The sequence below is a fragment of the Brienomyrus brachyistius genome, chromosome 12, assembly GCF_023856365.1.
Source record: "Brienomyrus brachyistius isolate T26 chromosome 12, BBRACH_0.4, whole genome shotgun sequence".
Classification (NCBI taxonomy): Eukaryota; Metazoa; Chordata; class Actinopteri; order Osteoglossiformes; family Mormyridae; genus Brienomyrus; species Brienomyrus brachyistius.
Genome location: NC_064544.1, coordinates 11,330,313 through 11,402,401, shown reverse-complemented (window position 1 = coordinate 11,402,401; position 72,089 = coordinate 11,330,313). Strand labels below are relative to the sequence as shown.

Genomic DNA, 72,089 nt, shown 5'->3' with positions numbered 1-72,089 from the left:
TTCACTGGATGCATTATGGTATCGAACGGGCACACGAATGCTGCCAGAATAAATCAGACTTCCCCTTAGTTCAAGAGGTGGGGGGAAGGGGGGGTGCTCTGTCTATTAACAAGTGAGTGACTTAAATAGGATGGTGGAGCTAATACAAGGAATTGACACTGAGACCTCTGTCGCCACAGAGGCAGTACTTACAAATCTCACAGAGGTTAAAGAGCAAGGCTGACGGTTCGGGAGCAGTGAAGTAGTCTGAGGTACAGGAGATATCCAGCATATCCAATGGGCTAAGGTGAACAAGAGCACTGCATTATGGGATGTACCCTGCTTGACTGTCACTCTCTGTGCAGGCATACAGATAGCAAACTGTTCATGGGCCAACGTGATTTCTTAGCATATCCCTGAACATCTCACGCTCTCGGATGATTCCTGAAGTAGATCTGGCACGACTTACGACGTGGATCCTCTGCCCTCATGCAACTTAATTCCTGAAAGCTGTATAGATAAAGACAACATTGCTAGTAAAGGCAAAAAAATGCAAGACTAAAACCAACCGTCTTCTTGCTTGCCGTACGCACGCTAACATACGCCTAAAGGAGCCTGAGCCGGTAATGTTGTTGTTTTTGACTATTAGTCTAAATATTTAGCTTATCGCACTGAATTGTAACCCTGAGAAATAGTAAGGTTAGGCACTTAAATGTTCATTCCCACATACAAATACGAAGATGCATCTAAATGATATTCTAGTCCTGTGTGACACCCTTCTGTAGAAACCTCCAAACAAGGTTGAGGGAGGGTCTCTCCTGAAACGCATATTAATTACAGCATGCAATCAGAGCAGCAACAGGAGCACTAGCCCTAAACTCTTGACAGATAACAGCCATCCATCTGCCTGGACATTAATGAGGGCAGTGATGTCAGGTTCTCTCTGAGCCAAGCGGAGACAAGGTCAGGGACAGGCAATAAGTCAGAGTGGGAAATAGTCATTTTGTCCCATTATGCTGATACCCTCCTATGTCATTTCTATTCGGGAGCCCGTGATTGTTATTCTCCTGAAGCAATAAAGAAAACAATTTTGAAATGTATTTTGATAATGGTGTCACCCCCTCCAGATTTATAATGTTTTAGATCTGGAAAGGGGCTGGACTAAAAGCAGATTGTTATCTGCAAGGGAGAATATAGAAAACGGCTCATTTTGGCCACGACCTGCAGAGTCATGCCTTCCGTTCATTCTTGGAAATGTGTTGTGTTTAGTTAGAGACTCTAAATGAGATTATGTTCATTAGCTTTATCTGGGCAGTCAGTGAGGATCAATAATTAAAGTCGTTTGAATAGCAGATGTGTCGCCAAGATGTGAAATTCCGCGGAAGCCACAATAACGAACGGCTCCACTGAATTAGGGGAAACTGATTGGTTCATGTTTCATGTTGGACGTGACACCGAAGGCACAGGGAAAAACATGCAGATGCCTTAATTAAAAAAACAGGTTTGTGCCACATAAGCAAATACAGACAAGCTCAGCCAAAGGGTGCAAAAGCTCAGAAGAAAGGGTCAATTATAAAAACAGCACGTGCACGAAAAAAAAAAACCCATTAAGGTCAAATATAGGAAATAATATTAAAAGCGAGGACAAAAACGACTTGGCTCTAACTTCTGCAAGAGAAAAAAAACTAATTAAATGCGGAGAGGTGCAAAAAAAGCATAGACGTTGACACTCATCTTCCAGCGAGATAATGACTACCTCGAGCGAGACTGATGGAGATGAGGTGACAGGCCTGTAATTAAGACGTTCTCCTGGACTGATGGACGAACACAAGAGTTCTGTTATTATTTTCCAGAACATTACATAAATGGAACTACTTTGGAACTGGAGCTAACATAAATGTATTGTTACTATTATTATTATTATTGTTGTTGTTGTTGTAATCAAAAAATAATAAGAAGAATAATAATAAAACAATAGTAATAATATATGTACAATCATATTAGTATATTTCTGTGAAGGTGAAACTGGGTTACCTGATGTGACAGACACTGTACATTCTGTAGGCCCACAGCAACAGCCCTACCTAAGACAGCACCCTCTGCTGGATGTCAGGCAGTCCAGCACACGCTACTTCAGGGCCCATCCATCAGCTGATAGCAATTACAGCTTTCAAGCTCTGCTCAGGTCTGGCACGACAACAGGGCTGTCCTCAAAATCAAGTGTTATTGGTAATTAAACTTTAAATATAGATCATTGAAGAGCATGTAAGCAATCATCTTAAGGGCACCAGGAGCTGATGCAGAGAAAACAGCAGTCGGGTGTGAACAATCAATGTGCTCGACGTGCCCAGTGAAGCTTGGATTTCAGATGGAAAGTTAACCCCCCCCCCCCCCCTCCCCGGCCCTAAGCAGGCGCTGCCCGTTCCTGTAAGACAAAAGGACAAAAATGCAATGGACAGTGCAATGGAGAGAGCATACATTACGTCATCCACAACTCTAATCTTTAAAGGCTCTACTTCAAACTGCCAAATTCTCCTAGAGGTTTATTATTTTCTGTATTTACTTCTCCTGTTGATGTAACTCACATTCTGTTTAGAAGAAGATGGAGGGAGGCTATATTTACTGCACCTGTTCATCCATCCATTTTTTATCCATCCATCCATCCATCCATCTCCCATAACTGCTTATGCAGTGCATGATAACCATCATCTTGGATCCTTTCCCAGGAAGCAGAGGGCATAAGGTGGTACTCCACAGACACCAGGGGAGCCAGGAGAGCAAATCAAGTCCAACCCTGGGTGTGTGAGGCTACAACGCCACCTACTGACTCAATGTGTTGCACCAGTGTCCTCCTGCACATACACTAAACCATATATGGCTTCATTTGGTGTTCTGGGTTAAACAGACCACACTTACCCGAGTTGTTAAGCTTAGGACTGCACGCAGCTGGGAGTAAGAGCTTAGAAACAGAAAGAATAAAAAATTACAGAGCACTTATATCATCACGTACCTGCCTGGTGATCCATCTGGCACCACATTTTTCAGACTTCTCTACATCTGAGGAAACTCTTCAGACAGGAGCCAGGATATTCCTGGTTTCCTGCTGCAGAGATTCATGCGGGTAAGGTTCTGACTCACAGTACTAATCTTAACACTTAAACTTTAAGTCAGTTGATTTGTAAAGTTGGGTCTTCCACCACAATTACTGAAGTCAAGTCCACAGCCTTAAGCACCATCTGCTATCTCTGGTAGCAGGTAGACCTGGTTAAATTTATATTTGGATCGCTGGTTATCCAACGTTTGGACAATTGGACAAACCATGCCGGCCGAGAATCATGGGAAGAATGGAGAAAAGGTCCCACAGGGTACAATGTTATTAATCACTTTTCTGTGAAATTAATAGAAATCTGCTGGTGTGTCATACTGGGAGACAAGAATGATTGGCCATCTTGAAAAACGAGTTACCTTTTTCAAACTGTAGCGGCCAAAAATGTCTGGAATAATGGTTTGGGAATCTTTATAGAAAAACTGTAGTGTTCCCTTTGGATAGCCATAGTGTACAGTATAACTGTATATTTTAAGGCTAAATTCCATCTCCAACAGTCAAATCATGAGTATTGTTTACTTTAAGAGAAGGAGAAACAAAAACACAACCAGTTTTCCGATCGAGTATTTAGTTGCTTACTAAATATAGAATGAGTTAGGGTTCAGTAGTGGAAATGGCAGCGGACACATTTTCCCTATACTGTGCTTTTAAAAAGACTTACGAAAGTGCCGTTTAATTTGACACTTAATAGATGTGCCATTGTTAGGCTGTACAATGCAGAGCTTGACTTCTTTCACAATGAAGACGGATGACGGACGGCTCCTGTGGGCAGGCAGCCCGGCGATTAAGCACAGGAACACGTAACCTGAAGTAAGGGCACCACCGTAGTGGCCATCAGCTCCCTATACAGCCGTAATTACACCAGTAAATTATGGATCTGCATAAATGGGTAAAACTTTGTTTCTTCCCTGTGACCCTGACTAGCGTAAATGGCTAGAAGAGGGATGAATATTTATTTAAATAAAGGCTGCAGCTAAGATTAAAAACAGTAATTGAAAGAATTCAGGAAGTCAGTTGCGATGCTTGGATTTTACTAGCGTAAATGTGAGCCATCACCTATCTGATATGTATAAAAGAGAACCTGGGAAGAGGTGGTGAATACACGCGATGTACATGTATTCCCTGATAAGGCCAGGGACAGAATGTCCTCCAATTTCTGCTATGCTGCTACGTGTTTTCAGTGCCTGCACACTAATGGCTGCCAGGCAACCCAGCTTCTGAAATAAAGAAGAGAATGGCCACTGTGGTCCAGTCTACCACATTTCCCTTTAAGACTGGCACACTGGAGAAAAGGATATTGGTCACCTTGGAAAAAAAGGTTACCTTTTTCAAACCATAATAACGAAAAATGTCTCTTTTAATGGCATGGGAGTCTGTAGACAGAAGCTGCAGCTCTGCCTTTGGATGGTCACGGTCCGCAGCATATCTCTGTATTTTTAATGATGGGATATTAAGCTCAGATTTCATTTTTACCATTATTCAGCCAACTCGCTTCTACATTATAGGCCGGAGAGGCTAAGAAGACCGTCGAGAGTCCGGGCTTGTTCACATGCCACAAGGACCCTGATAACCCCGAAAAAGATGGATTCAAAGAAATACGGGTTTGTCCACGCAAACATTTCAAAATGTAGATTTACTTGACATATATGTATTCCTGTTCGGTAGCTAAGGGTGATGAGCGGCCCTACCTTTCCTGTCCCACGCTTGTCAGGTGATCGACAGGAAGTGATGCGAATGTTGAGCCAGTCTCTCCGTCTCGGTTGTCCTTCACACTGACAGACAAGGAAAAGTATGTGAGCCCTACCCCCCCCCCCCCCCCCCCCCCCCCCGCTACTCACTGACGCACAGTCACACCTGTTGGGTGCATGACCCAACTGCCATGCGGCCAATAAGCACCCCAACTTAAAGGGCTCCGACCATTGCCCCCCTCCAGTAAAGATGTCTATCAGCTGTGAATAAGTAAGTTACTACAGTCGCCCTCAAACACAAATCAATCATGCATAAACAGCGAGGAGGGATTAAGCGCCGTGAGATAACGTCACAGAGAGGCTATCGGCACCTACGACATGCTATGACAAGAAGAAATTACCGAAAAATCAGAAATAAGGCCAGAGGAATGAAAAACACAAGCTACCGAGCGGAACATAACCAAATTAAAAGACGGTTACTGGCCTGACTTCCAGAGGAAGACCCCCCAATTTGGGGTGACCCTCTCTTCACTGCATGTGAGAGTGAGAGCTGGTACATGTGAAAGCATCAGTGAGTTGAAGGGGGGGCGTGGACAGAGCGGGCCGCCACTGACGCGTGTGTGACAGGCAAGCGTGTGTCACCTGTCCCCTCACACAGCTTTCAACCTCCTAACAGCAGATAGGAGTTTAGAAAATATACTTTTCTGATGGAAGAGGATCATAAATTGTACTCTTGATGTTAAAAAAATCCATCCATTATATCCATTTTCAGTCTCATGCAGGGTTGCGGGGGGGTGGGGGGGGGGTCAGAGCCCATCCTGGAAGCTATGGGCACCAATATTCCCCCAAGGCAGGGAATAACCAAGGATGGGGCGCCTACCCATAACGGCACTCACAAACACCATTCACACCTACAGGCAGTTAGTAGGTAGCTGCAATCCAATATGTTTTTGGATTGTGGGGGGGGGGGGGGGAACTGGAGAACCCAGAGGAAACCCCACAATAACCTAGGGAGAACATGCAGACTCCCACACACGCAGAGATGGAGCACAGAAATATTTTCGGGTTTTTTTTTTATAATTTTGTATTATTTACATTTCTGTATGTGTTCATTAGACAGACACAATGGTTATGTTCTAACAGGTGATAATAAGCAAACTCATTTTCAGAGAAGGGCAGACCAACCTCTTGGGGCTGCATTGTGGTTATTTTGCATTGCTATGGCAATTTGATCATCGTCCCAGTGCCACTGCAAAATGAAAAAGCACAGCTGGCCCTGACTGCACTAATTACGATGAGGATAACAAGGGAAGGATTCTTAGCAGTGCTCTAGTGCAGTTTGATATATTTAATGAAGCTTGGGCACCTTTTTAACAAATTAATTATCGATTAAGGAAACCTCTGGAAAGAACATATTGAGCTCTGTGCCAGAAATACTTTTGGGAGATTTTACTAAGGTTTTGGTTGCCATGAAATTTAAATTTTAGATGTTTCAGAGGTTATTGTATTAGCATACCATTGTTTTCTTTTTCTGGGGCCCAGAGCCTGTGCCGGAAGCTACGGGAACAAGCCAGGGAACAAGCCAGGGAACAAGCCAGGGAACAAGCCAGGATGGGGCGCCAACCCATCGCAGGGCACACTCACAGGCTATTGGTATTTAGTAACCTCAGCATGTTTTTGGACTGTGGGGGGGCCCAGAGTACCTGGAGGAAACCCCGCGATTACACAGGATAACATGCAAACTCCAAACGCATGGCGGAGACTCCAACGCTGGTCCCAGAGGTGTAAGAGAACAGTACTAACCACTGCAATACCACTTACCCCATAGGTAAAAGATTATTGAGAAAACTGTCAAAATTTTATTAATTTAATTATGTATCTGAGTCATTTTTTAAAATTGTATTTAACTTAGCAGTTTGCACAGTTGAATTGTCTATGACGATGGTATCATGTCAGTTAACACCCAAACAAAAATATATTACTTGAATTATTTAAAGCAATGCATTATAAAATTAAGTTAAGCTGGGCCACCGAGCTACATGTGAAGTTGTGTCAGAGGTCAGGTGTAACGTATCACCAAGTTCAGCAACAGAAGTGCTCCTCTCAAGCTACAACCATGAACAGATAAACCACCTTTCCATTAGTCTTGCAGACGCCAATATTGCCAGTCCATGCATAATTAAAGGCTGTCATCAGTGAAAAGGGACAACACACCACCATTTGCGATTTAGAATTTCCCAAAGAAGCATGCATTCCTTTTTGGAATTCATGTGTTTTCAATTTCCCCACTGAATAGTCACATCAGTTTTTCCTGCTCTCCTGGAGTTGCATATCTTCATTACTTTTCCCAGAAAAATGCCTTTAGTTCTGTTACGAAAAGTCCTTGGAGAGCACTGAAAAGACTAAGCATTGATGCTGAATTAATTACATTGTTATCTGGTATTTGTAAAAAATGTTGACCTGGAAACTTGTTCAATTTGTGCCGTGTTATGCAGTGATTATCCATAATTCAATTAAAAACGAGCACTGTTCTCAGTGTGGCAATAATGCGAGTAATGAATAAGGAAGCCAGCACTGGTCTCATTTGGGATTTCTGAGAAATTCCTCCTGCACAGTATCTGTATTTTTTTTGTGTGTTTTCTGCAGTTTTTTGTTGGCAGACTATATAATTAAACATGATTAATGCATCGTTAGAGTGTGACAGTATGCTTTTTTGGCTAGCCTAAGTTAATTCAGGGTAAAATATGTTTCAAACAAAAGCAAGATGACCAATCATCGAGCTTTAAAGGCAATGCGGTGTTTTTTGATAGGAAGCAGTTTGCTAAACCAGCCAATGACTGCACTGGAGGGGGCGTGTCCATCAGCCCTCTTAGGTTTTCATGGGTAATTCTCAGTCTAGCAGAACTCAGTCTACCTGTGGTAGATGGGAAGGCAGGCTTAGACACGCGAGGCAGCAGGAGGAAGGGAGCCTGTGACAGGCCGGCTGACCGGCAGCCCTTTTACCGCGTGCCCCTGTGATGACCCTCTGCATCCCTCATCGCTAAGCTTCAAACATACGGAAGCCGGAGGAAGCACTGGAGAATGAACACAGCTCTGCTGAGCTCAGGGTCCCGTGAGGAGATGGGAAGCACAGCAGACCCAGCAGTGAGAGCAGACGCATCCCTCCGCGCCTTGCATGGTGCCCAGAGCCGAACAGAACACATCCCCCAACCCAAATAACCACCAAAAAGAATCCCGATTTAAGAATTAACATATGGGCTGCCCCAACCTCATTATACCGTACCTCTGTTCCCTCTGGCAGCATCTACAGTATGATGCCGACCCCATATTCTAATAGGAATGTCAGTCCTCGCGCCTGAGGGAAACGGACGTATCACTTTCTGTCTGCTTTGATATGTGTCGCTCCCGTTGATATACATTCTGCACTTTTTTTTTGTGTCCCGGGCTTATTTATATTATCATAATGGGGTAAAAGGCCTCCCATGTCCCCCATTTCATACCAATACCTGCTCACACAGTCAGAGATATGATTCGATTCAGGGGATGTCGAGGCACCCAGCGTGCGCCAGATTACCTCCATTAAGACACAAAGTGAAAAGAATGACATCTGACTATAGCCTCGGAGAACATGCTCCAAATAACATTTCCTTAACACGGTCTAATAGGTCCAGATAGAAAAGTGAATTTGAAACGGATATGAATTCTTTATCATCTGTCGCAAAATATGAGCATCATTAAAACAGATATGCCTGCAAAATGTGAAAAAATATATGTGCTATATATTCAGCATGGCCTGTTTTTTTTTTAATTTTTTTTTAAGAATGACTCAAGAGTTTACCCTCTAATGTTAACCGCTAAGATATTCGCACCTTAGCTAACCTGGGATGAACTATGTTCCCCACATTAATTTGGCTGTCGTACACAAACTTAACCCACATTTGCTGAGCGATTCCATTTGTACCATGTTCAACATAAAATCGCTTAGCCGTCTGAGTACTTAGCTTTCGTTCATCGATATTTGCCAAAATGCTGATATCCTGACAATCATGCACTTCTACATTATCCGCCTCTGATACATCGCTGTTGTCATCGAACTCTACGTTCTCATCATTATTGTCATCGTTTTCAATCCATTCTGATATTAATTCAGCAACACTGGCAGCAGATAAGCTTCCAGACATTTTATACACGGATTATCGTAGTAAAGGACTGCGATGGTTACCGACAGGTATGTCGTCAGTCACGTAACTGTGCGTCAAAAAAATAAGCAAAGGCAAAATATTAAAGTATGTGAAAATCATCTAGAAACAGATGCACCTAAGTGTGCACATAGATGCAAAGGAATAATATGCTGCGGTACTAATGCTGGCAGTGGGGTAAGCAATTCACTGCAGGTTAGCTTCTGAAGGTTACAAGGAATTTGCGTTTGTTTATATGCCCATTAGCGATGGAAATCAAAACAGAAAAAATAGGGGAAAAATGTTTATGTATGGAGACAGATTTGTTTTACATTAGCTCTGAAATGCATATAAAGTTGGGGGTGGGGGGGTGGGGGATGGAAATTTACTGCTGTATGCTGGCAGTGCTCAAAAGTAGTAATTTACCTTTTGATATCTCTTTATTTTAGAAAAACATTTAGACCACTCAAAGACTCCTAGAACGGACACAAGAGAATTTATGCTCGATTTGGGTTGAGGTTAGTTTTTCTTTGGTTATAATTTTATGAATTTAGGCCAGCCACATATTCTGTATGAGTCATGATTAGAAAACTACCTAAATAAAAACCAATCAGTGCGGTTATTAGCGATTTAACACAATTCTCAAAGTTTAAAAAAGCCCTTAAAGCCCTGAAACCTCAAAGAATACATGCTTGTATGCCAGAATCTGTTCTCATTAAACAAAAAAGGATCTTAATATCACATTTTAGTGAAATGAAAACCTATTACAAAAAAAACCCTTTTCTGGTTTAACACAACGGCAAAACGCAATAACTATAACTCTATTACTTCATTACCCGAAGACATTATTACAAGTTTCCCCATAAAAATCAGGCGAAAATGTTAAGAGGAACAGCATATCCGCAGGATATTAATGTCAGAAAAAGGCACTGTCTGCATCTCCATGGTCAGCAGACCACTAAATGAATTTTAGGGGAATCCTCTGCTTTATGAGTCCGGTTTCTACAGCATGACAAAACTTAAACTTAGACTGTTTTCTCAGGAGAAAATGCCCTGAACTCGTTAAACAAAACAATATAGCCTGGTATATTATAATTATTGCTTCATGTTGCTGATTTTGCCTTCAACGACTGCTGCAGCACATTGGAATTGGGGGAGGGCTGCAGGTTCAATGCGTCTTGCTTTTCTCATAAAATGAGAAACTGGATAGAGGTGCGGGGGCATGGTGCTGAAAACGGCACCATATACAGACATGCAAAAGCCCTTGCGTGTAATAATGTATCTCCTGGTGTGATTTTCAGATTCAGCTCAATATTTGCTTTTCTAGCACCAGTATATTACAGCATTGTGTGTTTTTTTTACGTAAATACAGAGTGCTGACAACAATGCATTGTAGAGGCGATGGAAGGCTACCATAGCGTCAGTGAAAACTACAGAAATCCGTAAAATTGTTGTCCCCTTATTTATATGGAAAAATATGTATTTTCAGTACAGAGGAGGAAAAATGTGTTGGGAGAGAGCCGACTGTTACTTTGTTCCCTGATTTGAGATTTTGCATTCTCCTTCAGGTTGTTTTTAGAAAGACAAATGTTTCCTCATCCTTTTCAGCAGATTGGTTTTAATTACAGTTTGTGAACATCACTGCTGGAAGACATGCATTTTAATTAAATGCAATTAACTCAAACACAGGACTCTATCCATTACTGTCAATTTTTAATCACGGGGTCATTTCAGAAAACGGTGAAATTTGCTGGAAATGTCAGCAGAGTGGACCACAGCAAGCAGTGTTTTTTAACCAGTATCGCCCTGATACATGTTTAGTGTGGGACAACTTTAAATGAATGAAAATACAAGGACAATCACATCGAGACAAATAACCGCTATATTCTGACGCTGATATTCAAATGAATTGAATACGTCGATCAAAATTAAAATTAAAAAGTGACTTTTGCATCATAAAAATTTTGTCAAAAAATATTGTTTTGGCGAGTATATAGCATTTAGCCGCATATGAGCAAAAAGTGACTAAAGGACAACAATAATAATAATAATGATATTAATAAAGTGTATTTATGTATCAAAGCACATGCTCTTTTAAATACATATATATATATATATATATATATATATATATATATATATATATATATATATATATATATATATATATATATATTCACTTAAAAACGCAGAAAACACCTTCTCAAACGTCCCCAGACAGTCAAGCTGAAAATGTAAGGGAAATTTTCATTTTCCGGCCTGTCAGTTTCCTGATGTGGAGCAAACGAATATGGGAGCAAAACAAATCTATCAAGCTTCACGTCAAGGCGAGAGGGCGTGTGGCTCCACAGCAGCTGGAGTGGGGTGTAGGTGCGGGCTGCCGGGGGGCTCTCCTCCAGTGGGCCCCGCCGGAGAGGGAGGACAAACGGCAGGAGTGGCCCTCTGCAATATCTCGCATATTCAACGTGGGAGGAGCTTAGAGGAAGAAATCCGGATAACGCTTTAGCTCAAGATCGGCTCCTTAGCTATTAATAAACCATTTCACAACATATTAGTAAATAAAAAGATTGTCATACAATCAAATTGAGAAATGTATTACAAAGACACCTTACTCCTGTTCTTACTAAAGATCTTGGAAATGCTCAGTCAAGCCTTTGTTTTATATAAACGCATTTTATATAGTTATTTACAAGCTGTGCTTTAAATATCAGGATATAATTGCAATACATTTTTGAATTGGTTTGTGAATGAATGTTTCTTTCTATCCATCCATCCATCCATTTTCCAAACCACTTATCCTACTGGGTCGCGGGGAGTCCGGAGCCTATCCCGGAAGCAATGGGCACGAGGCAGGGAACAACCCAAGATTGGAGGCCAGCCCATTGCAGGCCACACTCACACACCATTCACTCACACATGCACACCTATGGGCGATTTAGCAACTCCAATTAGCCTCAGCATGTTTTTGGACTGTGGGGGGAAACTGGAGAACCCGGAGGAAACCCCACGACGACTTGGGGAGAACATGCAAACTCCACATACATCACTCGAACCTGGGTCCTAGAGGTGTGAGGCAACAATGCTAACCACTGCAGCACCATGCCGCCCCCTATTGCTACCTATTAATATCTAATCAAACGAAGATTGGTAATTAATGAGCAGACCCTTAACTAAAGTGATACCAAACACTGTCACTGCATTGACCAGCGGTAAGAATAAACAGCACCCTCTCCTCCAAGCTAAGCGAGTTCACTGCTCTTCGTCGTTCATTTCTCTTTCCCATCCATGTGTCATTCTCCATGAGTGAAGCGGGACTTCGGCAAAGCCCACACCCTCGTCGTTTGGGTGGGGGAGGCTTTGAAGGCTAATTCCAGATCAGACTTACCAGACGACGGATTGCTGGCCGGAGCGTTCGAGTGACTGGAGATATTCATAGCGAGGCAGCGCATCAGGAGCCTAATCGCAGAGGCAGCACAAAACCAAGCTGAAAATGTCAATTTTATGCTTTTTAGACTTTTGATTAAAGCAATAATGGACACCTGTCTGTAACACTGGCAGGATAATCAAAGTGTTTTCAATCTCTTTGTGTAACATCACTCTGCCATATAGGAAATTAAAGAAAACTCACAGTCATTCGGTTTCAGATGGTGGGGGCGGGGGGTGGGATTAGTTGTCATTGTTGACACACCATAGCACATAGTGCAGAACAGCGAAACGTGTCCTCTGCATTTAACCCATGTGTGACATAGTGACATAGCAGGGGGCAGCTAATTCGGCGCCCCGGGGAGCAGTGCTTGGGGGTGGTACCTTGGTCAGGGTACTTCAGTGGTACTTTGCTGGTTGGGAATTCGAACCATCCATCCATCCATCCATTTTCCAAACCGCTTATCCTATTGGGTCGCGGGGGGTCCGGAGCCTATCCCGGAAGCAATGGGCACGAGGCAGGGAACAACCCAGGATGGGGGGCCAGCCCATCGCAGGGCACACTCACACACCATTCACTCACACATGCACACCTATGGGCAATTTAGCGACTCCAATTAGCCTCAGCATGTTTTTGGACTGTGGGGGGAAACCGGAGTACCCGGAGGAAACCCCACGACGACATGGGGAGAACATGCAAACTCCGCACACATGTGACCCAGGTGGAGACTCGAACCCGGGTCCCAGAGGTGTGAGGCAACAGTGCTAACCACTGCACCACCATGCCGCCCCGAATTCGAACCAGCTATCTTTCAATTTCAGACCAGCAGTAGTAATCGCTTCCAGCGGGTTTATAAGCATGATTCTGAGTTAACCTGCTGCACAACAGCATCGGAAATGGAATTTAGCAAAATATGAGAACAACCAGGTGGCATAAACATCCGCAGCATTTCGCTTTGACACTTTGAAGAATGTTCCAGCAAGGCTAAGTTGCAACTATGTGGTTTGGGTCAGAACCCATGTAGGGTAGAGGAGTTCGCTGGGCAACTTCAATGAAAGTCACGCAGCGTTCATCTAAAGGGTCGCGATTAGGGGCATTTTCATGATGCCTCGAGGTTAATGACGAGGATGCAGAATGAAAGAGGCAGATCGCAATGCCTTTCTGATTAAAACTAGACCAGACACTGACAATGCCTCTGTTCAAAAGCCAAGGCAAAGTATGGAAACAACATAGCGTTGGCTTTTCCTTGGAAGTAATGTAGTGTAGTTTTACTGGATTCGTCCCATTGACTTGGGAGGCAGGAACAACACTGACGGGGCAAAGAAAACGCAAGTCATTGTGTCTCCCCTGGCCCACAAAATCCATTCACATAATGTGTTGCAGTGCCGAGTCTCATCAACCAAATCAGGAAGCACTGAAGCTGTGTAAAAATATCTCAAGGAGGAACATGTTCACCTTGATTTTAGGCTTTCCATGTACAAAAGATGTGATACTATCCATCTATCCATTTTTCATACTGCTTATGCCAGTATCCCAGAGCCTATCCCAGAATGCACAGGGAATGGCGAAGGGGACACCATAGATGGGACCACGCTCACGTAATCATACCCATCCACTAATTCACCTAAATGTAAGTCTTTGGTTTGTGAGAAGTTTCCATGTAACCCACGTAAACATCAACAGAGCATTAAGCCGCAACAGATACAGAGCAGGCAGGAAACAAGCCCACAATCCTGGAAGTATGAGGCCACGGAGTTGCCTGCCGAGCCACCAGCTGAACAGCCATGGAACAGGTCCAACTCCCATCAAAAACCGGCCATCATCTTGATCAAGCAGGACAAGGAAGCCGATGACCAGCAACAAGTAGGAAATAGTCGTACTTTTGAGATGAATGGGAGTGAGGTGTGAGCAGCTAGAGACCTGTTTGAGCTTACAGGCCCGGTCGTGTAATAATAACAACTGACCAGAAGCGAGTGGAGTTGAACAACTTGGCTTCCAGAACAATGACAGATAGAAAATTCAAGTAACAGCCATTCAGGAACGATGATGATACTCAACATATGGGTTAAAAAGCAGTCACTGTTTCAGGCCTGTGTAATTAATTGTAAATAATTATAAATAATTAGCATATTTCCATGCAAAGAAACGAAAGTGCTAAAGTCGAGGAGGGGTCTTTGGGGGTGACATGACCCTTTGGAATGGGCTTACACCCACGCTGAAAGGGCAGATTGGTAATTTATGCTGACGACACCAAAGCACGCCGACAGAGTGGCGTTTAACGGGGTGATTATTTTTCTGTTTGGGAGGGGGCATCCCTCCTCGGAGAGCAACTGTGGGCCCAAAATATAATCTGAAGCACTTGGCCCAAAAGAGCCGAAGCAGCATCAGGGTCAGGAAAGGGCATTTTAACCCCAAGGGTACCGTTAAAACAGCTTAATTTAATAAGCCACCATCCATCCTCGCAGGATAGCACATTATGACCCCCGCCAAGTAATGTATCACACCATAAAGTCAAACAAACTCTGTCAGAGGCAGGGAGAAACCTAAATCTCACAGGACTTCAGCGGGGTCCACCTCAAATGGCATTTATGCCATTCATCATTACAAGATATTAGTCATCTCTACAAAGGCAAAAGTAAGATGCTGCTGGACCCCAGGGAATGTAGCGAGGGCTTTGTAAACTGGTCAGGATTAGAAAGGCAGGGTAAACGGCTGGTCCAAGCTTAAGATGATCAACATCTATTTACATCAACAAGCTAACATTACAATTCACCTGTATACACATGTATTGCAAAAACATGCAATTCTTTGTGTTGTCTTAATAAGTTTCTTTCATTTACTTTCCTCTCAATGGATCCCAAACCGGAGAGCCGTGATATATTCTGTTAAAATGTGAAAATTGTGTCTTTTTACACTTGAACCCTATGTGCATGACGTATATATACCTACTGTCTACACATCCAGAGACACAAACTTGATTCAAACGAATTTCGTTCTTGCAAGCATGGCAGGTTCGGAGACAGGACCAGTGACAGGACTAGATAAAGATTAAGCAAATCCCGGAAGGGTCCAGCTGGCTGCCTTCAAGACGGAGAAAAGTAATGGGATGAATGGGATGAATACACAGATAAATCCATGGTAGACCGTGATACGTCCTTCAGCAAAGCCGGCAGCATTTCAGAGGACAACAGAATACAAGCAAATGATGCTTGTGAGGCTCTTTGGTGTCATCGCACCACATTAGATTAATTTGATGCACAGCAAGTTTTTACCCCAATGGATTGACATACTGAGCAATTTTTGAATCACACATTGTTGATAATGCTGCATACAGAAATTTATGTTTGAAGCTGTTTATCTGGTCAGAAAGTGTATATTTCATCAGAAACACAATCCTACCTGAAATATATAAATAAAGAGCATTCCAATGAATAATAACATGAGTTTCTTCCATTCTTAAAAAACTGGCTGGTATCTTGTTCTATGGCTAGAAGAACACAGCTTTGTTTTACAAATTTCTCCAGGAACGCCTGGACAAAAGTTTTTGGACGGCTGGCCATTACACCCTCAGGAACCTTTATGACATCCCATTCTAAATCCATAGGCATCAATATGGAGTTGGTCCCCTCTTTGCAGCTATAACAGCTGCCACTCATCTAGGAGGGCTTTCCACAAGATTTTGCAGTGTGTCTGTGGGAGTTTTTGCCCATTCAGCAATAAGACCATTTGTGAGGTCAGGCACTGATGTTGGACGTGAAGACCTTGCTCGCAATATCCATTCTATTTCACCCCAAAGGTGTTTTTTATGGGGTTGAGGTCAGGACTTTGTGTCACCCTCATGTAGGCTTCCTCAGCCAAGCAGAGGAGATCATTACCAGCTACAAGCTCACCCTCGTCAAGCACTTGCTTTGGAAACGCGGCACCGCAACCTTCCTCATATCTCCCCCCACCTTCCTGGCCTCCCCCTCCAGGGCACATCAAAAAGGAGCCAGTGGTGCAATGTGATGAAATAACCCATCGCCACCCCCCACCCTTCCTCCACTACTGTCAACATGAAAGCTTTTTGCACAACAGCCTTATGTAACAAAGTTGTTTTGGTATGTATAATTACTCAAAATTCCTTATTTATTAAAATCCTGGTAAAATGAATGGGAGAGGGAGTAAGGAGAATTCCCAGAAGGCCCTGCTTCATGGTGCCTCCCACTGGTAAAAAGGGGGCGTGACGTGTTTCCTCTTCCTCTTTCCCTGTCTCTTCGAGGAAGAGGTAACATGGCTCTCTCATTAACCCAATTAAATAGAAAATAATCCTTTTATTATTATATAAAATTCCTGTAACAAAAGTTTAAACATATCATTATTAATATATATGAAGCAATATTTTAATGTATGAACTTCATTTGGTTTGTGTTTTTCTTTTTATTGTCGGGGTGCACATGGGCAGAATGTTGAGCTGCTACATGCTGCTGGGGAATTAATACTTTGCTCTTCATTACCAGAGAGAGGAAAAGACACGTGCCAATAAAGGGACGTCGGATCCCGAGTCCAGAGGAAGCCACGCGGTGTCGTCTCTCCCTCTCCCGCACCCACACACCACACACAACAAAAAAAATACACAACGCAGAGTGAGAGCATCAGCTCTCGGACTTTAACCGGGACTATGTTTTAACTGGACTCGCTTGGCGCGATCGGGCCGTAAACAAAGACCCAAACGAGACCGGTTACATTTGGTGCCGTGACCCGGATGGTGTGTGTGTGTGTGCTGAAACCGCGCAGAGGATCACCGCGAGGACGCTGCTTTTCCCCGTCGCGCTCTCCGGACTAACAGCTGTTAATGACCGAAAAAAAGTGTCGTTCAACTCAGTGTTGAAATTTGTCCTTTTTTTTGGGTGACTTCATGTTATTTAATGAAGCTTTTTTTTTCTTTCCCTCTCTGATTGTTTACATTTCCTGTATATTACCAGAATGTTTAGACTGCTGACCACATTGTGAGCTGTAGTACAATTGTATGGAGTAGCACGTGTTGTGCAGTTTTATTATTGTAGTCATGCTAGTTAAGTGTGAGTGTTTAGTCTAACAGTGTATTACCTTGAGTAGTTGTTTAATCAGTTAAAGCTGGTAATAATCACAGAGGATTTTTTTCCCCCTTTCTCTCAACTTTCTTTTAAGTGAGTACTGACTTTCATATCACTGCTTGTGATTTATTCTTCTAGCCATGTCAAAGGTAGGTATGTTTAGTATGCTGGGTTTGCCAGACACTAATAGGGAAGTTTCACCTTGCAGTCTTGGTAGGGGACGGGGTTGGTTTTTAAACCATGCAGGTAGAAGTGAGACTACACCCATAGCTAGACAGCCTGAGCCAGTTCCTGTGGCTAATTCTACCCCTGCTTCAGACTCTTCCTATAATCCAGTTCAAGTGATTACTGTTGATGCTATGGGCAGTATCATAGCCGATTTAGCCAAGCAAATTGGGGAGAGTGTTACTGCTAATTTGTCCACCCTGAATCACCACAGCAGTGGCCTGTCAAAGTCCCTGGGTGTTTCACAAACTCCTGGACGCCATGATGCTTCAGAGCTAAGGGTAGTGGTTCAGCCAAGCTCAGATCTGCCTCCCTTCTACAGAGGTGATGGTTCAGATAAGTTTACCATCCATGAATGGAAGGAGATGATGGAGCGGTATGCTGCCAAAATGTCGTATGACACTCATGGTGAAATGTATGATTTTGTAATGAGCAGATTAACCTGTAAAGCTAGGGATGTGGTTAAAGTGTCTTTACGGAGCAGTGCCGATTTAGAGCCAGAAGAGCTTGCTGCAACTGTCTTTGACATCCTTGTACGAAATTTCAGTGATATTGCTTATTCTAATATGCCTATGAGAGACTTTTACAGTACAGTTCCAAAGCCAGGTGAGTCGGCCTTAGATTATTGGATAAGGCTTAACAAAATGATTGATGCGGTTGGGGAATGTTTGCGCAGACGAGGGAAACATATTGAGGATCCAAACGCTGAAGTTGTGCTCATGTTTATTTCTCACTGTCCTGATCCCGAGCTTGCGATGTCTTTCAAGTTCAAGCCAGCTGAAAAGTGGACTGCTGCTGAGGTGCAGGAGCGATTGGACAGCCACGTGAGTTATCTGAAGGGTGCTAATGCTAAAGCGCACCGTTCTCAGAGCATGTCTGTTTATGGTCAGTGTGTGGTTGTACCTGTTCCGCCGAGTCATGAATGTGAGTTGGGGCCGACGCCTTCTAACACGGGTGGCACATATTTTAATAGTCCCAACACCCATGTGAACAGTTCGGTGCAGCCGGTGTCCTCTTCTGCCAGGCCGCTAGCTGCAATGGCCCCAGTGGTTCCTCATTCAGCTGTCCAGTCCCCTAATGCTTATTCCTCTGACTCTGGTCTGAGCCAGCTGGTTGCTGTCCTTGACAAAGCCTTGACTATATGTTCTGCAGAGTCTCAGTCGTTGCCTGCTATGGGTTTTCACCGTTCTCGATGTCAGAAGGATGTGACAAGTACAACATGTAGAGTCTGTAGTGCTAGAGATCATTCCACCTATGCACACTGTAAGCGTGATAAGTTGTGTCGCCATTGCTTGAAGCCTGGTCACTTCAGGAGTCAGTGCCCGTCGTTACTTCCTTCACAGTCTCGTTCGGTGGGTCTTTCTTCGTCTACGCCGGCTTTAAACTAACTAGCTCATGTGAAATGAGGGATAGCATGAGCTATGTTGGGACTTCCCTCGACCGCTCTGATGATGGTGGTTCTTGTGGTCTCACTAACAGCCAGTCCGCCACCCCAGTCGAACCCCAGGCTCTTGAAGGAGCAAATGAGTTGTTTTACACTCCAGTTTCAGTCAGTAGTTTGTGTACTTTAAGAGGTATGCTTGATTCAGGGAGTATGTCTTGCACTCTCAGTGAAACGGCTGAAGCACTTCTTAAGGCAGCTAATGTTCCTTTGGCTGCTCAGCCTGTCCCAGAGTCAGTAGTCCTCGTCGGATGTGGTGGACTGACCACAAAGCCAAAATGCATTTACGAACTGAACATTGATGTCTATGGTCTAAAATTTTCAGTACCTACACTGGTTGTGCCTGGTCAACTAGATGATTTCATCGTAGGTAGTAATGTCTTGCGGTCAGTCATTAGTTCCATGAAATCTTCTGAGAAGTATTGGGATCTTATTTCTTCTCGTTCAGCTAATTCTGACTGTGAACAGTTTCTCCAGCTTATTAGTTGTGTCTCCCGCTGGTCTAGTTCCACTGTGCCCAATAAAATTGGAACAGTAAAACTCAGACAGGCAATCACACTGCTTCCACGCAGCGAGTACGTAGTGTGGGGAAAGTTGCCCAGTGAGGCTCCAATGTCACCAGGGAGTACTGTTGTTGTGGAACCAACATCCTCCCGTGCTACACCTAAGAACATTATGGTGGGCCGGGTTGTTACACCTATGTGGGGTGACAGATGGGTGCCCATGAAGATCCTGAATGCTTCTCAGCACCCTGTAACCATGCGTCGCAATGCGAAATTGGCGGATGTATTCCCTTGTCTTGCCCTAGAAGATCTGACCTTCATGCAAGGGCTAGCTAATTCTTCTCGAGTGACTGATGCTTCGTCTCCACAAGCAGTTCCTGATCCTGTACGTAGTCTTGCGGGGTGTGGATTAGGTGACATTAACATCGAAGGGTGTGAGGTGTCCGGCGAGTGGAAAAATAAGTTGGCAGAGCTTCTTCTTTCGTACCAGGATGTCTTTTCTCGTGGGAATCTAGATTGTGGTGAAGTGAGAGATTTCGTACACCGTATTAGACTCTCTGATGAGAAGCCATTTAGATTGCCTTACCGCAGGGTTCCACCAGCTCACTACCATAAGTTAAGAGAGGTTCTGACTGAAATGGAAATGAAGAATATCATCAGTAAGTCAGTGAGTGAGTATGCTTCACCTTTGGTGATGGTGTGGAAAAAAGATGGAGGCTTGCGTATTTGTACAGACTTTCGGATGCTGAATGCAAGAACATTCAAGGATGCGCATCCTTTACCGAACCCGGCAGACTGTCTTGCGGCTCTTGGTGGTAATGTTTTCTTTAGTACAATGGATTTGACTTCAGGGTTTTACAACATTCCTCTGCATGAAAAAGACAAACATTATACAGCCTTTACGACTCCTCTTGGGTTGTACGAATATAACCGGTTGCCTCAGGGCCTTTGCAACAGTCCTGCTTCATTCATGCGTATGATGCTCAGTATTTTCGGGGATCTTAATTTCTCCAATCTCCTTTGTTACTTAGATGACCTACTTGTTTTTGCACCATCGGAGGGTGAAGCTCTGGAGCGTCTGGAGATGGTGTTCTCGCGTCTTAGAGCTAACAATTTGAAGTTATCCCAGAAGAAGTGTCATTTCCTCCGAAGGTCTGTCCGGTTCTTAGGGCATGTGGTGGGTGAAAGTGGAGTTTCGGTCGATCAGGAGAAAGTTAATGTCATAACAAAATTCAAGAAGGAGGACTTGATGGAAGCAGACGGCTGCACTCCATCTCAGAAGAAGGTTCGATCCTTTCTCGGCATGGTCATGTTTTACCAGCACTTTATTCCAGATTGTTCATCTCTGGCTAAACCGCTGTTTGGTTTGACTGCAGGTCAGAAACGTGTGCAAAAGGGCCGATCAATGCGAAAGAAACCAGGAACATTCCGTGTGCTAACACCAAGTGATTGGTCTTCAGCTTGCGATAAGTCTTTTGCTGATCTTAAATCTGCTCTGTTGGGCAGCACTGTCCTAGCACATCCTGACTTCAGTCGTCCGTTTGTTCTGTCCACTGATGCTTCGCTTGATGGTCTCGGAGCTGTACTTTCGCAGGTCCCGGAGGGGGAGGAGAAAGCTAGGCCGGTAGCCTTTGCCAGTAAATCCCTTACACGTAGTCAGGTTAATTATCCTGCATACAAGTTGGAGTTTCTTGCCTTAAAGTGGGCAGTGTGCGACAAGTTTAGTCATTGGCTCAAGGGTCATGAGTTTACGGTATGGACAGACAACAATCCACTGTCTTATATTTTAACCAAGCCGAAGCTGGACGCTTGCGAGCAGCGATGGGTGTCAAAACTAGCTGCTTATTCTTTCGACATCAAGTATATTCCTGGCAGACAGAATGTGGTGGCTGATGCATTGAGCAGGGAGCCCTTTGTGAAACCACTTTACCGTCGGCTAATGTCGGAATCATACTCTGTGTTGCTTGACCAGACGCAGGGTGTGAGGCATGAGCTTCTTCAGGATGCTTTTCGGCTTTCTTGCATGCCTCACTCGCTTGTGCATTCAGACGCTGCATCTGCCCCGTTGTCATCTGAGGTGGTCTCTTCTTTATTGTCCGCACATGATGGTTGGGAGTCAGCCTCAGCCCAGCGTGCATTGACTTTGGCTGGAAGCCTGAGTGATGTGGTCCCTCCTGCTAACGAGGTGTTTCAAACCCTTTCCCTGTCTGACTTACAGTCCCATCAGAGCCAAGATCAGGTAATCGCCAGTGTGGTACCTTACGTGGTGAGGAAGCGTAGGCCTTCGAGGCGGGAACGAGCCCATGTGACTGTTCAGACATTAAAACTTCTAAAGCAGTGGGATAAGTTGACAATATTGAATGGTGTCCTGTATCGTGTCACGAAAGATCCTATGACCAAACATAAGCGATTCCAATTTGTGGTTCCTAAGTCCTTGAGATCACTTGCACTAACTGGTATTCACGATAGTGCTGGTCATCAGGGCTTTCCCCGTACTCTGTCTCTTGCTCGGCAGCGCTTCTTCTGGTGTGACATGGAGAAAGATGTTCGTGCCCACGTGAAAACATGTAGGCGATGTGTTGTCAGTAAGACTCCTGAACCTTCAGCGAGAGCTCCCTTGGAGAATATTAAGACCTCAGCTCCACTTGAGCTGGTCTGTATTGACTTTTGGTCAGCAGAACATAATGATAAGTCTGTAGATGTGTTGGTGATTACTGACCATTTTACTAAGCTGGCACATGCTTTTCCTTGTCGGGACCAAACAGCAAAGACCGTGGCAAAGAAACTTTGGGATGGGTTCTTTTGTGTTTATGGCTTTCCTGAAAGACTGCACTCTGATCAGGGCACGAGTTTTGGCAGTGAGTTACTTGCTGAGCTTCTAGAGTTGACCAATATTGAGAAGTCACGGACCACACCGTACCATCCGATGGGTAATGGTGGAACTGAGAGGTTCAATCGTACACTGGGTAACATGCTGCGATCGCTGCCTCCAGCAGCAAAGCACAAGTGGCCACAGTTGGTACAAAGTATGACTTTTGTTTATAATTGCACTGTCCATGAGACCACTGGCTTTGCCCCATTTTTCCTCATGTTTGGTCGGGTTCCCAGACTGCCAGTCGATTTAGTTTTCAGAAATGTCCTTCGCGATCCCTCGGTGTGTGATTATGATAAGTATGTGAAGTCCTTAGTGGATAACCTTCGTTCAGCAATGCTTCTTGCTCAAAAGAATTCCACTGCTGAGCAGCGACACCAGGCTCAACAATACAACAAGAGAGCCAAAGGCTATGCCTTGTGCATTGGTGATGCTGTACTGGTAGCTAACAAAGGTGTAAGGGGGAAACACAAATTAGCTGATAAGTGGGAACCTGTATTGTATACAGTGGTAGAGTCAAATCCCTCCACTCACGTCTATCGGGTCAAGGATGGCAATGGCAATGTGAGAGTTGTCCATCGCAATTTACTTCTCCACGCTGGGTTTCTGCCACTGGGGGAATGCCTTTCTGATGGGCCTGTCTCCCAGAGGACTGAAGGTAATAATGTGCTCTCTTCAGTTGTGAGTAATGACAATTTGTCAGTAGTTGATTCTGATGTACCCTCATCTGTGCTTTCTCCAGCGGGCTCCTTACAGGATCTCTCTGCTGGTGTTGATCACGTTGGATCTGAAGGTTGTGATACCTCTCCAGTCAGTAGTCAGACGGCGGCTGCACAGCCAGATACCCCTTGTACAGAGTCTGCAGTTGATACCTCTAGTCCGACATGTCATAATTTGGTAGACTCTAGGGGTTCTCCTAGTGAAGGTGCTGTAGTTGTATCTCCTTTACCCCACATCCTTTCCCACCCTGGGTTTAGGCAGCCTCAAGTTAATGTAGGTGAGGGCTCTCGTGTTTCACGGTTTGGGAGGATGATTAAACCTGTTCGACGGTTGCTTGAGTCTATGTCACATGTTGTTCCCTCCTTTGAGAGTAGATAGATTGGAGGCACATTAGTGCTTGTTTTTTCTTTGTTTCTTTTTGTTATTTGGCACATTGAATGGTGTTTTTCCTCTCTTCTTTTTTTTTCTATTAAGTCCTGTATGTACCATGATGTTGCTGTCATGGGTGTTAACAGTCATTGGACTGAGCTGTGTAGTGTATATGGCACTATGGTTTCCCGAGGATGTTCTTTGAGGTTTTGCAAGGCGCCATGCATGCTTCAAGTGCTCCTTGACCCTACTTTGGGGTAGTTGATTCACTGGGTTATACTGTGTTTGTATAATGCTCTTTCCTGGTCTGTTTTTTTTCTCTCTCCCGCCCTATGTAAGAATTTTGTGTAATTCTAGGGGGGTGAATGTAACAAAGTTGTTTTGGTATGTATAATTACTCAAAATTCCTTATTTATTAAAATCCTGGTAAAATGAATGGGAGAGGGAGTAAGGAGAATTCCCAGAAGGCCCTGCTTCATGGTGCCTCCCACTGGTAAAAAGGGGGCGTGACGTGTTTCCTCTTCCTCTTTCCCTGTCTCTTCGAGGAAGAGGTAACATGGCTCTCTCATTAACCCAATTAAATAGAAAATAATCCTTTTATTATTATATAAAATTCCTGTAACAAAAGTTTAAACATATCATTATTAATATATATGAAGCAATATTTTAATGTATGAACTTCATTTGGTTTGTGTTTTTCTTTTTATTGTCGGGGTGCACATGGGCAGAATGTTGAGCTGCTACATGCTGCTGGGGAATTAATACTTTGCTCTTCATTACCAGGTATGTTTTGTTTGTTTTATTTTTTTATATTGATGTATATTTTTTTTTCATTTTCTTCCTCTTTCCCTGTCTCTTCGAGGAAGAGAATGTTGAGCTGCTACATGCTGCTGGGGAATTAATACTTTGCTCTTCATTACCAGAGAGAGGAAAAGACACGTGCCAATAAAGGGACGTCGGATCCCGAGTCCAGAGGAAGCCACGCGGTGTCGTCTCTCCCTCTCCCGCACCCACACACCACACACAACAAAAAAAATACACAACGCAGAGTGAGAGCATCAGCTCTCGGACTTTAACCGGGACTATGTTTTAACTGGACTCGCTTGGCGCGATCGGGCCGTAAACAAAGACCCAAACGAGACCGGTTACACTTACAGCAACTGGTTTATGTCGTGCTGGCTACCAGCCCATCTTTAGGGTTGTCTGGAGATGAGCCCTGCTCAGACCTGAAATGTGAGCCCAAAACCCAGCCCAGTCCTGTGACATTCAGGCTCAACCTAACCCCAAACACTAACACGATTTCTCAGTGTGAGCTTGACTTAATCACATGCAAACTCAACAAACACGCACGCATGCCATCTTTCACACAAATGCTATGTGTCAAAAGCATAACTAGGCAATTGGCATCTTAGCACAACTAATACAAAATTACCACAATTAGTGACACAATTAGTCTAGGCCCGACCTGAACCCACGCAAACCCAACAGATGTATGAAAGAATTGGGCCAAGGCTAGCCAGTGAGTTTGGGATCCATCGGGCCCCATCAGGCCCCATCGGGCTAGGAGAGCTAACGACTAGGAACCCCTTCATGATACAGGGGCCATGCAGGTGAAGGTGATATACGTAATCATCTGTGATGAATGAATACATAACATTGATTCTCTTTTATGGGGAAGCTCTTTCTTTTGTGCTGCTTCAGGATGCTTGCACATCCAGAATTTTGTTCGAATTTATAACTGGTATACAAAATTATCCTTACCTCTCATCATACCAATATGTATTAAAATTCCTAAGCTAAATGCCACCAGCATATGATCTGCATTTGAATATGTCTTAACTTAACTTAATATGTCTTTTCCTTCGATACTAGGTACCAATTAACCCTTTGACTCAGTTCACCTCAGGCTAAAATTTCAACCAAAGGCCGACTCATGGAGTATTGGTTGTATCGTGACTTCCATTTGACATTGAAGTTCTTCAGTGCCAAAGGCAGAGAATGGGATAGCCAGAAAAAGCCAGAACAGAAATTTAAAATGCAGCATGAGGCCAAGGTACCGCTGTGCAGAGAGCATTCATATCACAGTTACATATTTCAGCTATGAAAATACAACATAAGTTCAATGGTTTCTCATCTAACTCATGCTTTACACAATTATTATGACAGGTTATGTATTGCTGTTGACTTGATGAACAACAATTTTCACAAGTTTATTTACATGAATTATTTCTTTGTAAATTGGTTTCACGTAATATATATTTTCTTCAGTATAACGGTTCTCGTTTATATGTTTACATGTTGTACGTAATTGTTTCAATAAAGTTTCAACCCATTTTCTTACATGTGCTCAAAGCTCAAACACTGGCAGCACCGGGTAACTCTTAAATGGAGGAAAACTGTTCATTTTATCAGATTTAATTAGTGACCGAATTGTGTACCGCTCAGTAAAATCCTTCTGGCATACTGTCAAGGACTACCTTCTTTTAAAAGAAATAAAATGAACATATGAATGATCTTCAGACATTTCAACACCAGTTTCAATTCAATTTTATTTCTATAACTCTTTTAAGAAGGAGAAAATTGGCAAAGCTCTTTACGGAGTCCTGGGTTTGTGGTCCGCAGATATTAAGCCTGAGGTGACAATGCTGTGGAAAGACTCCCCCAGGGAGGAAGTAACCTTGGGAGGAACCAAACTTCAGAGGGAAGCCCATCTTCCTCTGGTCCAGCACAGAGTTGCAGAAGTTCACATAATTTAGTACGAGATAAATTCAGGCAGATGTTAGGACAGCACAGGTAGGAAGTTGTACTTTGGAATGGGCCAGTAGGTGAATGGGTAGGAGAGGTGGTTGAGGCAGACAGTCAGCAGGTGGGCTGGTTCAAGAAGGTAGGCAGCCCACCCCCTTGGCAGCCAATGTATAATTAATAAGAACTTCATAGCTGCATCGCATTCAGAATCAAAGGCTCCTGATAGCCTCTCACGCACAGCCTCCGCATCGTTTTCCTACAGACTCACTCGAGCAGTTTTTTTCTCCCGTAAACTCTGCTTACTAAAATAGAGCCTGCTGTCGCCTCTGCCGCTCACTGGATGACTAGCTGGAGCCTGACGGAGCGATCGCGAGGGAATGGCAACCCGCAATCACGCCGCCCGCACTCGCCTCAGACGACAACAATGGGCGCCGCTCAGATGGCGAGGTCGCGGGGGCAGACAGCCCGACGTCACCCTGCTCCATTACAGCTGGGTGTGATTGAACTTTATTGTTCCGCAGTGTCCCATGATGGTCTGTGGGGGGAGCAGGGACTTGAGAGGTTGCCGGTGGAAATTTTGCGTTCTTCGAAGGGGGGGTCTGGTAGCCTCTTTTTTTGCTGGGACACAGAGAACATTACCAGGTGTTAATGTGACTTAGTTCACAAAGTAGTGAAGCCTTGTTGATTGAGGAGGAGGCTTATAAATTATTCTCAGCCTATGATTTTAATTTATAATTACATTTTAGAGCCACTTCTGTTCGACCTTGGCCCCTCGGTGATAGAATAAACTTTGTCCTTCATTCAGGGTTGTATAGTAAGGAGTATATAATCTTCTTCTTTTCTTTAAAGACTCAAATCCTCTTCACGGTACCCGTCATCCCATAAATGCTGAAGAGGTGATCATTGGCCTGTTCTTGCGAACGCTTACCTTACCTAATCCCTAGTCAGTGCTGAGGACCTAATTTATTGTGCTTAGTTACTGTTGTTTGTTAATTCGCCTCCAAGGCCTCTAGTTGTGTATGATTTTTGGCGATAAGTCAGCCCTGGGCTGATGGAACAGCGCATAGCGCCAACCTGCATAGCGCCAGCCAACAGCATATACCGCCAGCCTGACCTGACAGCATGTACCGCCAGCCAACAGCATATACCACCAGCATGACCTGACAGCATATACCACCAGCCCACACAGACCCAACAGCATACACTGCCAGCCCACGCTAATCCAACAGCATATACCACCAGCCTGATCTGACAGTATATACAGCTAGCCTGACCTGAGAGAGAGTACAGCCATCCCATGCTGATGCGACAGCATATACCGCCAGCCCACGCTGACCCGACAGTGTGTACCGCCAGCCTGACCTGACAGAGAGTACAGCCATCCCACGCTGACCCGACAATGCGTCCTACCAGCATATGCTGACCCGACAGCGCGTACCGCCAGCCTGACCTCATAGAGAGTACAGCGATCCCACGCTGACCCAATAGCATATACCGCCAGCCCGCACTGATCTGACACCATATACCGCCAGGCCACGCTGACCCAACAATACATCCTACCAGCGTGTGCTGACCCGACACTGCGCACTGCCAGCCTGTGCTTACTCGACGGCGCGCACTGCCAGCCTGTGCTGACTCGACAGCGCGCACTGCCAGCCTGTGCTGACTCGACAGCGCGCACTGCCAGCCTGTGATGACTCGACAGCGCGCACTGCCAGCCTGTGCTGACTCGACAGCGCGTACCTCCAGCCTTCATCTTCTCTTCTCCCTTCTCACACCACTGCCCCATCTCATCCACATGACAGCGTTTCCAGATCTAGAAACAGCTCGAACCTGTCATATAAAGGCCTTGAGAAAACAAACCTCAGATCAGGCTCCCCTTGCCCCGCTACCCCCCATCACCCTGGGTCACTGCCTAACCTAAAACTAGCAGAAGACAGTAGGAAGTGTTACCTGGAAAAAATGTACAGTACTTTGCAAGAGTCTTAGGCAGTCGAAGAAAATGATGCTTTAATCATTACCTCACTGAGTTATTTAAGTAATTCAGTTAATTAATTATTTGAGCTGCTGGTGAAATGTAACAAATACATGGAATAGCTGGGATGCCCCTGAGGAGAGGTCTGGGAACCAAAGGCTTAAGTTTGGTTTCAGCATTGTTAGGGACCAAATTAGCTGTGCCCCCCCCCCCCCCAAAAAAAAAAAAAAACACACACACAGTACCCCTACCATATTGGTAGTAACAGTCTCTGCTGCCCATACCCAAATCTACATCCTTACATCTAGCTACCCAAAAAGATATCAGTAACGGAAATTCTTGGTTATTTGTAGTACTGTTACTGTTAATTTGCATATGTTCTAATGTAACATCGTGTTTTTCTGAGCAAATGTACACTTAATACCTAGATAAATAGCTTGAAACATTTCATTTGACTGTCTTAAACTTTTGCACAGTACTGTATGCACACAGGATCTATGTGGAAAAAGCCCACACTCTAATGTTATACTTTTATAAACTGCAATGGGAATTGTACAAGTATGTTAATTCAGATTTCCCCCTGGCATGGCTAACGGCTTGCCCCCCTCCCTATTTAAATAAATCAACAACCTCAACAAGCCAAAAATAGATGCACTTTGGTAAGATGTTAATTGGGTAATTTCGCACTGGAGTGGCCATTCTGACTTTGATCAATGGCTGGTGGAAGTCATTACAGGCCCCTGCCCAGTGCGAGGGGCCGCCGCTAATTGCGTGCCAGCCCGTTGCTCAGTGGCGTAATTGACAGCTGCGCGTGACAGGTGTCTGTGGCGACACCCCGCATTTACGAGGTGAGCGCGTGCGTGCGAGCGCGAGATGGCGGAAGCCAGAGGGACGGAAAATGGGAGACGGGGCGGGAGGAGCCATCGGGCCCGGCCCAGACGTCCGCTTTCCCGCGCCAATGCGACTGCGGACGTGGAAAGAGGGACGGAAGTTGAGAAGGTGAGATGGAGTGCGGCTGCCATGGAAACGCCGGCGTTGCTCTTAAGCTACAGTGGCAGAGGAAGCGGGGGGAGGTCGTTTCATTCTTCACGGCAGATAAAATACCTCAGGGCCTCGCTAGATCGCACTGAGGCTGCCAGTCACTCATGTCGCCCAACACAATCCCACGCTGCATCAGAGGTAAGGCTACTCACTGCCCCCAAGCCCCTCCCCGACCCCCAGTCCACAGGGGTATGCACAAGGGGCGGGACAACAGGAGCACTGCTGAATCCTGATTGGCTCCCGGAGTACCCCCTCCCATTCACTCACCGATTCAAAACATATCATTGTCTAATGATAAGGTTGGCTCCCCTGTATGAATTATGGCCCCTCTTATCCCCCACCTCCCTGCTTAAAAAAAATCCTAGACTCGCCCTTTCCAGTTCACAGCCCCAAAGGGTCTCATGCTGCAAGGCCTTCAGTACGTAAACAAAGGTGGTGGGATGACAGGCGTCTGCAGCTCACATGGAAAGGCTCCTCGGGCCTTGGAGTGTCTGCTGAGAAGACGGGAGAAACCACAGACTCATAAAAATGTAAAATGCCTCACTGGGAAAATGCAGACAGTGGTGAAAAAAAATCCTCCGATCATGAATGGCCCTGAAGTTCGCAATTTTTACATATATTGAATTTATGCATTAGACATTTGATTAAAATGAAAAGGAACGCAGTTCATGATAGTGCTACCATTGTTCCACATAAACAGAATACATTCACATCATCTTTATTCATCTTTCAATCCACTCTCTGATGCTGTGCACCCCCCCCCCCCCGACCCCCAGCTTCACCGAAAACCCACTGGAAAGTCCAACTGCATCGCAAAGACGCTCGTCTCTTTCTTCGTCTGTTTTGTTAATTGCCGTTTGAGTTCAGATTGACGAAGAAGGATCCTGTCCAATGCTTCTGTCCTTGCAATTCCGTAGCTGGATGCTCCTTTGTGACCCGTGTTGCGACTGACAGGTGGGAGGGCCAATAAGACGAGGCGCTGAGGGAGGCAGGGCTGCTGCATGGCACATTCACAGCCTGGGGATATTATAGTGACACTGGGAAACCTAAGGGATGTTTAAGGTTGCAGCAGAATGCCTGTAATGCAGGGACAAGACTCTGGCCAGGCGAAGGCGTATGTGAAAGCCTGGTGACTCAAAGGTTCCTCTGGGCTTCAGCTGAGAGCTTAATCGGCGCCATTCTTAACCGGCCAATAACCATTCAGCATCATTCAGCTTGACCAGCATGACCGAGTCCAGATCGACGTGGGCACCTTCCATTTATGCATGTTGCTGTTTTATTCAGTGGCAATTCAGCTAATGGTACAGCAGTCTGGTTCCACATTATGTGCATCATTAAGTGAATTATTTTCTTATAAGCTTAAAGTTTAATTCAACTGAAGGAGAGAAGTGGGTTTTAGATTAAGAAAAGGATTTTATGTGATTTTTGTAGGGCGGGGGGTGGGGTTATGGGGGATTTTATTTCCCATTTTAATAATCTAAATTTCAACGTCTCTTGTCGTGCAGGGAGCTGACCCACGTCTCTCCTTTTCGGCGCCATAGCCAGACTCCTGCTGGACATGATGACTGGCCAAAAGCTGAGGGATAAATCCCCCCCTTTGTGTTGAAACAAAGATGGCTTATTAAACCCATAATCAAGGAGGGGGGGGGCTCAACTTAAGGCTACCTAGGATGATGTTTTTTCTCATTTTATGACTGCTACTTCAATAATTGTATCCGGCCATCCAACACACTTCATCTCCAGTACAGGGTCATGCTGAGTTTGAATCTCTCCCAAGAAGCATATGGCAGGGAAACACCCCGGAGCGCCGGCCAGTTCATCACAGAGACAACAATTCGGCTAACCAATCAGACTGCAGGAGGAAACCCACACAAACACAGGATATGCCGGATATGTATACTCTGTGCACACAAACTGGGCTGGGAAACAAGCCCGCAAAAATGTCTTGTGGGAGGTTTGTTTACACAAAAATGTTATGAGGGCAGAACAAAAAATGTGTTCTGAGGGCAGAAGGAAAAATGATTGGTTCAAAAACATAACCAATCAGATTGCAGAGGAGGTGGATCCAGTCAACTAAAGGAGGCAGGACCAAGACATCCAACTGGTTGGTCCCACCTCCTGTAGTTGCTAACCCTAATTTGGCACCCTAGGGTAATACAACAGGTTGTTGGAGAGTAGGAAATATGCTACTAAAGCATGCTAAACTATCCTACGGGGCAGCAGAACTGTCAGAAAAAAACAATCACTTTCCTTCTGCCTTCAGAACATTTCTGTCCCACGAGCACAAAACTGGGAATCTGAGATCTCTTGTGCCACCATGCCATCCTTAAATTGCTTTCATAGCAGACATGGGCATAGAGCTCTAGTTGTTAAATGAATATGATTTGAGTAAGAAAATTTCAGCTTCGGGTAAAAACACTCAAGAGTGACTGGGAGGAACTTGATGACGCTGCCGGAGAGAGCGAGCACACGGGAGCGGCCATACGGCTGGGCTGCCTGCACAGCTGCTTCAGCCGCGTGCTTATTAACCTCAGGCTTCAAGGCCTGGCTCAGGGTTGTGACCATAGCAACTGTTTCCGTGGGAACCCAGAGGGGTCGCCGCTCCGGGCATTCCGGGCTGCCGCGCCCGAGCGTGGCGTCGTTAGTCCCGTCAGGGTCACGTATGGCCAGTTAAAAAGCTCATCGTGAAGGGTGTGCGAAGTTCAACTCTGTGCTGTTCTTTGTCGGGCCGGAAGCTGCTTTTTCCTGGTACCCGAAAAAGGGCATTTTTGGTTCCTGTTGGTAAATGTTTGTGTTTCGGGGCAACAATATCAAAAAGAGTGTTACATAAAAAATACGATAGGCCATGAACTAGGGATATTGTAAAAGTGATTTACTGATATAGTGCTACGTATGGATGTGAATTAAGACAGGATTCTCATGGTAGGTAGAGTTTCATTAGTGCACAATCATCAGCAAAGCATGAAAAAACTGCCCCCCTGCACTGGTCTTTTTTGGTTCTTTCCCTTCCAGTAATCGCATTTATCATGCTGCTTACAAAAGGTCCATATTATAATAAATAATGAAAACCGCCGTCGTGACAGCGAGATTACGGTTATGCTGGGGGTTTAGCATTCAGCTTTAGCATTTTCCCCATCGCCGCAGGTTTAGGTTATAAACTTTGCTTAACAGCAGAACACCAGTGACCTTAACTGATGCACTACTTTGACCCTCATCCTCCCCAGCAGAAGCCTCTGCCATTTATCATACCCCTCAAGAGGCACCCTCGTGCCCGGCAGGGAAAAAGTGAGTGTACCTGTACTGCATATCAGACAACGGGCAAAGGGGGCAGTGCCAGGTCAACGTACCCCGCATTGACTCCTCCAGATGTCCGTCGTTTGGTAATTTGCGACGTGTCGTCGAGAAACCTGCACGATATGTTTGTGGGATCCCATAAAAAAACATGCAAAAGGAAGTGATGCGTGAGTGTGATGTATGTTTTTATCTCTCCCTGTCAAAATGGCAACTCGATCAGATTTGCCAGCTAGATTTTGCTTCCACTCAATGTCTTGCATTGACCCTTTCCTACAAAGGAGCACCATCCATTCTTACAACGTCAAAACACTTCCACAGTACTAGGTCTCAGAGATGAGGGGGCTGGAGCCTCTCCCACGCAGCACTGGGGCCAAGGCAGAATAGCCCCCCCGCACCACACTAGACTGGGAGAACACGCCATCTCTATACAGATATAGCAGGGCTGCCATGCAATCCCACAATCCTCGAGGTGTGCGGCAACAGTGCTAATTACCGCACCACCAAAGGAGATCCGCAGGAGGTCAAATGGCTGTGACACGTGGCCCCCATTCACCGATGTGCTTACATGTTGCAGTAGGCCGCATAGTTGTGTTTTACAAGGCAGTTTAGAGAACAGACTGCGTGGGAGATGGTGACGTTTTAACGCGGCTGCCACTGCTTATCTTCTCAAGGATTAAAGCAGAATTAGCTCACCGCGTATCAGAGGGTGACAAGCTCAGCTCGATAGACTGTTTCTGGTGGGCAGGAGCCTTGCGGAGAGTCGGCTGCATAAGACGAGGCTGTTTTTGTTTGTTTGTTTTGTACCTCTTGGCTTTGTTATGTTCTTATCTCCCTACCTGCGTTAAATATTGTCTTTGCAATATTTTTCTGCTTCAGCCATATTATAAGAGAGAAATTATGGGCAAAATATTACCTTGGAGCCCCCCGATAGATCAGGAGAGGTACTTGGGTCGTAGTGCAGCCACACCACAGTATTCCAAGTACAAACACAAAGACCAGAGTGTCTTTGTTTTTACAGCTAAGGTTTCAGGTCCAACAAGGGGAGGAACGCCTTTGTTCCTCTTATTGCTCCATCCTCAAGGCATCACAGAGGACAAATTACAACTAAATACTTTCTCAAACATATTAAACTTTGTAGATTATATCCATTATAGGTAAAGCTTCTGGCTAAAAGATTAAAGTATTCCAATTAGTCTTTTTTCACATCCCCATTATGTTTTTGATATATTGCCTCTCAAGGACCAGTCCTGAAGATGAATCCACTAATTTGTTTCAGTGGAGAGTGTGAAACATATCAGACAATTTGCTTTGGCATCACCATAACAACCTAGGAAGGGTGTCTTTGCTTTAGGCAGAGGTGCGAGGCAGATCCACACGATGGTGCAAAACCCCGGCGATGTGGTACTTTTCAGACATTCACACGTTGGTTCTTCGGGTTCGGTAATTCCGGGTTTGGAATCCACAGATCGCTGCTGTGAGGGGCTGGGTGTTGTACCTGCAAGTCTTACCTTTGCAGAGGTCAGCTGAGCCTAACTGTCCAGGAGCACAGAAACGGAGAATGAGGTGGAACATTGAAGTAGAACACTGGAAGCAATAGAACATTCAGACCAAAGAAGGGTACATGTAAATGTTCTAGATGGGGTGGTACAGTCAGGGGGATATTAGATTGGGCCCCCAACCCAGATCAATATGACTATACTCTACATTTTTAGGGCCGTGGGGCTCTCAGGGGCCCATGGAATCGTCCTGACCATCCCCTACTTTATGGTGCCCCTGGGCACAGTAGTTCACGCTTTTGGGTTTGTCTCCAGAACTCCATGTGTGAAGGTTATGCCTTTTCCCCATGTTTCATGGCTTCCCAATCACTGTCTGGAAACATGCAGGTAGGTGAGCTTGCATCTGCAAATCACCCTTACTGTGCGAGTGCATATCCTGCCATAAATATGAGGCTATGAAAGGTACATGAAGCCTTCCGTAATTCAATGCCGTTCTCAGACAGCGTCACTCCAAGTCAGTTGGCGATCTGTGACCTCTGACCCCCACATTCTCAACCTACATGTCACTGAAAAGCCTGACTCTATCCCTGCCATGGACCTCCCAGCCCAGTGCCAGTGGGTCAGGGTGTCTGTGGCACAGACAAGATATTGGAAAGTAATCCAGTGTTCTTAGGCACGGACAACCATCAATCACCAACCAAATTTACGCAATCCAGCTCAATCTATTTATGGTGGCTGGGGTGGGGGGGGAGATGGAGCACATGATGGGAAAATCTAGTAGCGTAATAGAAATTAAATACATGTTGCTTTCTTACGATTAGCCTTCCTGACACGCGGCGCTCGCTAGCCGCTGGACGAGTCAAAGCCACTGCGTTCCATCTCACAGATTCAGTAATTACCGAAGCAATTTTCCTTCTCGTCAAAGCCAGGGGACGAGAGGCATTTGAATGCAGGCCTCACCCATTTAATGTCAGGCCTGTCCAGAACCCCAGGTCTGCCACAGGAACAGATGGTGGAAATCAGAACGCTTCACAGGAAAGATGCCTATCATTTCATTGTTGTGCGATTACAAAACTGTAAATTTAGCATAAAAAAAACAAACATCTTCTCCAGTGGGCTATACTACCGCAGACCATGTTTCACTGGTTTCAAACAGTAAAACAATACATGAATAAGGAATTTAATTCCTGGTGATACACTGCATTTCATTAGAGTGGTAAAGAAGGCTGCATTATTTTCATTTAATTGCGCAATATTTTTGCTCCAAAACCACTATGTTATGAGAAAGCAGGATCCACCAATCCCTAGAGCAATTGGGGGTTAAGGGCCTTGCTCAACAGCCCAGTGGCGAAATCACTCTGTTGATGCTGGGATTTACACTGGCAACCTTCTGATGAGAGGTACACAGATCCACGCACCACCCCTAAGTGTTAGTCATCATGCAAAGCCAAACACTAACACAACAGCTGCAATCACAAATGTAAACAAGTGAACTGAAAGGTGTGAAACACTGACTGCCCTTGGTCCACGTGACAATCAGCTTCTGCTGTCCTGAGTTCACACCAACTTCTCCTTCCATCATTGGACTGTATTGAAATTAACTCCTCCTACTCCACTGGATCCACATGATTATGGTCTCTTCCTACAGTCCCCAATCTGCATATTAGCCGACTTTTCTTCCTGCCCTGAGTCCACATGGTAATGGACTCCTCTTCCAGTCCTTTGTCCACATGGTAATCTCCTCCTTTCCCTGGCATTAGTTTACATGGTAATGGACTCTTTTTGCTATCCTTGGTCCACAAGAAAATTGACTTCTGCTGCTGCCTGGGATGCAGATGAGCATTATGTAAGGAGTGAGCGGGCAGGGGAGAGCAGTGTGTGTGTCCTCGCGGTTTTCCTCCATAAACACACAGATTAAGCTGCTTGAAAGGGGCTCCGCTAATCCCTGGTTGTCACCACACTAAGCCTGCAGCCCTCCAAGGCGCCGGCAAACACTCCCACCTTTCTTTCTGCTCCACAATATGAAGCGAGATCCGAAATTCCACCTGAAAGTGGGACTTAGTGATTGGCAGCCACTGTTTTCTCAGGGAAAGGGAATCGGATTGGGGTAGGGGGGTGTTATAGCAGTGTAGACCTCCTTTTTCTCCACAATCAAATCAGTAACTTTGCAATCAACAATTGCAATCATCAGATGCCCCCCCCCCCCCCCAAACTCCTGTCTGGGCCTAGGGACACTTCTCAAAGTCACTGCCCAGAGTCCTGAGTTGCACGCAAGAAGAAGGGGCTGCTGGTTTCACTCACGGCAAGATCATCGATCATCCCTGACCGCATGCTGGACGTTGCGCAGTAGGCGAATGAACTGGAGGTCATGCAGCTGGTCTGCACCACGCAGTCCATCACAGTGACAGGCATCCCCCTAATCACCCGCTGAGGCCACCAGTCACATGATGCTTCCCTCTATCCCCGAACGACCCGAATCCCGGGAACGCTCACTGCAACATTAGGGAAAACCGGAAAGTCAAATTGCACGCGGCGCCCCACGAAACGCCAGTGCGTGAACTTAATAAGCCAGCTTCAATTAGATCTGTTCATTTATCTTTTTTTTTCACTCCATTCCTGCTGTCAGCCAGAGAATGTATTTCACAATGCTTAATGTAATGAACAAGGGAAAGACATATAATGACAGGCTTGCAATTTGTCAGTCAAACTCTGAAGTATGTAATAGGGGTGACCGACACATTTGACTTTCGGCCCACTCGTACGCAAAAACAGTCCAGGTTTAAACCTGCTTCTCAATGATCCGGGCCGGCGCTACTTGCAGGTAAATGAACCCACTAGCCTCATAGGTTATTCCTGTGCATGTAGGTGTTTAAACTAATAACTGGTTCTCCGAGGGAAGGCTGGCTTAGATTGGCAGTAAAGTCATTACTTCAGTTACAGAACTTAGGGTGTCTGTGTAAAATGTAAACCAAGGAGCTCCTGCATTCTTGCATTTTGAGAGAACCCTACGTGAGGAAGCTCAGCAAGTATTGCAATGTGCTAACAACGCCAAGTTTATAGATTTGCATCCCAGGGAGTTCACGTAAATTGTAACCCTTCCCTCCATTGAAAGCTGCTTTGGATAAAAGTGTCGGGTAAACGTAATTCGATTGTATACGGCCGGGGCATTCAGCTAAAGTTCACAGAAGTTCAGCTACTCAACCCCAGTGAGGTCCAAGCCACGAATGACATATTACCCATAACTATGATTCTGGGAGCTACATTGCATAAATATAAATAGTCATTTTATTTAAAGGTTTTCAACCAAGCATATTTTCAAGGAACTTGCTGATGAACTAAAAAAAAAAAAAATCTTAAGCCATTTATTCGAACAGACCATTTTAGTGATACATTCATCGCTTTTGCTGCTCTGATCGTTTATGCAACGATGGCTTGCGACACGACTGGACAAGACGCTGCAAGCAAAGGACTCAGAGGGCCCCTGCTGAGTTGGCCACTCTGTGCCTGTTCAAAAGTCGCCTGAGTTCATTAGCATGACAGAATATGCTCCGCGATCCAGATGTAAATGTCTCTGGGTATAGATTAGGACCACTTAGTGACCGCTGACATACAGCAATATTAATGACAGTGTTGCAGAGACGAGGAATGAAACTACGACTCCCAAGTACCTCTCGGCACCCCAGTAACTCAGGGAGGGTCTCTGGGACCGTTTATGAAAGTTTTTGAATGGCGGAGGAGAGGAATGAATATGTTCAGTGAGAAAGCATGCAGGAGAGGCACGTTTGTAAGGAAGAGAGGCTTTGGGAAGCTCAGGGAGGGAGTTGAAACACAACAGCCGGATGAAACGCAGCCAAGGAGCCGGCTAATCTGACACGTAACTCTGAAAAATCCCGCCCGCCCGCGAGACGCTCTCATCCTCTCTGATCCTCCATCCTGTCACTCAGCGCTTCCGAGACGCGCCATTAAAAGGTTAAACGGAGACCGGGGAGTGCCACTGACGAGGGAATGACAGGCCGATACATCCGCCTTTTACGTCCCGGGAGCTATCCGGCAAAGTCAAAGTGCCAGAGTGCCTAACGCCACACATGCTCAGAGAGATTACGGCTGACGAGATGGAACATTCTCGGGTGCAGGGGAGACGTATGCTTTTCGAACGGCGGCGGTTGGGGGGGGGCCTGTTAATGCCTCAGCTGGTAGCCGTGAGCCCAGGCTTCATTCCAGCCTCTCTAATCCTTTCACTTCTACCCCCCTTCCCCCCCCCCCCCCCCCCCCCCCGCCTCGCCACCCACAGGCCTTTCTAAAATGCCTCTAACTCGCCACTGGAAATCACGCCACCTGACCCACATTCCGGCAGCCAAAGGTCCGGCGACCGCCAGCAGGAAGCATTTCATTCAGATTTACTGGGAGCCGCAATAACCGCTGGCTGTGACTAATCTGATGGCCACACCGGCAGCCGTGCCAAAACCGCTTCACGCGGCAGAAAGAAAAAAAAAAGCCTTTGAATGATGCCCATAATGCAACAGGCTACAGCCAAGTTCCTCATATCCTGCCATTAAATTGTTTTATTTTACATCAGTAAATAAAGGATGCATACATTCATCTGCCTTGGGCCTCTGCCATTACATTTGCTATTGAACGCTAATGAAAAAGTTCAACTCAACTCAACCCAACTTAAATTTAAAGGTAAGCAACGCATGCCCTCTAGTGGTAGGAAGACACAACAAACAGCTCAACTGGTTTGATATGACATTGCATTTAAATACATTTAAATGTATTCAAATACTGTTCAAAAGAAACCAGTAAGTTATGCTGCGATTATTTTATCCTAAAGACAACAATCGCGAAAATACTGTAGGGTATGTTTTTAAGCCATCAAAGTAAATATTGCAGTTCGCTCACAAGCTATCTTGCCACTCTCTCCGACACGTCGGGACAGGTAACAATTTAAAATGATAAATTCTACATTTCAAACAGCATGACCTGAAGTTGGCATTGGGCATCGTGGAGTTGGCAGAGATTTCGAGTAGTAACTAAGCTCTCACTATCCCGCGTTAAACTCCGCCAGCAACACTGGATCTGAGCTAATCTCGCCCCAGTAATGCGCACCCAACCAGCACCCAAAACCGAGGCCTCACATTTAACTCTGCTGAGCAATCAGATTTCACACTTTCCCGGCTGGCAAACGAAGTTTCTCCCACATAATCCGCTTCCCTGTGACCAGCCTGGGAGCCAGGAGGAAGGAAGGGAGGAGGTGCAGAGGGAAGGAGGGGCGAGAGAGAAGGAGCTTACATGCTGTCGCTCCTCACTGTAAGAGACATGCCATTAGGAGCAGAAAGACAAAGAAGAAACAGACTGAAGAGCGAGAATCGGCAGACTGAAAGAGAGCGGGAAGGACAGGATAAGGGTACAGAAGAACTGATAGCTGAAAAATGGGATGAGGGACAAGGGAGCCATTAAAAAAGAGACAGAGAGAGGCAGAAATCAAGAGTGAGGAAGAAAAGAGACAGAGGAAGGAAGAAAAAGTGGGCAGAGAGACAGAATGAAGTGGAATGATCATCCAGGTGTGCTGGTCTGGAGGTCTGATGATGACAGTTTGAGCGGGAGGCGGAGTCTGTATCGTGGCCACAGTGACAGTCTGACAGCCTGACATCCAGAACGGGAAGGTTCCTGACAACAGGAACGCGTGTGTGGTCGTGCTCAGAGGAGCAGGTGGTACCAGGCAGCCGGCGTGAGTCATACGGTGCCCGAAGCCCAGCGGCAACATCTGCAGGGCCGAACGCCATGACTTTGCTGCAGGCTCCGCCCCCCTCGTCTTCCGTTCACCAGCAATGCCCATGAATGCAGTTACCTGTCATCACTATCGAAACTCATGCTTAGGATGGTAACAGCACCCTATGGTGACACATTACCGTTATTCAGCTATGAAGGAGAAGCTCTTGCCCAAATAGTCTGTCACTTTTACCCGTCTCTTCAACAACCGAATTGTTCCACGGATCGTGGATTTCAGAGGGTGTCAGTGGAGGCATGATTCCTAAATCCAGTGAACTAGCATCCAGTTACACTGGCTGCCAGACCCGTAGCCACGCTGCCACCTATGCTTGAGACGGAGAAGTGCACAAAATTACCAGAGGTCTGCTGCACAACTGGCCACTGTCTGATTTCCCAAGCAGAGTTTGACAAGACCGAAAAAGGCCATGGGGGGTGGGAGGGATTATTTTTCAGTGAGACCCTGACTATCCCCGATGGTCAGACTAGTCGCATAGGAGATCAATACTCTATCTGTGCATATAAATTGTGCAGGACTTCCTGCGCTAATTACATATGATTAGCTAAATGGACCAAGGCTCAGTGGGCCTGCAATGATTGAAATGAAAATATTAAAAAAAAACAAAAAAAAAATCAACACCGCATTGCAGGGAATCAAAGCGTGTTGAATCTAGGTGTTATCTAAGCTGGGAGGCCACTATCTACAGATGGGATTTATTTTTTTGTGTGTGACTAATATGTTTAATCTGGATATGGATTTTAATTTGGTGGCTCAGGGTGGATGCCCGTATGTTTGTAGTGGTGAGAAAATGCCTATGGTCTCCGCCAAGGTGGAAAAGAAAGGCTCTTTTCTGCCCTCTAGAGACAGAAAGGCAGTGCTTTTTTCTGTAATGAAGCTTGGGCAATGTGTGTGTTTGTGTGTGTGTTTCTGTATGTTGAGGGTGGGTGTCTTTACTAATGAGATAACAGCCCTCCCAGGATGGGAAACACTAATGCAATTCCCCCCTTCTGCATTGTTAACAACAGTAAAAAAAGGTCAACAGACTTAAGCTTGTGTCCACAAGGTGCCAGCATCTTTTCTCCTGTTAAACCCATTACTCTTATCAATGCAGAAGTCACAGTGATTCATGATAGACCCACCAGACTCAATCAGATAATTTCACCAATATCCAATAATAAGCTGTGATCTGAACCTTGCTTTTCTGTTCCTGGGTGCAGGTATTTAATATGGATTTAAGGTTGCCTAGAATCACCAGCTTTGTGCCGTTTTATCTCCAGGGGCTCAGAAAAGTGGCAACACCAGGGAATTTGATATTTATCTGTGACAGTGTGTCAAGAGCAGACTGCCTCTCGTTTCTGTTACGACTTCCTCTCCACGTTCCCCTTTCTGCAAACTTCTTGATGGACTGGACATGTCTGGCTTTTATAAACTACCCTTGCTTAGTTTTTCCTTAAAAGAGTTATGTTCCATCGAAAAATTATACTAAGAATCACAACCTGCTTCTAATGTTGGAATATTTCTTGGCCAAGGTAAGATCATGACACCCAGTCCATTAATATGCATCCCAGACTATAGGGGAAGCTATTGTTAAGCACACAGACTCATAAGGCGTCATGCCTCTGTAAAGTGGATCGAGTGAAATGTCACTTAGGGTAAGTTGGGTAAAATGCAGAAAGAGAGAGAGGGTAGATCTGCTGGTCTCTTGGAATTGCACTCCTTGCATTGACCTCGTAACGCTGCTGAAACTGCAGAGAAACAGTGCAGCAGTTATGGGACCACCGGCTATGTGACCGTAAAAAAAAGGAACCTGTGCTTCTTTCTCCATCTGCTAACTCTTCCAAGGATCATTTAGGCCTGGAGTTACTGAAGAGGAAGCTCAGGCAGATGTGGCACCTTGGTTTGTGTTGTTCTTCATAGCTTAAATGGACATTACATGCTACTGTCGCTACTACTGTATACGAGTCACAGTACCTCACTTCGGCCACATGGATATAATCAGGTCTTGTGATTGGTTCACCATATCTTTATTTTGGGCGGGCACTGCTAATTATTATTGACATTTGTGGATGATCATATGGATGATAGCTGGGGGATGAATGTAGGCTGTTGAGGTACTGCTTCATCAAGGGGTCCTTACTTCTCCAACTCCTTAATTAATTAGTTTAGGGAGTATACCTTCTGTTGGCCAATTGCAGCCCCCCCCCCTCCCCCCAGCACCACCACTAAACTACCGCCTCCCATCTCTCCCAAATACCACCATTGTCAAAGATAAGCCATTCAAATAATCTCTTCATTTCACCAAATATTTACGAATGCATGGAGTTCCAAACTCCATATTATTACAATAAGCCTAAAAATGAAAGTGGAAAGATGGAAAATTGCTATAAAAACCAACAATTACCCGTAACACAAATCCTACTAACATTATCGGAACTCGTGAAGAATATAAGATGCAAATCTAATCATGGCGCCTCCATATTGCACAACTCGTTTCTCCATCCCTAAGGCCAACTTGACGTTATAAAACGGCAGCGAGACGGTCCGAATGGTCAGGAAGAACATCAGAATCACACAACACGCGGACTACACAGACTGACAGCTAATTCTGGCATGTGGTAGTCATGTCTAGGAGTGGTGGTGTGGAGCAAGGACAGGCTTTAACAAAATGTACACATAAAATAGACAAATAATAATATTAATCTCGAAAATGGGGCTAGATTTAAAAGAAACTGCAGAGAGCAGACTGTGACAGCACTTGGGGCTGGGAAGCGAAACGGAACACATCATTTCACACAAATCAACGCAAACAACCCCAGGCGCATGACCCTCCTTCGTACAACAGATTATAATGCCGGTCATTATCCCTTCTGTCTGGAGTGAATGCGTTATTGAATTTCCTAATTATTTTTATTTCATATAAGCTAGTAATACTTCGAGATTTCAGGCTTGATGCATGCGGACGGGAAAAAGATAAAGGAGATGGGGGCGGAAGAAGGTGTGGCAGCACGAAAAGAAGTTAATTATACATGGCACTCTCGTCCGGCATGCCGAATATCTTCCGGAAGACTGTCCTCGTGCTTATAAAACAACAGCTCCGCGCGCTGTCTCCATCACGATGAGCCCTCGGGCGTTTCGGCGGCGCGCCGCCCATCTGCTCCCGCGGCAGGTGGCGCGCGTCGAAGCGCGCGCCGACCGCGAGCCGAGCCCTTTGGCCGCGCGGTCTGCTCGGCGCAGATCGGCGTAGCGCTGCGCCCCGGATCTCGCCGCCTAGTCCCCTGCGGGGCGTCCCGCTTTTCCGCTCGCTCCACTTTTCTGCTTCGGTGGGCCGGGCGGCGGAGGTGTCAAGTTGCCTCGGCTCCGCGTGAGCCCACGCCTGTTGGTACCTGAGGGCAAAGCGATATGTCTGGCACGCCCACACGCCGTAAGGGGAATGCGGGGGGAATCAACACCGAGGATGACATCATTCTGTCACTAACAGTGCATCCACCCCCCAGACTCCAGTTACATCCAGTAAATTTTTTTCATATATTACCGAGCAATGAAAGCTGCACAGATAATCTTTGGCTCTTATTCTACTAACACAACCCAAAATAAATGCATAAAATCCTTAGAGTAACCCTTAAAGTGCCTATCTTAGCACCTACTACCTAACAACGTTAGAGTACAAATCCTTAAAATCAACTGGAAGTAGTGTCAGTCAACCCTCCCGAGGTGGCACTGATGTAGCAAGCCTATTGCACTTTCTCTAGGGCAGGGGATGCTTGATTAGGGAGCCACGTTGGCTTTGATTGCAAACACAGAGGCCACTCTTACATCACATGTTTCCTCAGTCAGCATTTGATTTTTTTTCTTGGAAGGTTCTCAAACACCAGCAAACACCTTACAAAGCCCACAAAGGAACATACAGAGGTGGGGAAAATGACTTCTATTTTTCTATTTTATATATAGTCCCTACAGAATTGCCTGAGCCTTATCTTAATTGTATAAATGCATTTGTGTGATTCTGTGCTGCATTTCCCATTTGGGTTCTTCCACACTTAGAAGTGGCTTTATTATTCAAAACCAGAAGAGTGCGAAACACTGTTACTATAACTTGCTTTCTGCTACCTTCTCATTTTTGGCTCTGATTGGTCAAGCTTATAACAATTCCAGGAGAATTGGGATTTGCATTGCAAAAACGCTCTATCAAAAATGCAACATGATATGTAATTGGACTAAACGTGATTAGGCCTAGTCCAATTACATTAAGGATTATTGTTCTTTTACACCATTGCAAGCTTTTATATGCATCATTTTCCCCATTACAGTATTAGCCAGATTCTCAAGGACTTATTTGCAGTCAGGTTCTTAGACAACAAGAAAAATAAGAAGATAAAAAGTGAGATTCTCTCCCTTGAATTTCATATTCTATTGCAATATTCATTCAAATCTGAATACATAAATATATGGTTAGGAATCAAAAGATGTCAGGAAGCCTGAAAACTGTGCCCTGATTTAATACTAAAAGCTACAGGTTGGTCTCTCAGCTGAGGAGGTCTCATTGACTACAGCATATTTTTGCAAGCTGTCTTCTCGCACTCCGCTGGTTTGCATTTTGGCATACAACCTGGCAGTGCCATGGCCAGGAACCTTAACCGTGATGCCACCTGCTGTTTGTCCATCGCCAGCACCATCCAAGTGAAAACAACAGAGTGACATGAGCCTCCCTGATCCGCTCAAAACACATGATTTCTCTGTAGCTTTTAAGGGTCTATGACTCACTGTACAGATCATAGGCTCTTCCAAGGGTGCACAGTGAGAGAGACTAACCAGTCATTCATTACAGGTTATGCCAAACTAGGGCCTGTTTCACCAAGCTTGATTTCCTGTTTAGCTTGATAACTTGTTGGATTTAAGGTAGTTTGGGCTAAATAGAGTTTATCTTCGTTCACCTAAATTTAGCCCAGACTACCTTAAGTCCATCAAGTTATCTGGATTGAACTTGTGTTCAAATAGTATTTTGATCTGTCCAGTAGGAAGTACACAAATACATATTTGGCACAGATTACCAATTACAAAAGGTCTTCAGCATGACAGGGTCTGGCTCAGCTTGACCTTCTGTTCTCAATATGACATCCCATGGGTTTCACCAAGAACACTCATGGTGCATTATGACATCCCTCCCCGCGATTTCAGGACATCAGGTCAAACAGTGAGGGGTTTGAGACAATTCGTTTAAATAATAAATAATGCACATCTAGTGACTGAACATTACAGTTAGGCAGAGGCTCACTTGATGAATTTTGATTCCTGTGGCGAAATTAGCTGCAAATAACACACAATGGTGAAATTGCAAGAAAAAAATGTGTAATTGCAGGAAGAAAAAAAGATACATGCGATGTACATATGAGGAAGCGTATGTTTCCAAACGAATGTTCATATTCTTATTAAGAAGATAACTCAGCTAAAATAGAGTGCCCCAATCAGGGAACACACCGTGGCATTGTGTCTACCATTATACCAGAGTCACACGCACACACGCAATGACATTTGGACAAAATTTCCTCCTACCAGAAGCGTAGGGGCAGGACATGCAAGGCAGGCAATGGGAGTTGAGATTTTCCTCATTAATCTGAGAAAGAAACGAGCTGGTAACTGAGGTGTAACACAGAGATAATTTTAATGCTACGACCATTTACAATTACACGCTGTACGATCGCACACGATTGATCCTACTGCTAAGTAGTACCCTGTTTCTACCCCTACGTACTAGTGTACTGATGTAAACTTAAAGTATTTGACTAATAATGAATTAAATAATAATTACAATTAAATCTAAATATGTATTAAAAATCTATATTGTTTTCGTTATATATAAACATATAATCACTTTAAGTGACGTAAAATACTCACTGGGTATTAATATTTTAGTTAGGGTGACTGTATTTTGCCGGGCACAAGACGCAAAGAGAGGCGTCTAAGCAACGCAAATATAAATACAGAAAATATTCTGACTGTAGAAAGCAAATGTCAGCATGAATCAAAGAGGAATCCCGTAAATCTCAGGCATTTTATGTGCCCAAAACGAATGACGAGTCAGTCAAAAAGGAGAAGCCTTATTTCAGTAGAACTAACTGCAACGGCAGCCTTCGAGTCACGTGTGAGGTCGCGTGTATCCCGACGTGGAGTGACGTAGAAAATATGCGACACGGCAGGGGAGTAAGTTAGTTCGTGGTTTCTGCTTTCGTTTTACTAAAGGTAATTTGCTTTCGGGCTAATTTAGGGTTTATCTAAAGTCTTCACATTTCGCTTACCTGCTGTATCGACATATGCATGGTATGAGAGTTTAACTAGTGACAGTTAAACTATCAGCTGTTCATAAACTAGCAGCGTCGCGGAAAAGGGTTACTGGTTACCAGCATCGATGCCAGGCAAAAAGTCTGCAAAAGAGAAGAAGAGGAAACATTCCCATTCGGAGGGTCGCCATGACGGAGACAGAAAGCGCAGAAGTACGGAATCGAGCATGGAGGTGAATATGCCCTGCTTTTGCTGCATAAAACAAGTCTTCGTTGCAGACTTCTAAGAATTTAGGCACCCAGTGACGTAAAGGTAGCTCTATTTAAGCCTGGCTAATTAACTAGTTTACTCTCAACTTATTTGCAATTACGGTTATGGTATAAAGCTCATCATTCAAAAGTATAATGCCTTATGAGGGTCATTTACCAGCGGTAATTGTACGAATTTTTTGCTTGAGTGTGGCAATGCTTAGTGGGAACATAATCAGGCATTATCAGCGCTTCAGCGTAGTGTCTCAACCACCAGCCCGATTGCAAGGAGGACAATGAGCAGCAGGGGACAGAGGAGCCCAGTGACATCGAGGAGGGTGGCTTAGACCTGAATGTGTCCTTCAAGCCCATCAGCGCCTATCTGACGGACAGGCAGGAGATGCTGGAGCAGTGCCTACGAGTGTTGGGGGAGAACAAACTCAAGAAGATGCTGCCGGATGAGTTGAAGGTCCGTCTGCTGTCACACCATCCATGATGATGGTTTAAAAAAAATATGCGCATAGGAGTCTTTATTTGAATACAATTGACCAGATGGCTGCCCGTGTAAAGGAACTTTGTCCTTCAGGTGCTCATAAGCTTTGCTTCGGTGTCACAAGCAACACTTTACTGTAATTCGCAGAGCTGCACTTTCGCTGAGATCAAGAACCTCTGCTGGGAGCAGCTGAAGCAGCTTTCACAGAGTAACCTCCTTCAGATCCTGGAAGGTGCCGCATCTCAGCACTGATCTTATTCATTGTTGTTGTTGTTTAGTATCGTGTTTCTTTAATTTCACTGTTTTTTTTGTTTGTTTATTTTTCTTATTTAAAACAGGTGAAGAAGTATCTGGCTCCTCGGATGCTGAAGAGGAGGGAACAAACAAAAAGTCAGAGACTGACAGCCAGTGAGTAAAAAGTGCTTCAGTTATAAAACACTTGTGACAAGATTCTTCCCATCTTTCTATTTTTGAGTCGGGAACATCTCTGAATATGTCGGTCTGTCCTGCAGCTGGATGTTTATTTTAAAGTACTTGATGGAAAGCAAAGTACCCCCCCTCCCCCCCTCAGAAATGGTATCCTTAAAGCATCTTTCAAGGAAAATGTCAGAGGATGTGAGAGTGGGCCCACGCTCACCCCATGTCCATGTGCCTGATTGCACATGTCTTTGTGTGGCACAGGCAAGACAACAACGTCGACTCCACTTCATCTCTGAAGGAGAATGTCGAAGTGGAAGATCTCAAGCAAGGTGACAGTGAAATATCTTATATGTCTCATATGGCAGAGTTTCAGAATAAATGCCTATTTCAAGTCCCTTTTCAAGTACTTATTCTTAATAATTATCATAATAATTATTATTAGTATTAGATGTAATATTATAACATTTATTTGTCAGTTCTTTTATTGGAAGCTGCTTTTTTTTAATAGGATGTTTTTTTCTGGTGTAATTCCAGGTAATACCTATTCTTAAGGGTGAAAGCTTGGAAACTGGGATTTGAACAGGCACATGGTTCTTGTCTTTAGTGTCATTGTTTTCCCACTGTTGTGTGGAAGGCGGTGGCTCTGGAGAGGAGAGCGACGTCCTGAGCATCAATGCCGACACATACGACAGTGATATTGAAGGACCCAAGGAGGAGGTGACGGAGAGGGCGGTCCAGGCAAAGCCTGGTCCAGACCAAGTGAAGCCGGCAGAGGCACCAAAGTCCGTGGATCCCAAGAGGGAGCTGCAGAAGGACATCGAGAGGAGCGTGAGTGAGATCTTGGCCCTGGGAGTCACCCCAGGACGGGAACAGCTTGCAGACCAGCAGCCTCCAGCAGAGGTGGCCACCCCAGGACCCCCTTTACCAACGGTGGGTGTGGCTTCTGGGGTCACTCCCCAGGTAACTCCACCCCCTAAGACAGCCCTGCCCTCAGCCCAACAGCTGGAGCTTCTAGAGCTGGAGATGAGGGCCCGTGCCATCAAGGCTTTGATGAAGGCTAATGAAGTGAAGAAGCAGACCTGTAGTTGACTGTACCCCCCCTCAAGAGGCGGGATCTTGGCTGTCATTGGGTGATGTTCAACCCCGGGAGGCGGGATCTTGGCTGTCATTGGGTGATGTTGTTCAACCCCGGGAGATCAACCCATGGATGGTTTGTTTATTTGCCCAGGCAGTCGGGCCATCTAAGGCGTGGAACTTGACTTTGTCTGTCTAATATAGTTTTTTTTTTTAGTTTATACTTAGCTTAATTTGTTGCCATGTTCCTCTGCCTCTTATACACAATTAGGTTTATATCCTGTAAATGTTTTACAGCAGTAGCCATTAAAATCATGAGAACATCTCTCTGTGTATAGCTTTTTGTTTTTTTTTATTTGTGATTTATTTACTTCAGCATGCACACAAAGCTTGCATATTCAGCTTTTACATTGTCATGCAAGTCTTTCGTACCTAAGTGACTGCAAATACTTTGTGTTCCTGTATTTTCATACTTTACCAAGCAGTATTATTACATGTATTAGAATATTATGAGTACGATGCCTCACTGAAGCTTAAAAACATCACAAAGCTTACACTTCTACCTTCCTTGGTCACATACAGTAAATATGTAAATTTGCATATTTTCTATTTCCTTCTCACAAAGACTGTGATCACTGCATTCATTTCTAGCTATAATCCTCTGGTTTTGGTTCTTACTCGGGCAGGAGAAGCTCTGTATTATTCAGAGCTGAAATGGCAGGTTAAGCAGAGTCTCAGATATCCAGTCTTTAAAGGAGAGTAAAGGTTTTCCATTTCAGCAAGGATATTGTGAAATATGGGATTCCATTATCGCCGCTTTTCAAATAGTGAGATGGCAGAATGAAACGAATGATCGGAGACTTCACATGGGAAGATACTGTCCTGCGCACTTCGTGTTCGTTATGCAAAGTAGTTTTTTTTGGGCTTTTATTAAAAGCTATTTCTTCTAGAACCTTCTTAATGGAAAGCAGGTCAGTCAGAGTGTCTGAAGACCACAGAAGTGCAGATTTAACAGTTCTGACTAGCTTCTCTTTAACTGGTTTGTCATCTTGTTCTGGGCATTTACTGTCATCCAGTATGGACTGAACCAACAAGGACAGTTTGGAGTCCATCTGGTGTGATTAGACTTCAGCTAATGTTCCCAGTAAGACACATCACTGTCACGTTGCTTTAAGTTGACCTTAATGGATGTGTTGTACGGGTGGTGTTCTTGTCACATTGTACAGTCACCGTAGTTAGTTTTTTTGACTGCGCTGTCACCGTAATCAGCTGAAATAATCTTTTCCGCCCATGTTCCCTGCGTACTCCGAAGTCTGTCTGTGTTTCATCAACTCTAATGGTATCTTACAGAAAGGTTTTATTACCTGATTCAAATAGACAGGCTTCCGTGTTAATAACATGACTGCCGTTTCTCAAAGGAAATAAACTGTATTAGATATAGTGCATTAATAGTCAAAGAGAGTAAGGGCACCGCATGCTAACAAGGTATGTGGCAGATGGCAAACAGCATGCTGAATGTTCAGGTTTACTTGGAACTGCTGGACTAGGTTTGTCTGGTGCGGTAGGATGGACTTGTGACCACACCCCCTGACATGTGACCTTATAGCCCCGCCCCAAATGGTGTCAGATGAGTCCCCTTCTAACAAGGTGGGAGCTACAAAGGCCTCAAACAGGGTGCTGTTCTGTGTTTTTGTTTTAATTCAGAATTATTTTAGCAGCGCGTGGTGGATCGAAATCCTTTGGAGGTGGTCCCAAGGAGCTAATTTATCTATTATTTGTTGAGGTTGTCTCTAGGTTGTCGATGCCAAAGGTTCAACAAGTCTGGCCGATTCATTTTTTTTTTTTTTTGAGTTGCCTCTGGTGGTTTTCTGGGAGACGGATTTGGCAGCGCAGACTGCTGACTGAACTGAGGGGGTGGGTAGCAATACGCAGAGCTTTCTGGGAACCTTTCAGCACTCGCTGGCTGAAACGGAAGCCAGCTTCATCCCGAGACTGAAGTCGCTCTCTGATCTTGACTACGCTACGCCCGTTCGCAGGCGTGCAATCTTGCTGTTATCTCGCCAGGTAAACACATGCCGTGTGATGCAGAACGGAACAGGAATAGGCAGCTCAGTCTTCATTTTGACCTCTTTGTACATACATGAATTACACGATGTGTCACTCATGCTGTGGTCTGTGGAGTTCAGTATATGTACAGAAAAGGGAAGCCGAGACGAAACAGTGTTTTTATTATGGGAAGTTTTCTTAAAAGCAAATTTGAAATATTAATTATGCATATGAATTAGCTTTCAGGATCAATTAAAGTCTGCAGACTTTTATGTCATTTTTATTCTTTCCAGGCTGATGTTTATCTAATAATCGTTATACTCGTGTTACATTGACATAAGGGACAGCTGTCGCTTTGAATTATTACAGCCTGCATAAATCAATTGTACGGCCATGTTTGCTTGGGCCCTAAGTGGAACTGTGACCAGCTGTGTAATCAAAAGCACTCGGTTTTCGCGCCAAGAAAACAGACGTTTTCATCAGCACTAGGATGAGTGACTCTTGCCAAGTGACAATCTGCCGTGCCGAGGTCTGTCGCAAGCTGTGGCATCTCGGCAACCGTACGTAACAAGGGGTGAAAAACATCAAGCAAGCTTTGAAAATTTGCAGGCAAACTGTTTGTGCCACCCAAAATTATGCCAGCTCTCTGCTTAAGTGTGTCCCTGTCATACCACTGCAGGCCTCTGGGTGGTGCCATAACACTGTCGTTCCAAGGGGCTCCGCTTAAAGTTTGCGCATGTTTTCCTCAATAATGGCTCGTTTTCGGAAGACGCTGAACACAAACAGAAAATGAAACACTGAGATCAAAATGTTCTCAAAATTGTATCACACACCTTACAAATAAATCTGTATCCCTGAAACCAACCCCAAGCTGCACTGCTCAATGTACAACAATACTATCATTATTAATCTTGCATTTTCAGTGTTACACTTACACAATGCACAGTCACCTTGTGTAAAAGACTGCTGTGGTATATATATCAACTTACATGTATATATGACCACATAAATATTATACTGGGACTGAACTATTCTTATGTTTGTTCTCAAAACATTGAGTTGCCACACAGTACAGTGTTAGATACTGTACTATATAAACAAAATATGTTCTATGGGAAGCTATAACCTAACATGGAGGCGCGTATCCTGTCCTACAGGGACTCCACATCTAGATCACTCAATTTGATGTAGCACTATGCACCGTATTACAGTCCTATGGCTATTCAATATATAGTTATATAGTTAATTGATGATATAGTATGGCGTACTTGTACATATTCATAGCACAGTCCTTTGTCCCTCTGAATTCTGTTCAAATGGTTCCTTGTATTGCTACTTCGTACGGATGTCTTTGCACTGCAGGACACGGGCCAGTGTTGACAAGCTCACCTGGCTGCTGTTTGTAAATATGTTGCTCTGTACCAAAATGTGATCTTGGAAACCGTCTCAGACAAATACTTTTGTTTGTCCACGCAGTGTTCTGCGATCGCGATGCGAAGAGCTCACCCTTGGAGGCTCTGTAGAAGATCCAAAAGACATGATGCGAGTGCTTAGGGTACACGACTGTTTTTTTTTGTTTTGCGATCTGGAAAGGCGCATCGACACTGGCAAAGCATCAATGAGTACCATGGACATAGTGATCAGTAGCACTGCTGTACACATTAAGGTATATTAGCGAAGAACAGAGAGTTTGATATTTTCCGGATCTCTTTTTAAAATGTCAGGATGATACGAACAGCCATGAAATGGTTCATTCCAACTTCCCATGGTCTGGATTTATATTATTCTCTTTGCGTCTGTTTAACCTCTTCCTCTCATTCTCACTCCTCCTGTAGCTCTTGCAGCGACACTGGTTTCCATTGTTTACCTAAAGAGAAGACCTTGGGCCTGTGTAACAAAACTGGATTTTTGGGTTGGCAAGGCATCTTGTGAGATTGCAGTTAGTGTGCACTGAATGCAGAGGTGGAAGGTTCAAGTGCAGAAAGTACAAATCCAGAAGGTTTTGATTCAACCCACCAGTTGAATATAACGAGCCACAGTCACAGAGTTTTCAACTGGTCGTATGAAACAAAACCCTGGTCTGAATTTGTACTTGCTGCACTCAAACTTTCCAACTCTGACTAAATGCAAGTGAATGGACGATGAAGTCCATTTAAACTGGGAGACCGAGCTAACCAGCAAATCTTGCTTTGTGACACCGGCCCCCGGCCTATTGGCTATTTATTGCTCAAGCACTGGTTTGTAAGTCAGCAATTAAGCTACTGGTGTTTGCAAGGACTGAGCCTGGCCAGTTGGTAAATAAGTGCACCATTTTGAATGACACAACAGATTGTCTTTTTGAACATTGTGCTTACTGTGTGTAGTGTTTTGCAAGTAGTGAGATTTATAAATGGAAACGTAGGGGAATGCAGAAAATGTGTAAACAATTGAAAAAAATATAAGTGGGCAGTGTGGGGTGAAAACCTGATGCAGATCCTTGGGGGTTGAAATGCTGTTTGCTTTATGGTGGGGTAAATAAAAGTTTATTTTTGTGAGCAATCAAGTAGAGCGCAGAGCCTGACCTTTGCCTTGGTTTCAGTGCAGGGATGGAAAAATAATTGGACGAGGAAAACTGAACCTTGAGGTGCATGTATGTGTGTGTGTGTGTGTGTGTGTGTGTGTGTGTGTGTGTGTGTGTGTGTGTGTGTGCGAGAGAGAGAGAGAGCTACCCCACAGTTTTTGTGCTTGAGGTCATAGAAATAAAAGGAAGTTTCTGGTCATTCCTTTGGATGTGATACCTTGAGTTTATGTTATACAGTCACATAAGATCCTATCCATCCTTCCATCAATCCATCCATTCATCCATCCATCCATATTCTACACCTGTTTGTCCTGTGTAGGTTCATACTGTAGGGGTCCAAATACTATTTCAGAACCTTCGGGCACATGCTATACCACCATATTGACATTTATCAGTATTCTGTTGCCCTTGTTTGTGTAAATATGTCTGCAGGGCAATCTTCTTGTAATTTTTGGCAACATTAGCAAAAACCATCCCTGTTAAAAGAACAATGTGCAAAGACTTTCAGCCGTCCTGAGGGAATTGTATGGAATGTGATGGTGTATTCTATGGCTGAGAACGTCTGCTGTTTTCCTCGCGCAAACATGAAAACTGCACAAATAGAAAACAACGCCAAGCTCAGGTAGCAGTCTCTCATGTTCACCTTCTGTACAGAAGTAAAGATGTGTGGGCTTATCGTACCGGAATGCAATAATTCCACATGAAGCGATCCCTTCAGACTGAAGTTCCGGAGGTTAGACAAAGGTCTTCTTGCACTCTGTATGCTGTGTATGTGTGGGCCTGTGCCGGCTATATTTGGCTGCTTTGTTGTATATTTTAGATAACTTAAGCGTGCTGTATTCATGTTCTGCAGGAGATCAGAGCTGTGTTGTTTTCTGAATAGGATGCTTCTGCGTTGTTCCTGGGAATGTCACGCCGCTTAACCGCACTGATTCCGGCGCGCACGCTCCCCCTGGAGCACCAGGCTCCATTTTCCCTGTCTATTAATATTCTGCAGTGCTTAGCCCCGAGTCGACGTATCGATTTAATATCACTCTGCAGTCAGCCGAGGCCCCTGCCGCTCGCTTTGAACGCTGCCAGGCTGCCGAGCGCTCCACGGTGACGGGGGGAGCGGGTTAATCACAGGCAGCGGCTGTGCGCCGCCCTCCCCCCCCCCCCCCCCCCCCGGCTCCGGCCCGTCGCAGCCACCCACCGGATGGGCTGGGCCGTAAGAAGGGTCACCAGAACCCTTCCAGCACTGTCCCCCGCCCACCGAGCCGGGGGAGGGAGTGAGTCAGCACAAAGGTAAATGTGTCTGTGAATGACAAGCAGCGGGTTTCCATTGGACAGTTCCGATGCTCAGAGTCTGGTGTCACAACATGAGCAGCAAGCTATTTAAAACCCAGAAATAAAAGCAGCACCAGAATTAATCCAGTGACTCCTAAAGCACGCCGTGTGACTCAAAACAGACCTTATCATTAATACATAAGGCCCTTAACTTATAAGTACACTAGTGGGCAAAATTGTGGAAACACCTAGCATTTTTGGCATTACAATTTAAAAACGACTACAGGGAGTATTGGCGGTAATGCTTATAAACAATCAAAGAATTGTTACAAATGTCATACATTGGATGATTAAATGAGTAATTGAAGTTCTGCAAGCTCTAAAAACTGGAAGTGTTTCCACAATTTTCCCCACTAGTGTAAGTCCACCGGCAAGCAGGTTCAAGGTCAACTTCTGCCTCCAAGTGATTCTGCCCTAAATGGTCATCATTGCCTAAACGGCTGAGACTATTGGCTGAGTCTCAGCTGACAGATTCCCACGATGTCGTGTAAGATGTGATACTGGAGACTTAAGATTTCTACATGTCACGATCAGGGCGGCGGCATGTGGCGATCGTGCGGGTTAGGTGCGCAAGGAGCAGGCAGACGGGTCGAAATCGGGGTAAACTAGGGGTTTAATCGGGAAACAGGAGACACCAGGACAATCTTCACCATATCACAGCTAACCACAACAATGACGGACAAGGGGAACAGGTTAGACCAGGACTTAAATACACAAAGACTAAGCATGGAAATCAGACAACGCTGGAGACAATCAGGGAAGTACACGTGGGTAATCAGGGGGCGTGGCACACACGAGGAGCGGACGAGCCGGGCATGACACTACTGCAAATGATAGTTATTATACATTTTTCCTCTACATGATTTTGTGTTGTAGACTTTGCTTAGGGCGGGGAAGTTGTGCTGTAAGTCCATCCTGTATTGGATGGGTAGACTAGGTGCCTAATACACCAGGAATCAAAGGCACAAGGGTGTATACAATAAAATAAAGGTGGCAAGATTCAGGGACGGGATAAATTCGGAGCCGCAAGTGCGGTCTGTGTGCACCTCCGACTCCACATGACTCCACATGACTCCACATGACGTGGAGAGCATGTGGCGACATTAACCAGGTGTTTAGGTGGGACTTCCCCCCTCCCTCCCCTTAATTATCAGCCTCTGTTGAGCTCTGACCCTGTGATTATGACAGAGGTGAGAACGGTTGCCACTTTGTGCCATTATGGGTGTACAGGAACTCAAAGGTTGCCCGTTCCTGAGTCATGACAGCAAGCCCCATGTGCGTAGTTGAACCGAATGCTGCTCTGTGCCGTTAATATTGCTTTTTGCATTCATCATATTGTATTTTTTTTACTGCATAACATTGCAAATAGAAAGCTTTAACCTCTGTATTTTTTTTTTCTGGAGGGAGGGGGTTGAGATTTATTTCTGGTAAAGTACAGCGGAGACGGATGTAGTCACCGATTCTGAGTGGAAAAACTTGAATCAGATGCAGAATTAAGCCCTGGGACTGACTTTCCGGTATTTGCATTTAACGGAACATTTCCCCCCCCCCCCCCTCTAAACGCACTGATAATAATTCTGTCCTCTTCATTTCCATTTGCCAGTAAGTGTTTTACAAAACATGCTCTTCTTATAAAGGGGAAAAATGCTACTTCAAATATCAGCCAGAGCAGATTCCACACTGGAGTGTGTCTAATAGATTGGAGGGCACGGCAATTCAGCAACTGTGCTATTTTTACCGAGTCAATAAGAGATGCCAGAATTAGTAGAGTTAACACCATTCAAGGCCAGTCCACACGCAAGCATGTGGAAAATCATTAACTGGACAATGTCTTAAGAAAAGCTTTTTATTTTTATTGAAGGAGGTTTCAGATTTCAACAATAAGGTTTTGGGAACCATATGAACAGGTCTAGATGATAAACAAATACTCCCCGGTATGCATGAGATTTATTGTCTGTGATATGCTTGCCCATGATGTTTAATTTGAGGGCAATGATGAGATCATGTTGTTGTATCCAATTGGTCTCCTGTTTTTATAGCTAGATGTGTCCAGCCTGAGCAGCCAATCGGATTCTTCCTTCGGATGAGGCAGTTTCCATATTTGGGGCTGACTTCCTCGACACATGAAAAGATGCTCTAAGCTGAGAGGCTGGCTCGCACGGCAGTCAGACAGCACTGCTCAGGAGAGCGGACTTTCCACCAGTTTCTCCCCAGTTATCTGTGACCCACTTTCTTGGGGAAGTGATGTTCCTCTCAGGATCGCTTTCTCTTTTCATGCTGTGGGGGGGGGGGGGGGAACAGCGCTGTAAACCGGGCTTTCAGGTGCTGTATGTGTCAGGGGTACTGCAGAACATCCTGGATCATGCTCTTTGTTGGAGTTTCAGAGGAATTCACCTTTTCTCGGTCCTGATTAAAGTACTAATTAAAATTAAACTCAAGGCCCTCAATACTGAACCTTTATTCCAAGAGTAACATCTTACCCAGTGTAGACCTTGAACTAGCTGCATATCCCAGAACCAAGGTGAAGTAAAAAGTTCATTTCTAAAATTTCCATCAATGTGCAACTTTTTATACCCTGTGTAGGGGGTTTGCTGTAGGACCAATCACAGGAAAAGCCAGAGGGATCTTGGGGTGGAGTAGGGTGATTCCACTCAGGGGGCCTACAAATTTGGAAAACAGTTGGATCAGTCTGGGTTGGGGGGCCAATATGGTTCACTTTAATGGGGTCCATAATGGCCCCTGGGAAGAGCTCGACCATAAGAGGAGCTCTCCATCACTGTCTTTTACTTCAGGAGCACACTGGAATTATAGGGCCGAGGAGGCTTCTGCTGAACGTTGTCTTTGTACTTCGATATTGTCTCCATTCTTAGCTTTTCGATCAAAGAAGGACTTCCGTGTTTGATGTGAGTCCCAAAAGGAGCAAAATCATTATCACAGACCTAGAGGCGAAGACTCTGTCAAGAATGCATGGTACTATCATTCTGTAGGAAAAACTACAGACAATATTATTATTATTAGCTTCTGGAGGGAGTGCAAGCACCAACGGAACTCCCATCCATCCATCCATTTTCCCAAGTGCTTATCCTACTGGGTTGCGGGGGGTCCGGAGCCTATCCCAGAAGCAATGGGCACGAGGCAGGGAACAACCCAGGATGAGGGGCCAGCCCATCGCAGGGCACACTCACACACCATTCACTCACACATGCACACCTACGGGCAATTTAGCGACTCCAATTAGCCTCAACATGTTTTTGGACTGTGGGGGGAAACCGGAGTACCCGGAGGAAACCCCACGACGACATGGGGAGAACATGCAAACTCCGCATACATGTGACCCAGGCGGAGACTCGAACCCAAGTCCCAGAGGTGTGAGGCAACAGTGCTAACTACTGCACCACTATATAAAACCATTTCATCTACACTTACACTTTGCCAGTGTTTGCCATTAATATGCATTAATTAAATGGGTTGGGTTTATTTACTTTCCCCTATGCTCCCATTACAGGGAAATTTATCCACCTTCTCGGCATCTTCTCCTACAGAACATGCTTTCCAGTTGGGAGATGCCTGGTGCCTGGTGGGGCTTGAGGGGTTCTCACACCTGTGTCCATCCCATAGACCATCCTCTCCGCAAAAAGCAAGGTGTGCTATGAAGCAAAGGTCAAATTACCCTACCCGAAATGTCACCTCTCTTTCTGTACACACACCTGTTTTTTAACACTTGAAATTAAACCGAACAGCGCCGAGAAGCAATAAATAACTTAGCGCCTCCAAGCGACTAAATAAATCGGGTTGCCTTTGCAATGATTCATTCTGTATATTTCATTTACTTCAGGTTAGCACGGCGGATGTTTTAGCGGGAGTATCTCACTTCTGACATCTTACACTCTCCTTGTGGGAGCACCAGCCATTGTAGTCACCGTTGTATAACTAATGATGTCGTTTGTTTTTTTTTTTTTTTATGCGACACTCTGCTTAACTGGTCATCTGGACGTTTCGCAGTGGGGGAACTAGACATAACGAGGGTTGCGGTAGATCGTCTAATTGACGGCGGCGTGTCCTGGTCCACAGATGGGTGGGGGACAGGAAATTAGCCTTTCTGATCGCATGCAGAGGCAATTACGCATTCCGCTGTCTGAGAGGGTATCACGAGTGGCATTTATGCAGAAATGTCCTCTGCCGTGTCTGTAATTGGCACAGGGACACGAGCGCTCATGTCACCAGGCGGCTGGACCCACCAAGCGCACGACCGCACCATGCATCTACCTGTTGAGGCTTCACAGTCACCACTGTGAAGGACTGCATTATCTGCATTATAGCTTCAAAACAAGCCGGTCTCCCAGTCTACAGAGAAAACATTTTCAACAACTGACCTGGAAAACAACCTAAACTAGAAAACAAAACACAGAGCATAATTTGTAAGACGAATTGCCTTTAGTATGCAGTTGGATGGATAAAGGTATCCCCTACGGGCAGTGACATCCTGTCCAAGATATCCCCTGCCTTGTGTGCTGTGCTTCCTGGGATAGGTTCCTGGTCCACCCTAACCCTGTGGATTGTCAGCTGTAATAGATGGGTGGATGGCTGGATGGACGGTCTGTCAAAACTTTTGGAGTAGTAACACGTGTGAAAGTATGTACGAAGAAATTCTCATTTTTATCACTGCAAGCAATTCAACTGATCTCCTAAAGATGTTTCATCTCCTTTGATATATTATGGATGCGCATTTCTCATTCGATTCATGGTAATTTTCCTAGGGCGTTCGGCATCTGAAATACGCGACGACTGAACACAACATAACAATATAAAACGATTATTGACATTCCGACAGCGCCAGCCTATAAAAACCCAGCAGCTTCAAGGAATACAAAATGCAATGCGCACGGAGAAAGGACATCAAACTAACCAAAGGAGATAAAACGCAATATTACGGTACAATGAATCCCCCACGGAGCAAGAAGCGGGACGCCTCTATACCAGTCCGAAAGCATTCAAACGCATTTCGGGCAGACGCTTTAGTGCTGTTCGTCTGATTTGCGTGCGGGATTTATTAAAATGCATTCCCCTGCTTTCTTTTTCCAAGCAGTAATCCCAGGAATCTACGAACTACGATAAAAAAAACATTTCAATAATGGGAAAAAAGTGAACAAAGAAAAGTGATTTATATACAAAGCCGAAATATGCTGCTACTGTCCAATCCATTCCTTAATCCACCTGTCGTGGTGTTAGTGGAAATGATGATGTCACATCAATGAAGCCTGTTGTTGAAGAGTTTTAAAAATAGAACACAGCGGTACTTCGTATTGAAAGAAACTGAGCTTATTAAAGTGTTGTCTGAAAGAGTGGAAGGGAGCACTCCTTGTTCCTGATGGTGTCATGCTGCACAGCCAGAGGCAATTCTAGGGACTATGGGAGCCCTAGGCAAAAAAATACCATGTGGCCCCAAACTCTCCCTCCCACAACACGGTAAAATTTATTACCAGTATTTTAGTGTGAGATCTAAATCAATAATACAAACAAAGTGAATATAATGAAGACAAGTCCTCATTTTCACTTTTTTGTATAACGGAATACACAAATAAAGCAGATTAGTCGTTGCAATGTGCTATGTAATCAGCTGCCCTCGGGGACCCCCCTCCTAGCTTGGGGTCCCAGGCCATTGCTGCCTCCTGTTGCTGAGCCTCGGCATAAGGCACGAGTAAACCTACAATGGGATGGCAGGCCACCGCCGAGCAGGTATACATACAGTCACACAGCAAATGCATGACAGAGGACATGCACACATTCCATGCACACACAGACACACGCGCAGAGTAAAGGTGTGATAAAATGGCTGCAAATTACACCACCATGCCAGACATTGTAGATGACAACTTTATGTAAAGTGTTACCAAGATCAATTCAGAAATTCAGGTCTATAGCCAAACTGTTTCTCCTGAATATCCATCACTCATTATTTTCTTAAGTCTAGTCTAAGTGTGCAATCAAAGTTCGCAGAACAATGGTGTTGAGGGAGGTGAATAAGAGGTCCTGGATTACATATAATTGTGTCCATAACCCATCCCTTATCCAAGGTAAGTCCTTTCAGAGTTAACAATGAAACCACCTCCTCTCCAGAAGCAGAATAGGAAAATAATAGAAAATAATGTTAATAGAATACAATACTGAGTGCCGAGACATTTCCGGATATAGCATTCTTAAAATGAATGGGCATGGAGAGGTTCTTACAGGAGATGAAGATCATCCAAAGATATAAAAACGCCAGAACTACATCTAATAAAACTTGCTACAGTCTTGGTTTCCTTTTATATTTTAACAGTTTGGCATGTTACATTCTAACATCTGTTAATCAGTCATCCAGCTGTCTCCTGGGAAGCAGTAGACTACCGGCAGTCCATGGACAGGTGATGCGTGGCCAAAAAACAGGACCTGTTTTGATTTAACGATACAGAGAGGCTGACTGTGGCACACAGCCTGGCTGCGTCTGGCTGTCAACAGCCCGTTAAGTGTTGATTTTTGCGTGACGCACTACCGTGAGACACAAAGGACCAGTGAAGCAAATTACTTAAGTCAAACTTCTGATGAAACTGTCGCTAGGCTAGCAGGCAGCTGGCAGGAAGAAATGACACCATACAAGTGACTGTCAAAAAATGGCACGAAACGACAAGAGAAGAGAGCAAGTTTGGGTGGAACTCTTCGTGAGAGTTTGCCTCAACTTTGGGGTTCTTCCACATAACTTTTGAAAGTTAGACGGTTCGTGTCCAATCAACAAGCCTTTGGGTATGTTCCAAAAGCTACTTAAATTATTCAGGCTAGATGAAACCTTAACCTAACCCTCCCCGTTACCCAGCCTCGGTGAACAAACCCCGAGAGACCAAGTGTTTGAGGGACAAAATAGCTCCCTACTGTGACTCACGGCAGCCTCCCGTGGGCCTACCCGAAACATTCATCCGTAATCTTCACCTCTCAAAACAGCACCATTCTCCCGGTCCATATGTATCTTTTGTATTAGTTTCACTGTATTTCCTTACAGCTGCCATACTGCAGGAAAGTGTACGGCAGGTATGAGGGAACATTACCCAACTCATCAGTCCTCTTTGGTCCCCAGAGATTCTGATTAAGCATGTAAATAATATAAACTATGAAGTGACAGGAGAACAGAACAGATGGAAAGTGGATGGAGCTGTTGCACCAAACGTTACTAGAGTCCTAAGTATGTTTTTTATATTCAGATACATAATTTCTCTAATTTATGAATGAATTCTGTTTTACATGAATGAGAATGTATATTTTAATATGCATGCCATTTCAAAGGCACGATATATTTTTTTAAAGAGTCACAATCTGATCACATCTTTTGTCTGATATACCTCACAGTGCAATCGCATCCTGTGAAAATTAAGTAATATTACTCAGCCTTAACCTCTAAATACAGTATATACAAATACACAACATATGTATTTGGAATGGGGAGGCACCATCAAAATGTTCCAATCCTTCTGCTGGAGGTCAGAGCGGGTGGCCGTGTTTAACAGAGAGGAAATTGCATTTGTACTACGAAATCACCACAAGTATACTAGATCCTTTTACCTGTGTGACAGCATACTTTTGCCCACAACGTAAGATGAGAATTATGCAATGTCAACATTTGCTCATGTTAGTAATAAGGAAAATCAATACGAGAGCTAAGAAAAGTACATTTTAGATTCACCGTGTTCTGTAATGCAAACGATATTTTTTATCCCCTGTTTGCTCACAGATACTATGTGAGCGTGACTCTGCTGTAAGACACCAAGAGAAGCAGCCGGAGATATGCTGATATGCTGGAGCAGCCCAGTAGCCTGACTGCCTGGCCCTCCGTGTCGGAGATCTGGAAAGAAGCGAATCCGATCGAGCTGTGGAGAGTGGAAGAGCTCAGATCAGCACTGCAGCCACGCCGCTGTTTGTCCCTCTCAGAGAGCCGATCCAACGTCACCCGAGTCACGCAGGTCGCCTCGCAGCCGCTACAGGCGTGCCGCCGTCCTGCCTCTCCCCAGTTTCACCGTGCTCCTCAACCAGCCGCTAAGAGGAGTTTCAGCAGTAAACCTCGGTGCCGGTAAACCTCTTTACATGCATTGTTCTTTAAAAGCAAGTCTAATAATGTAGAGTCTATGTGCGTAAGAGAATAATCTTGTCAATTTGCACTTCCTACTATACACATGCATTGCACATTTAGCTAACAGAAAATTAGCTGAGGATTCCAAACAAAGTAAAATGAACCTTAGCACAGCTTCTATTCTATGTGTAGTTTTGTTGTTCTATTTACAACCTAATATGTCGGGGCATCTTAGAATTTTCATGTAGCATTTAGCGGTAAATGCATAGTTTCATTATTGTGACTCTATTTATCCTCTGCTGTTCATTCACCTTATGGCACCTCTGGGTGCCATCCATCCATCCATCCATCCATCCATCCATCCATTTTTCATACCCACTTGGGGGTCGGCAGTCTTTCCCAAAAGCAAGGGAGGGAATAACTCAGGACAGGGTGCCAGACCATCACAAGGCACACTCACAAACCATTCACACACACATGCACACCTACGGGAAATTTGACAACTCCAGCACAATTTTGGACCGTGGGGGTGGGGGGGGGGGGGGGGAGTACCCAGAAGAAACCCCACGATGACACAGGGGAACATGCAAACTCCACACACATAATGCAGCCCAACCTCTGGATTATATTTTGTAAAAATTAAAAGACGGTGATAAATGTCACACTCATATTTCTTCCATTAGCTAAGTATGTTTTTGGTGTTTGACATTTTCTGTTACTCCAAGACAATGCTAAATGACCCCCGTGGCAATTAACATTCCTATCAACTGTACGCACAATGGGCTTGTGATTAAACTGCAATAATCTAGCACTTTGAAGCTACTCATTGTCTTTGGGATTAATCACTGAAATGGACCGAACAGAACAAGTGGCCATTATCATAAATTACTGAACTTTACTGATCTTCCACTCCATCTAACACGGTTTGCATTCTAAACTGGGGGGGGGGGGGCATAAGCAGGGTTGTGGAAAGGTTTTTAAAGTCCACAAGACCTCTTGAGCTCATTTAAGAAGCTGTCTGCCAACCTGCAGCAATTGAACAAGACAGGATGATGCGAAGCGTTAAAAAAAACATGCAGCGATACACCGGCTGGTGTTCGATCGCTGGCTGGACTTAATCGTATGCGTGACCTTTTCCCGTAGCTGAGATCTGAGGCTTCCCTATCGCACTGTCTTAATATTCCCCCATCCTACGATGGCCGTGCCTCCAGGAGAAGCTCTTATCCTTCAAGCACTGCATCCAATAAGTATAAGCGACTGCCAGAAAAATAATGAGGAAATATAATTAGGACTAAATAACGGGGGAAATATATTTACAAGGATCCTAGACACACGTGCCAATACAAGTTACGCTTTTGCCGAGCCCAATAAATCATTCAGTCCGCGTTTGCATTCGAACTGACGTTTTAATTTGATATCTTACGTTACGTTCCGCCCTTGCAGCTAATATTAAGGCCCCCGCTCTCTGAGTGTGAAGGGAGGGTGACAGAGCGGCTGTGTCTTTCCCAGCGCGCTCGCTCTTCCAATTACTCCCAGTTTTGTCGTGAGGAATCACCCAATTGCCTCGCTCAGATATGGGCACGCCGGCGCCGCCCGCTAGGTGATATTAGGCTCATACAGTCCCGCTGCAGTCACCACCCACGGGCCAGCAGCGCGCGCTAACCCGATCGGAGAGAAGTGTCGTGTCTACTAGAGGTACTGTCATGTTGTAAAAATACACACAGCCGTGGGAGAGCGGGTGTCGCACTGCTTAAGGCTCCTCAGAGGTGAGGAGATGTTTGCAGGTTCAGCCCTCCACCACACACACTAATATGGAGCTGGAGGACATCCCTGAAAAAAAAAAAAAAAGCTTTTTAATAAAAGCTCCACTCCTGTCCATGCTTATGAAACTCTGAAAATCGTGCACTGGGCTTGTATGTATGAATATAAGCAGCAAGGCTGTGTAAATATGCAGCCTTCACCAATGCAGACGCAAACAGAAACGTGAAGAATCTCCAAATGGACGTAAATAACTAGGGGAGATGGGGGCCAGTTGTTTCATTGAACCTGGTATGTATTTACTTGGGTATGTATCACAGCCATCGCTAAGAGCCTTAAGCTAGGAGAAGTGTAGGAATGTGTAGCTGGGAAGTATGCTGAAGGTCTGTTCAACAATTGTCCCTGGTCTTCTCTAATAGCCAAGTAAGCAATGGACAGCAAAGAAAATTGTGATGAGCGATGCCAGTATTTACTGTTTGATGACTAACAGCCAGGGCCATTGATGATTTGAAGTTCTCAGGGCGTCTATGGGCTTGTTCGGTTACTTAGTAACTTCTGTTCCTTGATGTGCGGTTCCAGCTTGACTCGAGGCACATAGAACCTGACTGTATCATACTTCCACCATAGCAAGCAGGGCAGAATGACCTTCTGACCATTGTCACTCTGGACAATTCAATGGAAACACAGACCACCGCAGGTATCTAACTCAGCACTGATACGGATGTGGTACTTAGTGCAGGCAGGAACAAGGAAGGGACGATCCATTTGTGGCTCCGAGACAAGAAGGGTTTATTTAATACAACTAAAACACACACCTGGGAAAATATATCAAAACTAACATGCCACGAGGGGTGAGATAACAAACTGGGACAAATAAGGAATTGACTAAACACCAAGAAACTAATCAAAACTAAGGAATAAGGAAAAACTGGGAACACAGGGAACAGACCTAGAAACTAAACAGAGCAACAACATGCAGCTACTTAGCACAGAAGAGGAGAAGAAAAAAAACAGTAACTGAAACCGATGAACGGGATAGACAGAGGCACGAGGTGGGGCAAAGACAGAGGGCGAAGAGCAGAAGCTGAGAAAGGGCCACTAAGGGGGGGACACAACAGGAAGTAGAACCCGGGGTCCACGGGCAAATGTGTTGAGGACTGGACACCGGGCGGGTAGAGTGGACCGCTGCAGGCCTAGAATATACATAGGATATAGTGGATGTCCATGAACCGCAGGAAGGGAACTCGAGGGTGACACAGAGACTGCAGAATGTGAGCTGGAGGGTGATGACGTGAACGCAATACAGCAGCTGGAGGGCGAAGCGGAGACTGCAGGACAGGAGCTGGAGGGCATTGAGGGGACTGCAGGACGGGAGGTGGAGGGAAATGAGGGGACTGCAGGACGGGAGGTGGAGGGCAATGAGGGGACTGCAGGACAGGAGGTGGAGAGCAATGAGGGGACTGCAGGACGGGAGGTGGAGGGAAATGAGGGGACTACAGGACGGGAGGTGGAGGGCAATGAGGGGACTGCAGGACAGGAGGTGGAGGGCAATGAGGGGACTGCAGGACAGGAGGTGGAGGGCAATGAGGGGACTGCAGGACGGGAGGTAGAGGGCAATGAGGGGACTGCAGGACGGGAGGTGGAGGGAAATGAGGGGACTACAGGACGGGAGGTGGAGGGCAATGAGGGGACTGCAGGACAGGAGGTGGAGGGCAATGAGGGGACTGCAGGACGGGAGGTGGAGGGCAATGAGGGGACTGCAGGACAGGATGGCAGCCTAGACCTACCACATAACATTATATGGAGGTTTCATTAATGCTGTATCATGGCAGGACCTAGATGGCTTATGGCTGCACTTCATTTCCATTCCATACACCCGCTCAGCTCTTATAAGAAGTTGCCTCCTGGGGCTTGAACCAGCAACAGCAACTACAAATCCAGGTCATTAGAAGCACTCCACTACCTGCTGCCCTTCTAGTCTACTCAGGTGCCCCTTCAGAGAGTTCAAGTTCTGCTCTGCTGAAGCACCATCGTCATGGAGGTGGCAGATAAATCAGGGAAGGCCGTCACGGCCTCGCCCAGAGCAGAGGAAAAGGCAGTCAGCAAGACTAGATGATCCCCTGGCAATCGGGACTGTCTGGAGGGATGCGAACGCGCCGTCGCTGAGTCAGAGGGACCGCGGGGACTCTGAAGCCAACGCGAGTGAGCAGAAGGCGAGGAAACCTTCAAGGCCCCATCCCAAGCAGCCGGCTCGGGGAGATAATCTCTTCTACGGTGCCCATAGGCCGGTGAAATTTTTGCGGGGAAAATCGGGTTAGCTGCAAGCAAAGTAGATGACATGGACTCCAGAGGGGAGAGCTGCAACCGCAGCCTAAGACAGGAGGGATTGAGTATTACCAGGAAAAGCAGAAAGAGCATAACCCGCTGGCGCAGTGCGGAAACAGGGCATGTCCAGCAATGCAAAAAGATCAAACGAACAGGAAAAACTGTCAGCAATTCGATGACGCGATACGCATCAACAATTGTGGCTGCTCTTGTCGTTGAGTGTTTGTGTCTCGTAGCTTGGTGGGAAAAGCCATCGCTACTTCTCTTCTGTTCTCATTCCACCTGCAACAGAAATGTTGGAGTTCCATGTAATATTACAATTGATTTATATTACATATTGCTTTGCCATCACAGCATCACATAACAACAATTGATGAAGTCTGAATCGCAGTGAAGACAAAGTCAAATAGCAAAGAAGGGGAGCATAATCGTGCTCTAGATATACACTACCAATTCTTGTACCCCACAGGTTTTTTACCACTTTCCCATTTATTTCCTAAACTGCATATTTGTTATTCATGTTAAGCACTGCAAAGTTGTGTGAAAATATGTCAAATAAAACAAGTTCCCTTTATAACATGGAAAGAGTATGTAACAGTGCATGTCTGACATCCTGTTAACTGGTTGCATGGTGATGGCAAGTCAAATTCTAGGAGGAGGTAAGGAGCATGCACTGATACAGTGCGTTCCCACACCCACCACATGACAAACCACCTCAGGGATGAGAAGCTGAGTGCAGCCATGTGGCAGATGATACCTCAGCACCACACTACTCCAAATGGAATGGAACATAGTGAATCCTGCCACCTACCCCCAAATTTCCCCTGTAAGTTGGAGGACCTCCTTGCAGGGCTGGATGTAGGTCAACGTCATACCCAAGATGAATTAATCATAGGTTCAGGGCCTTGCTTAAGGCCTTATAAAGTAGGATCACTCCTGGCATTCACGGGACTCATACTAGCAACCTTTCATGGATGGATGGATGGATAGATCTTCATACTGGTGATGTAACATCGAATGCGCAAAAAAAATTCATTCCAAAGCTACTCAATACTTCTTCACTTATTTGAAACAAGCAATTTATTGCAACTGGAATATATCACATTTATTAATAGCTTGATATCAAAGATGCGAACGCTGTTTTTGTCACGGTCTATTTTACCTGCTTTCTTTGCCATTTCACATCTGAAGATCTGGTCCGGAATATTAGAGCAGAACTCGCAAAGCTACTGGCAATTGATCATGGAATTCTCATAAAGCCGAAGTGTCAAAGGTTAAATACCGATCTATTTTGGTAGCAGTGCGCAAGTAAGACATACTCATAGACAGCTAGGCTGAAAAGGAGCATAGATTTATACTGGTAGACGGGCAACATTAAAACATGCATGTAGCAATGTATAGGCAGTCAAGTCAAACATTTTCTGAACATACTTTTCTACATTTATGTTGCGTATAAGCTTTGGAAAGTCAATGTACCTTTTTAAAGGTTCCTCACAGAGATGTAGGAAAAAGATGATTCTTGTTATATGTGATGAATTCCAGCCAGCTCTTTTGGGCACATAATTCTCTTTCACACATTGCATGCAATTGTAATAATGAGGGGAAAAAAACGCTAGAAAGTGATCAATCTTTTATATACCTCCTGACTTAAAGATCCTCTGAAAGCTTCCTCGAGTGATGTGCAAGTGTCTGTTTCTTTAATGGCGTGTGCCATGGGGAGGTTTCCATGGAAACATGGCACGGGCATAAGCTCAGCTCAAAGTTACACTGGGGCCAGAGGGAATATTAGCATAGCCGCTATTTAGCAGGAAATGTAATGACAGCGAAGCTGATTAATAAAAGTAGATTGGAGGGGGCATTTTTAGGGTCGTGTGTGTGCGCATCTTTAATTTAGACGTTTTGTGAAAAGAAGTTTTTATGAATACCAAGAGATTTGTAGAGTCGGACTAATTTTTGGAGGATGTGACATTCAAAGCAAATCAATGAAATAAGCATGAAGAATTCAGTTTAACATTTCTGACATGTTCAGGCTGTCATACAGGATAAAAAAGCAAATGAACAGAGCAAGAGCAGAAGTAGATATAATGTCAAGAAGGGCAAATACCCGTATTGCTGGAGTGTGAAGTACTTCAAAGTACTGTTGAAAGATGAAAAGGTATCAATAATGAATGTGTATTCATAATATAAAGAGAGGGAGTTGTGTATGTCATTGAAATTGTAAATAGGATAAAATTTGGTGCTTTTAACTATGATCTGATCAGTCCTTTTAGTCTCTCTCTTTCAGTCTTTCTCCCTGTTAGTCTTTCTCCCTTCCCTACACACATATCATTGTCTACGAGGGTTGAAAATAGCCATCCGAGCATAAAGCGATATGAAACGTACTCCCGCCCGACGCATTCCCGCCTAGTTACGTCGTCTTCCATGAAATTTAACAGAAGGCTAATTAGCCGGGGTTTGATCGCTAATCGAGACGCGGATAGGGTCGTGAAGGCTGGGAATTTGTTGGCAGGCCGCCCATGTCGTCACGCACGCACAGCTGAAATCATGTCGAAGGTAGCCTATCGGCGGTGCAGTGGCTCCCCTTTTGAGGAAATCTACAGTATGTAGGCAGGATAAAGTTTGGTTCTCAGATGGTTCAGCCCCTGGCCAATGTCTACCACTCCTGCTACAGAGGAATACAGGGGAAGGCCTAGCACCTTTTATAGATCTTGCCAAAAAATTGTATGTCTTTCCCACCAAGATGTAGGTGTCAGTTTCCATCATATCTTTAGCGCATGCAGCTTTGGCAAATGGGGCCAAATAGAGCGCTGTACTGAATTAGATCACTACTGAGAATGAATTTTGTTCACAGCAAGTGTAAGGGGGAAAACAGTGCAAGGCCAAACCCTTCGGAGTAGAAAACGTCACAGTAATTTCAAATACATTACCGCGTGGAGATCGGACTAATGAAAGCCCTATTAGAATGTCATACCTGCTTACTTTTGAATTCTCTAAAGTTTATTTGATATGTCTAAGCCAATTATCAAAATCTGGGTGATAAGAAGCTGCTCACTGAGCCCGAACTGTCTGAACGGAATGACTAAACTGTTGAAAATTCACGGGTCCATGCTCTGAATAATTAACTTTGTTCTGTGCGGGTACGGCACACGTAAGAAACTAATTTCCTCCTCACACAAAGGATCCGTCCTTGCCAAGTCTTTGAAAAGTCAGCCGCGCTGATAAGGTTGAACTAAAGAATTGTCCCGCTGACATTTCAGCCACGTTCGCCTTTTTCCACCAATAGGCAGACGCAAATATAAATGTGAATGGCGTGTGGTAAAACCATTATGTGAGTTTTAAAGCAATTTGGAAGGTTACTATAGTTTAGATGCCATGTATGGGATGTTTCCAAAACGCATATGCAGACACGCAGGAAATTCACACCTGCACTGCCGGTCTATTCTGAGTCTGAGCGTCAGGTTGTTTGGTATTCTGATGCGCAATGTGGGAAAAGTTTGACCTGGATGAGGAATTTATTGCGAGGGATAGAGAGAGGTGCACAAGCGAGAGGTATTGCATCTTTTAAACCCACGGAAAGGGGGCAGGTCTTATCGAGACCCATTAATTGGTTATGTTTTCACCTTGTGCTGATTTGTCAGCAGCAGCTGCCCAAGCGCGGCGTAAAACACTAGCCGTCAACCATATAATTACCAAAACATCATCCGTATTCAAAAAATGTTTTCATGATACTACACACGGCACTGGGTAATCCACAAATAATGTCCCATGTGCATCTCCGCAGCTTTGGAGATACCTAAATGGTGTGCGTGATGCCATGCATTAGTTAAACGCAGACTCATGGTAGTCGATCCAGGTCCTCAAGTGCCAGAGTTTTCCGTGCTGAGAAATGCTACTTATCCGATGCCCAGTTTGAACTTCTGCGCCAGGTTAGGTTGACGTGCTCTGTAAGCAGTTATTTCGATAAATAAAATAGACATTAAGAGACACGCAGGAAGGTATCTCAGTTTGTAACTGCCTTGATCCTACAGTTGATGCATTGTTGAGGTCATGCATTGTCTGTCCTCTAGGGGGCAGGAGCAGCTAGTTGGTTTCCATTGCCGTCCTAAAAGTGTGGCTGCAGGGACAGCGACGGTGAGAAATCGTATGACAGACACCCTCCAAGGGGCTTTTGTGATTTTGCTTAGCGGCCACACACCGCTAGAACACGCTTCTGAAGATGCCACAGAAACATCTGAGCCGGTTGCTGATGGCAAATCTGTCACCATCACCAAATCTGTCCGTGCCCTGGGTCCCTGAGGAGAGATGATCAACTAACACTCATCCCAAATCTATATACAGTCCATTTGTACCTGTTTGTCTACTACTTCCAATCCCTTATTACGTGACACCGTTTTCACGGTAGTGAAATGACAACGCGATAATTGCTTATGATCCGGCGGGGCAAGGCCATCTGAATCTCTCCACTGCTCTCCTGCAAAGAGGAATCACACCCGGAACATCCACCCCGTACATACATCCACTTATGTACATTGTGTTTGGGAAGCCTGAGAGCAAAACTGTTTTGTGTTTGGAAGAAACACCTGACAAGTTCCTGGAGATGCCACTGTTTTCCTAACTTGTGTTGCATCATATTTTCAGATTTGAAAAAAAAAAAAAAAGAACACAGATAAAATTTCAGTGTCTTCCCACTTTCTGCTGCTGGCGTGAGCCTGTCCAAATTGTCAGAAAGCCAGTGGAGGGTGAAATTGAGTTCAGAACAGTGGTGTGCAGTATATAAAGCTTAGGAAGAGCTTATGTTTCATATTTACCTATCAGATTTCTATAAAGAACATCAAAATGTTGATGCCTCATTGTTATTTTATTTTTTTTTCTGCTGCAATCATTGTATCATTGTCGCATGACAAAATCTGCTGAAGAAGAGGGAGGCGCGTCGGTTTACCATCATCGTGTGAGAACATCTTTGAGAAACGACCTGACCCTCCCCCTCACTTGGGCTCCGGTGAAGTGGGGTCAGCAGTGAAGTGTGTCGCTCCCTCGTCCAAGGAGGGGGGGCTAAAAGGAATGAGAGCCCACCGCGCCTCCCCTGTCACAGGAGCGGAGTCAGGTGGGCTCATTTACTGGCCCTCAGATGCGGGCCACAGGTCAGCTGTAACTATCCTGTGATTTGCTTTTTTCCTCTCTTCCCCAGAAAAATTCAATCTCTATACACATACTGGGCCTGATTGCTTCTGGTTTCCTTTCGAAAACTTGCTTTGAGGCGCAAACAGAGATTGAAAGAGCACGCGGGAATGCTCGTCCCTCCTTTCCTTCTTCCTTCCTGAACAATTACCTCCGAGGCTTCTGTTCTGAGGCTCGCTCGCATCCATTGTGCTTGTCTTTTTGTCCTTGTTCGGCCGACTTAATTAGGCACACTTTCCTGACGTCTGATTGTCGCGAATAGGTAAACTTGCGCATCGATTATCCCATCAAATATTTTCCGTGCGCGATTTGGAAACTCAGATGGCGACTGTCACTGGAATGGTGCCGCAGTGTCCAGGCAAGTGTCGATAACAAGAGTTAATTTAGTAAAATAA

General features: G+C 45.0%; 1 protein-coding gene and 1 long non-coding RNA gene across 2 annotated transcripts; one reads left to right on the top strand and one right to left on the bottom strand.

Moving 5' to 3' along the window:
• Positions 1–26,844: 26,844 nt before the first annotated feature.
• LOC125704489 (uncharacterized) lies at positions 26,845–46,060 on the bottom strand. Its single transcript, XR_007381146.1, has 3 exons — positions 45,788–46,060; positions 45,446–45,506; positions 26,845–26,940 (listed from the first exon to the last, which is right to left on the bottom strand). It is a non-coding gene; the product is annotated as an uncharacterized LOC125704489 (long non-coding RNA).
• Positions 46,061–46,071: 11 nt separating this feature from the next.
• Positions 46,072–48,731, top strand: LOC125704488 (caspase activity and apoptosis inhibitor 1). Its single transcript, XM_048970075.1, has 6 exons — positions 46,072–46,403; positions 46,697–46,888; positions 47,060–47,144; positions 47,251–47,320; positions 47,594–47,661; positions 47,967–48,731. Exons 1-6 carry the CDS (start codon positions 46,299–46,301, stop codon positions 48,419–48,421), a joined length of 975 nt encoding a protein of 324 aa, XP_048826032.1. The 5' UTR covers positions 46,072–46,298; the 3' UTR covers positions 48,422–48,731.
• The last annotated feature ends 23,358 nt before the right edge of the window (positions 48,732–72,089 follow it).

Bases quoted from the DNA above. Each gene is read 5' to 3' on its own strand.
- LOC125704488 (XM_048970075.1), top strand. From the start codon at position 46,299: ATGCCAGGCAAAAAGTCTGCAAAAGAGAAGAAGAGGAAACATTCCCAT. The intron at 46,889-47,059 runs GTCCGTCTGCTG...TGTAATTCGCAG, and splicing joins TGCTGCCGGATGAGTTGAAG to AGCTGCACTTTCGCTGAGAT. The intron at 47,321-47,593 runs GTGAGTAAAAAG...TGTGTGGCACAG, and splicing joins AAGTCAGAGACTGACAGCCA to GCAAGACAACAACGTCGACT.